The 72,089-nt window shown below is 37.8% G+C and overlaps 1 protein-coding gene, 2 long non-coding RNA genes and 1 pseudogene across 6 annotated transcripts; 3 read left to right on the top strand and 1 right to left on the bottom strand.

Moving 5' to 3' along the window:
* Nucleotides 1–13,685: 13,685 nt before the first annotated feature.
* On the top strand, nucleotides 13,686–16,296 carry LOC111719997 (annotated as a pseudogene).
* Nucleotides 16,297–25,172: 8,876 nt separating this feature from the next.
* Nucleotides 25,173–58,892, top strand: LOC116422290. Of its 3 annotated transcripts, none has more exons than XR_004232870.1 (4): nucleotides 25,173–25,496; nucleotides 56,427–56,581; nucleotides 56,965–57,101; nucleotides 58,647–58,892. It is a non-coding gene; the product is annotated as an uncharacterized LOC116422290 (long non-coding RNA). The 3 variants fall into 3 exon arrangements; XR_004232869.1 differs by lacking the exon at nucleotides 25,173–25,496 and adding an exon at nucleotides 31,685–34,255; XR_004232868.1 differs by lacking the exon at nucleotides 25,173–25,496 and adding an exon at nucleotides 46,576–46,850.
* On the top strand, nucleotides 27,430–29,586 carry POU3F3 (POU class 3 homeobox 3). The gene is given in 3 exon segments (XM_031958801.1): nucleotides 27,430–27,542; nucleotides 27,545–27,961; nucleotides 27,964–29,586. Coding segments are annotated over 3 exon segments (1,485 nt in total). The 5' UTR covers nucleotides 27,430–27,466; the 3' UTR covers nucleotides 28,956–29,586.
* On the bottom strand, nucleotides 39,215–46,571 carry LOC116422289. Of its 2 annotated transcripts, none has more exons than XR_004232866.1 (3): nucleotides 46,359–46,571; nucleotides 45,922–45,998; nucleotides 39,215–40,468 (listed from the first exon to the last, which is right to left on the bottom strand). It is a non-coding gene; the product is annotated as an uncharacterized LOC116422289 (long non-coding RNA). The 2 variants fall into 2 exon arrangements; XR_004232867.1 differs by having other exon boundaries at nucleotides 46,459–46,561.
* Nucleotides 58,893–72,089: the final 13,197 nt, after the last annotated feature.

The raw sequence follows: 72,089 nt of genomic DNA, 5'->3' as shown, positions 1-72,089 counted from the left end.
TACTTGAATTTTGTCCTCTGTAACATGGGAATAAGCCTATCTATAGGATCCACTTCACCCTGGGGAAGTGGTATTTAAAAGGCTCAAGTGAGAGAATATATGTTAAGCATTTTATCAGCTGGAAAGTGCCTTGTAAATATCAGTTTTTAATATTATGCATACCTTAAAAATAATTTTACCTGGAAAGAAAATGTAAACAAATAAAAATTTTGTGTTTTTATTGCTATTTTTGTTGATGCATTTTTATGGTGGTTAGGGACACTATTTTTATTCAAGCCAAGATTATGAGAACAAAAAGAAACTGATTTTTTTCTTCCATTGAGCAACCAATCATCTTTGACTCATAAACTGATATTTAAGATTATGCAATTTTTAAAGACAACACAATTTCCAAGAATTCAGATTAATTGCTTTAAACCTTTACTACATTTCTTTATTTTTAAAAATATATAATGCAAAAAATTATTATATGAAAAGGATTTGGAGCTCCATATATTTTGCTACTAATTTCATGTATAGACACGGAATCCTTTTTCTCCTAATATGGATATGGCATAGCAGTACATAAATGATTCCTTATTCTAAGTCTTTTAAATATGCACCAGATGTATCTTTTGTAAATGTTATGTTTCTCAACATCTCAGCATTTGCAAATAGTTGAAAGCTATGTCAAGCATGTTTTAATGGGGCATAAAGTGCATTGTATTCAAAGAAATGGCATACCATTGTAATAGGTGGAAATATAAATGTTGTCAATTGATACATTTTCCTCCTATTGATTTAAATTACACTTTATATACACTCAGATTCTATACTAATTTAAAAGTAGCAATATGTTTATATTAATGGATTCTACATGCATATAGATAGGATTCATGTAAAAGATTAATTTTAGAACTATAAGATTTTACAAATCATCTAGTTGAATGCTATTAAAAAAAAACAACTAAGACCAAAATGACACACTTACTCACTACATATATCAATCTATTGCTTAATTAAAGGAAGTTGACCATAGTGTCTTTCTCTCTCTCTCTCTCTCTCTCTCTCTCTATCTATCTATCTATCTATCTATCTCTTTCTCTGTGTGTGTGTGTGTGTGTGTGAGTGTGTCTCTGTCTCTCCCTCCCTCACCCTGTTTCTCTCCCCATATGTGTGTGGGGGAGTTTATCCCTTTGACTGCCCAAACAAATAAGTAGAAGCATCTATTTTTAAAAAGAATGCCTTTTATTGACTGTAGTCAGAAGTTATTGATAGACTCACAATACAGCTTAAACTTAAATAAACTTACATAAATTATCACATGATAAGTCAGAAAATAGTATCAAAAAAAAAGGTGATCTTTATTTTAGGGAGTATAATAGCCAACACTAAAAACAATATTCATTGCTATTGTTAAAAATAGTTAAAGAAAGTTATTGTGATCTTCCAGCTGGTATAAAATCCTAAACTTTATTAAGCACTTGGTTTTTTCATTATTACAGAGTTCTCTTATCCAAAAAATAAGACCCCAAGCCTTTCCTAATATTAGAGATGTCAAAAGTATTTTACAAATATGTCAAAATCACACTTAATATTTCAATTAGGATCTTCTAAAATACAAGTTACCCTACAGGGTACAGGAAATTAAGACTATGACCTGGAGACAAGAAGACCTAAATTCAAATCCAATCTCAGACACTTAATAGTTGTGTGAATCTGGGCAAGTCATTTAATCTCTCCCTGTCTCAGTTTCTTTAACTGTTTAAAGAAAAAAGAAAAAAAATAATAGGTGGCACAGTGGATAACCAGGAGGCCCGAGTTCAAATCCAGACTCAAACACTTGACACTTACTAGCTTTGTGATCCTGGACAAGTCACTTAACCCTAATTGTTTTGTTGAGAGAGAGAGAGAGAGAGAGAGAGAGAGAGAGAGAAACTACTTACATCTCAAGGTTTGTTATCATATTATCAAATGAGATAATATCTATTGTTTTTTATTTTGCTTTGCTTTGTTATTTTGTTTGCTGAGGCAATCGGAGTTAAGTGACTTGCCCAGGGTCACACAGCTAGGAAGTGTTAAGTATCTGAGGACAGATTTAAACTCAGGTCGTCCTGACTTCAGGGCTGGTACTCTATCCACTGCGCCACCTAGCTGCCCCAATGAAATAATATCTATTATATGCTTTGCAAACTTTAAAGCACAATATGAATTATTATTAAAATAGAAAACTAAATAAAATAAATATATTTTATTAATAATTAATAATAAAATAATAAATTTTTTATTAAAAATAAAATAACTGACATTTGTATGATACTTTAAGGTATGCAAATTAGCTTTCCTTATATTCCTGCAAGCTAACAACCCTGTAATGAGATACTACAGATTAATATCGTCATTTTACATTTGTGTCATTTTCTGAATGTCAAAAAAATTTCTCATATTATATCACTTCATGTCTTGCCACTTGAGAGTTAATAGCAACTATAAATATTTTATTTAAAATGTAACAATGGTTTCATTTTTTTACTCTAAAATATGATTTTTCATTTATTAAGTTAGTGTTTCATTTGGTAACATTTTTGAAGGTTTTATAGATGACTATGCTTTATCACTCTTCAAAAATGAAACTATCCATTCTTCCTACCAAATCCATAAGGATCTCTACACACAACCCACCTCCTTGCCTCAAGATTCTACTGTCTAAGAAATGGGCATGAATGTAATTGTTAGTTTTACAAGGTTTGTGATTGATTCCAACTTCACTGACTATACATTTAATACCTGAAATGGACAAATTATTTCTGAATGGAATTGAATTTTGCAACCAATTATCACATAACAGATACCTTTGTGAGGGTTTTTGAAGCACAAAACTTCATTTGAAGAAGCCACCATGTATGTAATATGAACTTTTAATGGAAGTAGCATTTGAGCAAAGTTACAAAACAAAAAAGTCAAAAATTTCCTATCAACTCAAACAGCTTTATTCTACTATGTCAGTCGAGTACACATTGACAAGACAGATCCTAATTGTTTGGAAGTAGTACTGATCTTTTGAGTCAATAACATGTATGCTAAAGAAGCTCTATTTTCATCAATATCTGTTTTCTTTCATATTGAGAGAAACAAACACCTATAGCTAAGTAATGTGCAAAAGGAGAAATAAAAAAATGCAGCTAGCATTTAGATAGCCCTTTAAGGTTTGCAAAGCACTTTACATGTATCATTTGCTCTTCACAACAACCTTGGGATGGATGTCATTATTATTCCCCTTTTACAAAGGAGGAAACTGAGGTCCAGAGTTATATGCTTTGTCTTAGGGTAACACAGAGCTAGTAAATTTCTGAGGCAGGGGTCAAATTTTGTTTTCTCTAACTCCAAATCCTGAGTTTTGTTGTGATGACTAATTGTCCCATACATAGACATATGTAGATATGCATGAAGATTCAGAGATGTTGTGCTTGATGCAACATCTCTGAGACAACAATCTTATGAGCATAATGTGAAGAGTTTCAGTAGGTAAATATCTCCAAATTAGACACTGGTGAATAGTGAATCCCAGCCTATACCTTTCTTAAGGGAAAGGTAGAATAATGTAACCCACTGGTGTCAAATGCAAATAGAAACAAAGGCCACTAAATCATACATAATTCAGTTCTGTGAGCAGAAAATTGACTTAGAAAACCACACATGTTTGTATATTTCTTTTTTTATTAATACATCAACACATTAAAATCAGATAAGAACTACATTTTAATCTACTTGGGAAAGAATAAAACATTTTTAATTAATGCATGTAAAATGACCTAGAAATCTTAAACTGTTTACAACTATTTTATCGATCCCCATTTCATGCCAAATAAGACAATGGAAATATGGATACCATCAAGTTCTTTGAAAGTAAAATGAGAATGATGATACCAACCTCTATGGTAGAACTGTTTGATGAATAACAAAACAAAATAATAGGGAAAATATTCTTATTGACAAACTCTATCAGACCAAGTAGTCTCACTGAACTCAAAAAGGTCTTTTTTGATGAGTGCTAACTCTCTCTGTAGTGAGCTACCTACCTGTTCTGCTCCATTAATAGTGAGCATTGGAAAGACTGCTGCCCCATGCCCACATCTGAGCGATTATATCCAAAGATCCTTGAGATTTCATATTTAATCAAAAAAACAAGACTAGAGTCGGTTGTCCTAATAGCCTCAGAAAATGGTCGAAAAGATCACTTGCTTTGAATTCAGATCTGGTTTCAAATCCAAGCTCTGTTACTCAGCATCTATGTGCATGATTCTATACAAGTCACAACATCTTTAGACCTCAGTTTCCTTATTATAAAATGGGAGCCTGAACTAAATGAACTCCAAGGTCAGGTACCTTTCAGCTAAATTCTTGAGAACCAAATATAAACAGCTAACCATGCCTTAAAAATGTAAGTAGTTGATAAAGATTAATATTATTCCCAACTAAATTCAGAGGGATTTGAGGTGGCCATTGGTCTCTGTGCTTTCCCAAAATCCTTAGGGGATCAATTTAATGAATTCTCAAAACCTACTATACAGATCTATACTTTGTTTTTCATATGCAAACTCCAGACATAAGGTTAAACAAAAATACAAATTCATGCCCATAAATAAAAGCATAGTAAAAGAAATATTAAACTTTTCTGTTTTGTTTCCCCCTCTACATAGTTCCAAATATACTATAAGCCAGAGGTTCTCTATTTCTATGTGTTGTATTGAGCTTAGAAAGGAAATTAGCTAAATTTGGTATGTTTAGAGTAAATATTGAGAATAAAAAATAAAACTAAAATATTTTAAAATGCTGACTAGAGATGAGAATAAGTATTCAGGTTCTGATAAAGATGTCCATAGGTTACTAAAAATCTATAAATAGCAAAAGCTTCAAAAGTATAGGGCAAAGAGGATTTTAGGGATGTTGAACTGTTTTGTAAATAAAGTCTAGAATTTAAACTTACAGCACTGCCTATAGGGATACATTCCACCACCACCCCCAAAAGAATTATTATCCCTGATGGGACTGATCATATCAAGTGGAGGTCAGTGTGTCTAGTTAGGTCTGGATATAAAATCAGTGGGGGGAAAAAGGAAAAGGTAGGGATAATTTTATATCCAAACTTTAATGTTCTTGGTTGGAAGGAATCTATTTATTGCATGAATGAAATCTTATTTTATTGGCTTTTTTGTTGTTGTTGTTCAAATCAAAGGTATCTTCACTATTCTCTAAGCACTTTTACTGGTCATTTAGGGATATAATGTCACATATTGTGTCTTCATTTGGAATTGATACAATAGTTCTCAGACATTCAGCTCATCAAACTGACTATTAGGAAACATAACTTTCATAATTGTTTCCATGCCTGTTTTAACATTTTAAATAATGTCTTTCCTAAAACAGGGGGTGGGGGAAAAGAGAGACTGAGGCAAGAAGCTGGGATGGGGTCATCAAAATTCCTTTCAATAATTTGATTCTTTCTTTCTTTGAATATGCTACATCTTGGGCAAAGGACAGTTAATAGCAGCCAATCCTGATTGGCTGACATCTGGTTTGTTTTTTTTTTTTAAACAAGATCTGTATTTGCCAAGTAGCTGGACAGCAAAATTCATTTGGTATTCATGGGAAGTACTTGCAGAACAATAATGACAATAATTGCCTCTGATTCTTGTGTTTACAACACTGCCAAAGTATCATTAGGGCCTTATTTATAGATAATAATGCTTATTAATCACAAGTATTTGAATTTTGGAATGTATTAGATTAATATTCTTTTGTACCTCTGTTCTGCACTAATGCTATGAAAGACATTTACTGAATGCAACTCATTGGGAGAGCTTATTTTGAGCAGTAAAATAATATGTGTAATTTGTAGGTGATAGATATAAAAATTACAGGCCTACCTCTAGCAGTCTGCACCATGAGCAATGGTCAACACTGAAAATTAGACCCTAAAACTAAAATCAGGGATATAAGGTAAGAAATCTAAATAAATATCTCTAAAGGCATTAATCAAAAAAAATCTATTAAATTTTTATGGGAAGAGTGCTTTCCAACAATAAGTCTATTATTTGGGTTTTTTCCTGGTTTTAAATCTTTAATGGCTAACATTATTTCATAGAAAAGTGAATATTTCCATGAAACATCAATATCATTACCCCAGACTTCATGAATAAAAAACATTAGCAATAATCAGAATATCACTTCAGAACTTAAGAAAATCGGTGCTTTTATCAGTGTGGGTACATCTCTGCACATACACCTCCCACCCCGAAAAGTGAAACTTAAATCACCCCAGACTTTAATAGAAATAACTTCCTGAGTCATTGTGGCCAAAAGATTTATTGGCCTCCTGGTAATGGGTTCTCTAATAAAACTAAATTAGATCACAATAAACAATTCTTCAACAGGCCTATCTGTAGTCCAAGACTGTATAGCTTAGAAAAATCTTCAAAGAAGTTCATTGTCTTCAAGAAACCATGACACAAGAAGGCATTAAAGTAATATTTTAGTGTGAGAACCATAGAAATAACTATACTTTAAAATTTCTAATAGAAAAGGATACTCCAGATTATCAAGTCTGATTGCATTTTTTACATGAGAAACCACCCTGAGAAATTAAGGGATCTGTTCAAGTAGCATGAGCAGCACTGGAATTTGCATGTTGATCTTTGAATTCCAAAACTACTCCTCTTTCCATTAACTATGTCTTTTTGCTTATTTGATGATCCTCACTGAGATTATTCCATCTCCCATCTGTTATATTGCACTGGCTAGTCTTCAACCTGAAATATTCTTCTTCTTCATCTCTGGTTTGCTTTAAAGTTCAGCTCAAATCCTATCTTCTTCTGGAGATCTTTTTTAGCTAGGATACCACCTAATGATTCTATCTTCTCTGAATTATAATAACCAATATTTATATAGTGCTTACTCTATGCCAGGCTAAATTACCTTCCAGCTGTTCAGTGTATGTACTAGTAACTTACATGCTGTATTCCCCTTTTTACAATGTAAGCTCCTTGAGGCTAGGGACTGTTATTGTCTTTTTGTATCTCCATGACGGAGCATATAGTTAAGGTTTAATAGATGCTTATTGATTTCATGACTTCACGTCCTTCCATTTGTGTGGCAATTTACATTTCAAAAACCCTGTAATATGGGCAAGGCAATTATCTCCATTTTACAAATAAGGTTCAGAGTGCTTACTTGTGCTTTACTAAGGTAAAGCCATGAAACCTATGAAGAAGCAAGAGGTTTCATAACATAAATATAATAAAATTTTGAGAATAATTTTTTTATTTTTAGTGTAATCATATTATTTATACTTAAATTCAACAAATCTATTAAACACCTATTATGAACAAGTATAGAAATATCCTATATACATAAAACTGTAGCATATTTGACCTTCAAAATTTTGGCATCTTAAGAAAAAAGTGAGAAGTCTCTAGGATAGCAAACAATAAAACCACATTACTCACTATAAATAGCAGATGTTACAAATGATCCATTCATTTATCAAATTTTTCTATCCTTTTTCAGTACTGAGCAAACATTAAAATTAGTATTGAACTGAGCAACATTCAAATTGTTGCAACACTTTTGGGTATGATCAATTGCAGGATATTTTTTAACTTTAAAGAGTGCTGTGCATTCTTTCAAGTTTATTATTCTTTAAGCATAATTTGTGTGAGTGAATACTTTAAAACAGCCTTGTAAATAGATACAAAACCTTACTAGCCCACACAAATTTTTTCTCCCTGACACACTTTTCTGTGGAGGTAATATAGCAATAAAATAAATCAAATCATCAGTTTTTTCTTTTCATGTAGTATATAAATTATTACTGGTTAGGAGAAGGCAGGCAAACATCTTTTCTAAGATGTTAAGAAATGTACATGTTCTAAATGTTATATTATTGCTGCTTCTTTAACTGAACATATTTCTAATGCAGTGACAATTTTAAATAGATTTTGAAGCCAGAAAGAAAAATTACTGATAGAGTAGATCTCAGATCCTGTGTTTTTAAAAAAACCTTTATTACTCAATATTTAGGGGAGAAAATTACCAGTGTTGATTTTACTGACTACACTTAGCCCAATCTCCTATTACTTTAAATCTTCATATAGTGTTTTATAAAATGCAATTTTGAGAGGAGATAGTACATGTCTAATTACTATCTACAATACATAACATTTTCTTTTTTTTCACTCTTGTTTATTGTACCCCACAGAAAGTAAAGAGACTACTTGCTTCAATTCAGTGAATTACACTGAGAAAATTGTCCTCCCTAAAAAGACCCTGAAGATTTGCTTAGTAAATGTTTCCAAGTCATAACATGCAAGAAGACTAGGATCCTAATTTGTTAAATGTATAATGTTAACATCTTAATTCATTGCTGAGTGTAAATAACTTGCAAGAATCCCCTTGGACTATTTAGTAATAATTTAAGGTATTTTGTTGTATATGTGTTTGGGTATGTCCTTTCACAGGCAAAGAGAAATAGAAAGTTGCATTCTTATTAAATAAATCAAAGTAGATAGCTAGTCTTGCTAATCTTGGCCCCTAAGCTCTCTTTTCTTTGATTATAGAGTTTATGTCTAATAACAATGATACCTGCCTAAAGTTTATATTTCACTTCATATGTATGTGTGCATAAACATATATATATATATATTATTTATTTATTTATTTATAGATAATTCAGGTGTAGCTCTTCGGAGTTGAATTAACATGTATAGATAATTTGCAGCATTCGGGTCTCATTATAAGTCACATTTCTCCCTCAATAGCTGGCAGAATGGGAAAGGGGAAAGGAACTACCTGGACTTAGTCAATTTTTTTTCCTGTGGACAAAATCTGATTCTTCCTTTCAAAAGAAAAAAATTTTTGGATGAAGAAAGAAAAAAAAATGTTTTGAGGGAACAGAGATAGTTTCAATACTTGAGTTTGAAATCTTATTTCTCTCCTCAAAGATTGGAGATCTGAAATCCCTGTAGGGATTTCAGGGGATTCTAGGGAATCTAAGGATTCTTCCTAGAGGAGGAGGAGGAGGAGGAGGAAGAAGAAGAGGAGGAGAAGGAAGGAGAAAAAGAAAAAGGAAGAGGAGGAGGAGGAGGAGATGATGATGATGGGATGATGATAATGATGATGATGATGATGATGATGATGATGATGATGATGAGTCTATTAGGTTGGATTTAAAGTTTTGAAAGTACTAAAAGATCATTCAATTTGAAAAATTACTTGACAGAATAACCTGCACTCTATCAATAATCTTTCAATTTTCTGAAAGAATACTTAAATGTGAAACTTGAACTCTGTCAACATTTTTAGTTGCCCTGATTTAATAAACATCTCTTTTTCCCTTGTTTCCTTTAGTTGTTAAACATCCTAATCAAATTGAATCTTCTGTGTTTATGGTTAAGGAGGTTTAGTTTTTCAAATTGCCTTTCTATCTCCTTTTAGCCTCTAGGACAATAAGGCATTAATTCTTCCAGATGAACAATGGAACAGACCCTGTGAGTGTGTATGATCTGTGCCTGCTGATGCAAGTCCTTCTTAACTCACTCCATTGATTAGGTTTTTTTAAAAAGTTTCTTTTGCTTATGTGAAGAAAATAACTATTTGGTCACACGATTTTCAGGTGCACAATGAATTTTTGAAAGTGTTGTGTAGCTGAGACCTTTTTGTATCACACTTCATCATCAGATAACTCTACCTTCCAAAAGAAAATAATTTTTTTCAATGAATCTTCACTTTTGCTAGGGATATTTTTTTTCATTTAAGAATTAGTGAATATAAAGGGTTTTTTCTTCACAGTATATGGAGGGAGAGTTTTAGTTTAGTTTGGTTTCAAGTTTTTTGATACATTGATATACAAACCTTTCAAAGAAATTAAGCTGACCTCATTTTTATTGTCAAAGGCTCATCAATAATCCTTAGACTACACAAGATAAGTCAATGGAGTCTCTGAAATGCTCCCTCTGAAATAAATAAATGGCAAATTGCATATGGGAAGAAATGTAGTAGTAAATATTTTATCTATTTTCAAGTTTAGAAAATATATTTACATAAACCAAAGAATAAAGAAAAACTTTTTTTTTTACTTTATTGATGTAAAAAACAAAAACAAAAACCTAAGCCAGGTCATGTATGAAAATTTCTATGTAGCCCTCAGAGAGTATTTCAAAACTTCTTGAATCCTTCAAATTTTGTATTGATTTATCACTTAGGATAGATAACTTTTGAAGTACAGAGAAGTTCAAATTAAAAATGCCATTTTTTTGTTTACCCAGCACAAATCTGCATCTGTATTTTATCCAAATGATATATCTTTGCCAATAGACTCCAGGGTCTATTTTAGCTATAATTTCCCAGTCTGCACAATCTCCCATCCTCCAAAACACACACACACACACACACACGCATTTTCAATGTCCACTGTTTCAAGATTCAGTTTAAAAAGCAACTGATATGTTTTAGATATTTTCATTTTAAATAAATCACTTAAATATAGGCATATATACTTCAATTTTATAATTTCATTTTTTTGTCATTAGATTTTTGAACGTGTTTTAGAACATATACAGGACCATGAAAGTATTAAAGTGTGTCAGTTCATTTCATCTCATTAATCAGCTACTTTAAAATGTTTTCCTTGCAGTGCAATAGAAAATAAAACTAATGTTCTTTTTTATTACTTCCAGAATTGAATTCATATTCCAGGATAGCTATATTTCATTTACACAAAATAACAAAAAAAATTTAGATCTCTGAGTTTAATTTTATATGAAATTGCTCTGCTAGATAAAAATGTTTGCATTTTCAATTTGCAATCTGAAGGGTGCTCCTTTTTCTTCATGTGAAACAGGTTATCTAAATTCTCAGCTGTTTTAAATAGAATTTCTTACAAATAGTAATATTGGGCATACATTCACTTTTTTCCATGATGTCTCCCAAGATTGACACCCCTTCCTGCTTTCAAGGCATAATGACGTTTGCTATTTTTATACAGAAGAGCACTCTTTCTATTGGTTCTGTTTGAAGCATCACGTGAGTTCAAGCAAATTTTAAGTATAACATTTTATAATCCAAGAATTTTGTAAGGTTATTGATATTTGATAAAGATACATTCATTAATGTTGTATTATATAAATATTTCCTGAAGTCTCTTTTAAATCTGATTGTGAAATCCAAGAAGATAGAGATGAGAAGATACATGTATATGTCTATCCATTTCTGTTTTATGATGTACTATAGATATTTGTGTTATGATTTATATTCAGCCATATGCCTATGTATATATATCACACATACAAATATGTATACTCTACTAGTAAATTGTATAACTAAGGGGATGGATTGTTTGTTGTGCTCTGTTTTGTTATGATTCTTTTTGGCAAGGAATGTAGCACAAAATGTTAGTTAACTGCCTATTACTTTTCTTCCCTACAAGATTGAACATTTTATTTTCAATCCCAAATTTAAGTTATTTTCAGGTAGTTTCATTCATTGTCCTTTGCCAGTTTTATGTGCCAACATATGTTGTAATTTTTTAAATGTTACTACATTTCAGAATTTTCTGCTTTGAAGGCCCTATAAAGTAAATAATTTAAAACATGAGTGTAAATAAGGAATAAGCTTTGGTTTTTAAAAGTTTACATTTTAATACATCAATGTATGTAATTATTCCTAATAAAAATTTTAATCTTAAAACTCAACTACCCATGAAAATACTTCTGAAAAAAGTTAAAACTCTACAAAGATGCTGCCTAATTCTGATAAAATAATCAGCAAAACAATATGAGATTATTATCTGTAGTTGAAATAATTACCTAAAAAAAGAAATTCTAAACAGAAATTAGGAATAATACTGGTTATTTTTTTAATTTTTAAAATGTAAAGATATACAGATATTCCATATTCAAAGCCCTGAAAATCATTAGTTTCAAAGATTAGATCAATTAGAGAAACAACTGCAATATTTAATTTAGATCCTTTTAAGAAAACAACGAATCAAAATTCATCAGAAATACATTTTGGCAATGGGGTTAATCTCTTGGGTAAAAGTAGAGGGAGGTATTAAACTTTCTTTTAAACCTGTCTGCAATGCTTTCCCTTGAGAGCTAAACAAACTTGAACACCTTAGCGTTTTAAACCAGAAGAGATTTAATTTGGTCCAAGTTTGGAGAGTTTCCTTCCCCCAGATTGATTTTTCTCTCTTTTACCATCAGATTACTGACAGACCCTGTTTTGCATGAAATCCTGAAGTTCACCTGCTTTAGGACAAGGAGAAAGTTGAGACTCCATTTTGCAAGGGCTGTATATATTTCACATCTACAAGGTCAAATAGCCAATAAGATGGACAGAGACTAAAGAAACTGATCACAGATGAGAATCAGGAGTGGGTCAGAATGGCTAGAAGCCCCGAAATCATTTTCAGGTCCTTCTGAGTCTCCCACATCCACAAAGCGCAACGAAAGCAAAAACCCAGAGAAATCACATAACCTAATCTACTACAGGCTTAATATGATTTGGGAATTGGAGGCTGGGGAAAATGAGGGACAGATACAATCTTAATTATCTGATTGTTTATTGGAAATATTATCAACCCAGAATATTTTCTAATATCTATTTCAGTCATACAAAAACGGAAAGACATTGTGTCATGTGTTAATCCATCCTGTCAGAAAGCAAAAGAGGACAGTGCGTTCTGAGCATCAGATCAACAGGGGAGGGTCTTAAGTACTGTGGAGGAGGGAAGGGGGAGGGGAGGGAGGAAAAGGGAGGGAGAGAAGGAGAAAGCCGGCCCAAATTTTAGGTCTAAGTCCGCAAAGGTTAAATTTGCATCACAACGCGCCTTAGTAAGGATACTCTTACACACACACACACACACACACACACACACACACACACACACACCCTCTACTCATCTACTAAGAGGAAGGAGAAAACCAATGGAAAAAGAGTCCCAGTTCTCTGGTCAGCATTCCCGCAGGCTGCACGCAGTGATTCTGGTTAGGCTGTAAGACACCTTTCATTCCGTAGCCTAGCGCCAAGCGTGGCCCCTGTGGAAGGAAAAAGGCAGCTACCTGGGGGTCAGCTTCGGCGGAGGCAGCTGCCCAGCTGCACTGGCGTCGGGCGTGGCGAAAGCGAGGAAGCGCTAAAACAGCCAGACAGAGGCAGCCGCAGCTGAGGTGGCAGAGGCAGCAAAAGCCGCGGTGGCAAGGGCAGCAACAGCAGCAGGAGCCACAGCAGGCGGCAAGCAGGCAGTCCCCTGGATGTTGAATACGGGCAGTACTCTCCTGTCAGAGCCGAGACGAAGGAAGACTAGAGCAGAAAACACTGGGAGTGGAGGGAGTTGGGGGAGTCGTAGTCGTGGTGGAGAGGGCGGGTTGACTCCTTCTTCCTTTTCACTACTTCACTCTATCCCATACATCATTCTCGGTACTCATTCCCCATAGCACTCTCCCTCCACCCCCATCCTCATCCCCATCACACACACACACACACACACACACACACACACGCCTTCTTTTTTCTCCCCTTCCCTTCTCACCACTCCTAGAAGCTCCCGTTTGGAAATGGAGACAAGCAACTCTCATCAGGACTCATCAGCATCCCACAGTCCTGAAGAGATGAACTAAGGGGGAGGCAGGAGGTGAAGAATGGGCGGGCGGGGGGGGGGGGGGGGGGGGGGGGGGGAGAGAAGATATGTGTGAGGGTTGGTGTATGTATGGGGCTGTAGGGGAGGACGGACTGATCTGAAAATTAATGAAGCCCAAACTGCAGACTACCGCGGGAGGATGCACCTTTCAGAGAGATGTTCTCACTCTCACACGCACACATGCATGCATCTCATGCATACACGCACGCATGCACAACACATCCCCTGAAGGATTCCTCTTCCTGCAGCTAGTCTGTGTCCTTTCCTCATCAAGGGGAGGGAGAAAGAGGGTATGGCTGTAGATCTCTGGATGAATGTCCGTGCACAATCAAGCCTGTATTGCTAGGAGCTGAGTGTGCACCCGTGTGCAAAAGCGCTGGAGTGTCAAGGGCTGTTGTGCTTGCGTGTGTTTGTGTGTGCGCGCCCGCGCGGGAGACGACCGGAGCTAAGGGAATTGAAACAGGCAGAAAAATGAAGTACAACTATTGGTTTAGGAGAAAAAAAGCTTCCAACATTGCTTTTTCAGAACCGCAAATCTTCAGAAATGGCCAGGCAAAGCCGGTGAAAGCAATTAAGACGCTTCTGATTTGTTTGCTTTTCTGTCATTCTTATTTACCTGGTATATGTGTGTGTGTATGTGTCTGTGTTATTAAATTTGTTACCTAATAGGGGGTTGTGGCGGCTGCATCACAGTGTATATTTATCCCGTCATACGTGGCTCGAACATGAAATCAGGATTGAATTTGGGGTTTTGCCGGTTGGTTAGTTTGGTTTTGCTTTGCTTAATCATTACTAGGTGGTTTGGGAACTGAGGGAAGGAGGGAAGAGGAGGAGACGATTCCTCTCTATCTTCCTCATTTGTAGAACTGTGCAGTTCTTTGAGAAGTTTCTAACATCCTTGGGAAAAGTGTCAACTTCCAATCCTTTATTTCTAGGAGTTCTCTCTTCCCTTAAGTGGTAGATAGGAAGATTTGAAAGAAGTACGGTCATTTCCCCCGCTACTGAGTGTAAACAGCCTTTCCCTCAAAGAGGAAGTAGTGAAGATAAGGGAGAGGAAGGACTGGAGGTTGCAAGTTACTGCTCTTCCTTGCACTCACTCAGCCAACTCTCCCGGAAAAGGGGACTGAGCGCTTCGCTGGAGTTATTTGTAAATAATAGTGACGACACAGTATCTTGTTTATATGGACAAGAACATTATTGAGGAGGTGAGGATAAGGAAGAATACTACCACTTTTTCCCCCTTTTCTTTTCCCACCCTACCACTCCTCACCCACCACATACATTATTTATGTATATGCATGTATGTATATATAAATGTGAATGTGCATGTTTATGTATATATATATATGTTTGTGAAATGTGAACTTGAATTCCAGTGACCTCGTAAACACTTCATTGTTGTAGTTCTCACATGACAAACGAAGGTTGTGAATCAACAAAGTTCACCTTCCCAAACAGAATGACACTGGGGGCTCTCTGAAATGGCTGCTCTCTAAATACTTGAAAGAAAAATAGATGACCTAAAATTAGTCCTTCCTGATTGATTATAAACCCACCAGAATCCTTAGTAGTACAAAATCTCTTGTCCATCTTGGAGGTTTAGAAGGAATTTGTATGAATACAGCCTACTCAGACACAACATAGTACACTCATATATGCGATCATACAAAATATCCAAGTATCACATAGGTATGGAATTTTTTTTTAAGATCCACACTGTATAAATTTGAAGTTTTTATCGGGCAAAGCAGATTACTTAAAGCGTTCAATTTCTCAGCGATCCAATTTTATTAGGATTTACTATCATTTGTGCTCTGCATCTCTGGGGAAATAATGCTTTGATTAATGTAATCCTGGGCTGGGATCCGCCACATGCCCCTTTCCCGAGAGAAGGGCCCTGTTTGACAAACAAAAACGGAGCAGTAACTATTGCAATCTGCACTCACCTTTAGTAGGAAAGGGGAAGTGGGGAGGGGAGAGGGGGGAACACATTCATTTTCACAAAGCTCAAATGCAATATAGAGTAATGGTTTCCACACAGTGTGGATTCTCCTTTATATACAATACCCTTGGTTTGGTGGGGGGCAGTCAAAAGCTCACAGCCAGTTCAGTGGATACCATTCTGCTACCCACTGAGAAGGAAAGCCTCTCTGGGAATGTGTGCGTGCGCGCGTGCGTCCCTATGGATTCTCAGGATTTCTACTTCTTTTGTTTCCCACCACAGGCCTTTGCTGCTGATGGATTGCACTAGTTCTTAGTGCAATCGCCTGGATCCAGGGGCCTGAGAAGCAGCAGCAGCCCCAGTCGCAGCAGCAGTAGCAGTCTTGGTATTGAGTAAGGGACTCAGAGCCCCCACCCTTCTGAAGCCAATGCACCTCCTTAAAAAGGGCCACTCGGGGAAGTAAAGCTACCAGCCAGACGCAGCGAAACAACACAGACAGGCAAACCAGCAACGACACAAACTAAATAGGAAATCCAACTCAACTGCGTTTGTTTCCAAAAAATCATAAACACCCAAGGACAGTAAAATGAGCTCTCCTTCTTTCTTCCCTGAGAAGAGCACGATGTTTCTCCATTCCACATCCCTTTCTTACCTCCTTTTCCCCTCCTCAAAGAAAAACTAACTCAATTAGAAAAGGAATAAAGAAATAAAAATCACAGCTACGTGTATGACCAAGTATATTCTCTTCTTTTTATCCTACCTCTCTTAGTTCTTCCTCCCTTCCACTCACCCCCCACTTTCCCTCTTCTAATAAAGCCTAAGATAGGAAGGTAGGGAAATCTTGAACTGCTGTGATAGTTTAGTGTTTGCCTTACTTCTGTGTAACAAAGCAAGTCTCGGTAGCACTATGCTTGAAGAGGAGATCCTATGACAAAGGAGCACCCTGGCTGCAGTTTTGCTATCTTATTCAAAGTCTGGTCTAATATATCCAGGGAGGGAGGGCTTTTCAGCCCTGAGGATGCGATTTACACCAGGTTTTTCAATAAGATGCCAGCATCTTGCTCATGTTTACCCAATGACCCTATTACAATGACTCAGCGTTCTCTTCTCCCCCCCCCCTCTCTTTCCCCCCTCTCCCTCTCCCTCAAACTCTCTTTCTCCCTCTCCCTCGATCTCTCTTTCTCCCTCTCCCTCTTCTCCCTCCCTCCCTCAGGTCTTCTCTGCTTCTCTCCCTCCCTCCCTCCATTCTTCCCTCCATCCCTCCTCCCTTGTGTCTCTATTTCTCTCTCTGTCTCTCTGTGTCTGTCTGTCTGTCTGTCTGTCTCTCTCTCTCTCTCTCTCTCTCTCACACACACACACACACACACACACACACACACAAATCCTTGTAACCATCTCTCTAACTCTCTATCATTCCTTTCCCCTCCTTATCAATAACTCTCTTACCCTTTTCCCCTTTCTTCTTGTCTGAAGAAAAAAAAAAAAAAAAAACCAATGTTAAGTACATTTCTCCCTGACACCGCAGTCAAAAGTGTTATTAGATCTTTTGGAAGGCAGGAAGAAAGGCAGGAAAGAAAGCAGGAAAGAAGAAAGGAAGGAAGGAAGGAAGGAAGGAAGGAAGGAAGGAAGGAAGGAAGGAAGGAAGGAAGGAAGGAAGGAAGGAAGGAAAGTGAAAATCATGAATAGTGTTTCTGAACAAAATCAAAGGTTTTTTTTTTTTTTTTTAATCTACTGGAATCTGACACTAGGGTCAGTTTAGAAGGAAAGCGATATTTGAAATACTAAAGTCGCAAGTTTGGAAACTTCGTCAAAAAAAAATCCAAATGACTCTTTCTTTTTGGAAACTGGCTGGTGAGCTAGCCCCCAGCAGTTAAATCTTCTTTTAAAATTCTGTTACTATTCTAAGTGAAGTCTTACAACTTGTTGGTTTTACCATGTTAATCAAAGAGGCCCTAGACCAAGTCTCTTCCTTAGCACACCATTTGCACTGGTAGAGGCTTTCTGCAACCCCTGAAAATGCCAGATTAGGATGAGAAGTGTATCAAATGCTCTTATAAAGACCAGGACTCTTCTCCTTCAGTCCTATAACACACCAAGATTTTTTTAAGAAGCTGAAAAGTTTATATTAAAGGCAACAAACAAAAAAATTATCTGGATACCTGTAACTTTTCACTGGAGAAGTCATATCAGAGATTAGTTAAACTCCGGGGAACTGGGTCGTTTAATCTTAGCTATTTAAATCCTTTTATCAAACAATTGGATGCTGAAATTACGCTGCAGAATTTGTGTAAAGAATAAAATTCTATAAAGCACCAAATATCAAAAAGTTTGTTTAAAAAGGGAAGAACATTTTACTCTGTCATGAAAACATCTCCCATGTTACACATTGTAAGGTGGGAAATGGGCAAAGATGGAAGGGGAGGGGAAATAGGAGAGGAAAGGACAGTAAAAATGGTAAGTCCTGCATTCACTATAAAAAATAAAAAAATAAAAAAAATAGACAGCATGTGCATGTTTGTGTGAAATGCCAAAAAGAGCAGCCTTAAACCTGACCTAATGCAATCTGCACCCAACTCCTCAGACAATAGACAAGTTCAAATGTCAAAAAATCTAATAATAAAAAACAGAACTGCCAAACTGCACGAACTGTTTTCTGGTGTACCACAATTACTCACTCCCTTATCCACTAAGAGACTGCTGGGCACCAACATAGAAGAGAAAAGACATTCTACACACAGCTTTTGTTGTTTTTGTTAAGGAGGGTGAGGTAGGGGGAAGTTAAATTCTATTAGGATGAAGAGCTCAGGAAAAACAAACAAACAAACAAACAAACATCACAACTAATCAAAGTTGAGTCAATGCTCCCCAGTTTTAAAAGTGACCAATCCTGTCATTCTTTTTTGACAATGTTTTGTCTAAATTTTATTATGAATCAGAATAATAAAATGCATTCCAATCAAAAGACTCTAGTTACGAATCTTAGTGAATGTTTGGGGGGGAGGGAGGAATTAGTATCTCTTCCCTAATGTGCCTACATTTCATCAACATCATTACTCCTATACAACTGCGTTGTCACGTGCACAAACCTAAAGAAAGTGTGGTGATGATGATGATGATGATGATGATGACGACGATGACGACGATGACTATGGCAATGAGGAGTTAGAGAAGGAGGAAAAGGAGGGTTTAAAAAAAAAACACACACTTTAATCTTCCAGGACAGTTTAATGTACAGTATTCATACATAAATTCCAGAACCTGAAATATCTTGTTAGATTAAAAACAGCCCCAACATTGTTGAGACCGATAACATTATACTTTGGTGACAAGATCTTAAATCTTTGAATTTATAACTAAGCCTATATATTGCCTCCAAGATACTTAAGAACTTTCCTGGAAATCAGATAGTTCAGCTCTATCAATAAAGACGGAAATCCTATGGGTTTCTCTATTTGAAAACTTGAAAAATATTGAACACATGGATCCACCCCATAAAAACTTCCAGATTGACAAGAGTAAATTTTCACTAAAATGTTCCCGTTTTAAAAGCCTCCTCATTCCCCCTGCATAAAGCACCCTGTCTGGATGGTGAGTATGCTTAATGTTTTAATTTGTAAATGCTAATCAGGCAATTGCTGTTCACTGTTGCAAGTGTCTCGGCACCTTATCATTCTCAAATGGAAGCGAATAAATAAATATCCACTTTGCATTGGGGGCAGGTACTACATTGGCTATGGTCTTTCCTCTCCTCCCCACTACCACCATCACCATCACACTATCACTTGGCAAAGATGATTTGCCAATCTCCAGCCATTAAAAATCCATGGCTTTATCCAGTACGTTGCCTTTTAATTCATTTATGGCTAGATTGGTCCATCCCCAAGTAATTGCAGTATTTCAAAGCAGTCTGCATAAAATATCATTCTCAATTTAACTTGTTGATTCTTGAGGAACTATTATTTTCTGTTAATTTTTAACTTAAAAAAACACAAAGACAAACATAGAAAATTAAAGTTTTAAAAAGTGGTTTCTATTTTTAAGTATACTTGGCAAAAGAAAATAGTCTTATATGTTTCAAAGAAATAACCAAGTCACTCCAAAACATATATGAAGGTATCTGTACAGTGTATGAGTGTACATATATAAAAATACAGTATAAAATTAAAAATAATAAATCAAATATCATAAACAAGTTATTGTGTAAAGAAAAGCATGCTTTAATTTTGTGCCACACCACAACTTTATGCCAAATACCTGTCTAAAAAAAAAAGAAAGCTTTTTCATATATAAAAATATCCAATATTACTTAAAATATATTTAAATATATTAAATAGTGTATTCCTAGTAGCAGAATTCTATGACAAGGCTACAAATAGTTCAGTCCCCATTTTCCCAAAGGCTTTCATTTGAAATATTCACATAATCACAGCAAAAGCAGTATTGGGGGCTCAAATTATAATATAAATTACCTCAATTCTCTACCTCATTTTATTGGTATAGAATAGATGACATCACCCTCCCGATATTAAATGTGGAAGTTTATAAAGGAAAAAGATTAAATGAAAATACTTTGTTAGTATTATTCATATCATTTCAAAATATCTTGCTTTGGTATGAGACCGTTAACGGACCTAGTCTTAGATCCAGGGTTTAAAAGTTAACAAAAACTTTTTCCTGCTTTAGTTCTAGTTAATTTGGATTTCAACCGGAAAGAATGAGTTATCTTTTCTCTTCCTTCCAGAGGCAGATTATGGTTCTGCACGTAATGTATCTCCATGTTAATAGGGATCCATGACACATTTACAGGTGTGTTCAACTATTGACCTATGGAAGGAGACTTCTTACTTAGACATACATGACTTCTTTTCCTAAGTCTTACTCTATCTATCTCCATAGGGGAGGGAGAGTGGATGTTGCAGAGAAAATAACTATTTTCTCAGAACAGGTTTAGATTTCTCTTTCAGCATTTTAGAAAGCTCTTATTACTCTGTTACAAGAGTCCCACAATAAAGTAGTTTTTATTTCAACCTCAAAAGCCATGGAGGGGCACATCTTGTGTCCCTTTTTAAAGTTTTCCCCAAATCTGTGACATAGGGCTATGTGATAGATAACCCCTGCATGCCCAATCAAAAACAAGAAGGCCAATATTTTATAATTCCATTTCAATGAAAAGTTGATCAAGGAAAAGATAGTTGGTTTTAAATTTTAAAAAATTAAATTTTATCATAAAACATTGCTGGTACCAAGTTTTAGAACAGCAATTAGATTTTAAACTCAATAAAATATACTTTTTTTTTCCTTTGGGCTCTATCTCCTGCCCGTGTTTCCTGAGTTCTCCATCTAGTAAAAAGCCCAAGCAATTCATCAGGTTATTTCTGAAGTAAATTTCTTATCGAGTCCCTGGGCTACACCTTGCTACAGATTTTCGTTTCAAAAATCTGTAGCTAGGAGCATAGCTTTTAGATAATAGCTTAAAGAGTTCGACCCAACTATCATCGTCTTCAAAGCTAAACCCTGTCTTAGGCTCTAGACAAACTAGACAAAAATCCATCTCATTAAGAAAATGAAATGATTAGCTTTAAAATTATATTTCTTTCAGGCCCACTTCACAAATATGGTTTGGGGGCCATCTTGCTTCTAGTATGAACACAAACATCGCGCAATGTATACAATTCACAATGTGAATATGTATAAAAGTAGCGTTTAGTCTTTCCTCTGGCAAGTTTAGAGGAGCAGACTTGCTGTTGAACTCGCTGCATTTCCTCAGCTCTGCCTTAGACGAGTCATTGCTCCCCCTGCTGGTCAGAAGTGCTACCTCTGAACACTTCAAAAGTTTATTTTGTTCAGTAAGCCGTGTCATATAAAATTAACGACAACCAATAAAATTAGCTTATATGTTTCAACTGTAAAAGTCCAAAACAAAATAAAGCTAGTTTTAGTGGAGCTAGAAAGCTCTGGCTTGGCTTCTTCTCTTTGGCTGAACTAGGGTCCTTTTATCTAAAGCCCAGTGCACAAACATATAGCTTAATGTGACTAGTGTTCTTCCTTTTATTTCTTTCTCTATGGCAACCAATATGTTCTGCTCAGAAATGTTCCCCATCAAGGAAACAAATGATCTTCAGGGAGCAGCTCTATACGGCATCTGTTCCAATGGAGCACACAGAGTTAACCCCAGTCAAAAAAGACGCTGCCGAGCACGTCCACAAGAAAGTGGTAAAACAGCGATTCTTCTCTCCTAAAACTGAACCACTAACCCTCTATTTTTACAAGCCTTTTTATTGATTTGGATATTGACTGTTTCCAAAAAAGTGACTAATTCTATTAAATTGCAATATTTTGTGTCCCAGAGGGCAATGAAATATCACTCCATCCACTCTTCCAACTTGTCTCCATTCCCATTCTTTTGAAAACATAAAAACACACTGATCCGACAAAGCCTAAAAATTACCTTCTGACTGTTTTAACTCAGGCCAAAGGTTCATGTAGCATATTTGGCCTATTGATTTCCTTGCATCTTATTTATGGAATTAACTTCACTCCATAAGAGTTTCAAGCCATCAGCCTGTACCTCTCAATTAAAAAGTGGGGTGTGGGAGAGAAAGAAAGAAAGGAGAGGTTGTCAAAAATGAAAAACAAAGTGAAATCTGGTTTGTAATTCTGAAGCTCCAATCTCCTCTGAGAATAAAATGAAAGGATGTCCTGGTTAGTTTTGATGGATTATACTTTCTGATGGACTTTCACTAGAGTTCTAGGTGTTATGTTTAACTGTCTATTCCTTAGATACAGTATTAACCCCATGTGTGCACTATAATGCTCTCTTCCTCTTCCTCTTCTCTGCATCCTCCCCCTAGCCTTTTCTCTCCTGTTATCCCCTCCCCCCCCCCACCCTGCTCCCCCTCCAAGACTTAAGCAGCCTCATTTCACTCCCCTAGCCCTCAGCAGGAGTCTAGCCCTCCCCCTCCTACTTTCTAGCCTGGTCACACTATTGTAGTTTACCACCCCAATGCTGGCTAAAGCTGTGATATCTACACACACATACACACACAAACAACACACATTCATAAGAAGATTTTTTTCTGAAGAAACATTTGAAAAAAAATATATGTATATATATATATATGTTTTATATATATATATATATATATAATTTCACACATATTTTAAAATTTCTATTCTTTTTCTCAGGCCTTTAAAAAAAAAAAAGTCACATACATAGTGACCAGAGAAATAAAGTCTGTCACAAACTTTCTAGCAGAAAAGGGTCCTTTGAGCTTTGAAATGAATCCATTCATTTTATTAAATATTTCACTAAAATTGTTTCCCATACACATACATACACAGACTAGGCCCTTCCAAATAACTGCCAAAGCTCTCGGTCTTCTCCTAAGCAATGAAGATAATTTCTGAACACTAGTAAAGAAAATAAATTAATTGAAATAGAAGAAAATAAAAAACACTTACCTAGCAAACTTCCAGGATAGAATTTTTAAGTAGCTTTATTTTAGGTTTTAATAAGGTGACAGGGGAAAAGAGCATGTTCTGAACTCCAATGAAACCATCCTTCCTAAGACTTTCCTTTACACTGACTTCACTAAGCCTAGCTCTCCACTAGTCTATTATTTTCACCAAAATATATGAAAATTTATGCAAATGAAAATCAGCACTAACTGTTCTCCCCTTGTTATATACTTTGGATTTTTTTCCAGACAAAACAATCACACTCCTCAAAGGGAGGGGGTGGGTGGGGTGGGGGTAGGGGTGTATGTGTATGTGGGGGGGGGGAGTTAGGAAGTAAGTAAAAAGAAAGGGAAATGAAGGGAAAATTCTAACTTAGTATATTTCTGTTATCTAAGAACACAGCATTTTTAGGGTCACCCCCCCCATATATACACCCTCCTTTATAGAAAAAAAAAAAGTAGATCTGTTTGCCGAGGCACTATCACGTTTCATCAGGCCACCTGAGACGGCTTTTGAAAGCGTGTACTGTGAAATTCATAGCAGTAATTTAGACAAAATCCTCACTGTATATTAATGAAAGGCGGCCCCATGGCACCGTTCCTATCCTCCCCATTCAGTGTAAACAAAACCACGAGACTCACTCGGTTTTTGAGCCTGATCCAAGCAAAATCGGCTGGAAAGGAAAACATGGGGTTCTGGCAGTGACTTATTCAAACGTCTGCACCTGGAGATCTCAGATTTATTCAATGAAATCTGTGTTAGATCTTTCATATAGACATACATACATACATACACATATAAAAGAAACCTTTGGAGGACGCAAGGGAACAAAAAAAAATCGTTATGTTTAGGGTTTGAGTTACCATTACCCTTCAGATCTGTATACTTCACATTAATGGTTTAGCTAAACCTACCTAAGATGGTCTCTTTCACGGATCGTGCTGGAGCGGGACGTAATTCTACCCAGCTATAGTTAATCTTCAAATCATGCATATGCTGGTGCACACTTGGTGTTGGGATATAGCTTATGCTGTAAACTGAGTTCAACTAACTGTATTCTGCAATGAAATTATTAATCGGGAGAGGGACACTCTGGTTCACATTTTAATGAAAATACACAAGTGGATTTCCACCTACCTCCATGGAGCACATGCACTCATTGTTCACATTTGCCTGCAAAGGAGCAGATAGGTCTTGAGGAATACATAGTACATATTAATATGCCTATATTCTGCATCTACGCACACTGTATGCAAGTACATAACATAATGTTACGTATATAACTGTATGCAAGTAACATAAATCTATGTTGTGCTGCATGTATAGGATGTATCCCATATATACAATCATTAGCAAAGATATATTCAGTGAATATCCGAATTGTGTTATTTCTTTGGAAATCCCCGAGGAGTGTTCAATTTGCCCTTGTTTTGGTTGCCACTTTCTCTTTTTTCTTGGTTCGCTGAGGTTGCCTCTGTGCAGCGTTTCCGCTTGGTCGCATCTCACCCTCTCCTCTCTTCTCCCTCCTCCCCCAAGCACTCCCCCTCCCGTCCCCCTTAACTCTTTCAGCCAGGCTAAGAAATAATAAAACATTAGATCCGACCATCATTCACATCTACATATGCACACACTCTCTCCAATTCCAATCACACTTAACATGGGGGGGGGGGGTTGGAATATTACTACTATTGCTAAAAATGATAACCGTAATAAAAATGTACCCGCCACAAAGTGGAGATCGGGGCAATTGATTCCTGCATTTTTGGCTCCATTTCTGTAAAATCGAGAATTTCTAAAGGCCATTCGTGTTTGATGTACTTACTACCACTACCTGGGTGAAAGCTGGGCTGATTTGGTTTTCAAATAAAGTATATGGCTCACACAGAAACCCTCAAAGTTACAGGAGTAGAATAAACACTCGCTCCCATTGCAGAGAAAGGATACAGGGAGAAACAAGAAAGAGAAGGGGGTGGGGAGGAAAGAAAGAGGAGAGAGAAGGAGAAAGGAGAGAGAGAGAGAGAGAGAGAGAGAGAGAGAGAGAGAGAGAGAGAGAGAGAGTGAGAGAGTGTTAGTTTATAGGTTTCTCCCTTACACGCGCGGGCACAGTACTACTACTGAGTAGTACATTTCCCACGTCGGTGGCAAGAGAGAACTAAAACAAAGAGGAGTGCAGATTGAATGAAGGGGTTTGCGGAAAGTTGCAGTATTTTGCCCAGGGAGGAGACTAGCCGCGACCAACGCTTTCGGAAATGCAAGCTCTCCAGCCGAAAAAAGGGAGGGGGTAGGGGCTGGTGAATGGATGGAAACTTTGAAACAGACGAGGACATCGTTCTATAGGTATTATCTATTTCAGGGATGCATACCAAGTAGAGCGTTTTATAGGACGCCGGAATTACTTGCCGACAGAATGGATTATTAGATAGGGTGGGTGACTTTTTATTATTTATTTTTCCACACCGATTTTCTCTTTTCCTTCTTCCAAGCCCCGATCCCTTCTCATTCTTCATTCCTTCTCCACTCCTTTCCCTTCTCTCCTGATCTTATTCTCAGTTCTCACGTTTAGGAAACTCAAATGTATTTGCTGGACACTAAGAGTTAAGATGTTGTGGACGGAGCCAGGGGGCGGGGGGTGGGGGATTTCGGGGGGAAGGGAGGAGAAAAAGGGAGAGGGAGGGAGAATGGTGGGGGAACGACAGATTTCCAGCTTCTACGACACTTTGCCTAAATTAAAAAGCAACCAATCGGAACGGCCGGAAGGGGGGCCGCGCGTCCTAAGCCAGTCATTCTAGGATTGTCAATCACACAGCGGGTAGCCAATCAGCGGGGGCCCTTGCGCTCGACTTCCTTGTATTTGGGAAAGTGTGGTGGTGGGTGCGCGCTCTCGGCGAGGGTAAACATTCAGCAGTCCCTGCTCTGTGAGGGAGGGACAGAGGGAGAACTGTCAGATCGGAAAAAGAGCGAGAGAAAGAGAGTGAGGGGGGAGAAAGAGAGTGAAATTAGGCAGACAGAGAGAGAGAGAGAGAGAGAGAGAGAGAGAGAGAGAGAGAGAGAGAGAAGAGGAAAGAGAGGGCGCAGAACTGCTGCTGCAACTACTCTCCAGCACCACTATCACCACCACCACCAACCACCACCAGTGCACTCAGCAAGCCTTGCAACAACTTCCCCACTGGAGTTATTGTGTATCAAGGATATCCTATATGCACACACATACCTACACCTCTACCAATGCACTCTTCCTCCTACTTCTCCAGGCAACTGCTGGGATAAAAAATAAAACACCAAACCAAATCATCATCAACAAGGTAACAGAACAATTCAACCTCTTTTTTTTCTCCGTTTCAATTTTTTTCTTGTTACATTTGTTTCCTAATTTCTGCCCAAAAGGAAAGATGTCTCATCAGACTGTGACTGTTGCGAGAAGGATGAAAAAGGACTCTCGTTTCAGAGGCAACAAAATGCTCCAGCAATAGCAACTTTGGAGAAATGCATCATCGAAGGAAGTTTTCGTAGGACAGCAACAAAACTTGCAAAGAGGAAAAAGAGAGAGGGAGAGAGAGGACAAGAAGGGGAGACCAGGAGTCACACTCCCCTCCCCCTAAACCACCAGCAACCAACAGCATCATCCTCACGCCTTAAAGGAAATTTTTTTTAAAGTTTTACTATAAGAGGAAAAGAAGTGAAATAAGCTCTTAAAGGAGAAAGAGGGGGGGAAAGTGGACGAGCAAAAGAAGTTGTTCGTTGAGATTATACATATATATAATTTTTTTTTAAAGGAAGAACCGAAAAGCCTTTTTCTTTGTTGTTTCCTTCGAAGCCGTCACTTAACAGGTGAACTGAGACCACCAGAGCCTGGGGCAGAGTCCATCCTCACCCTCTGGAAAGGGAAAAAGAGGGGGAGAGAGGAAGCCCGCCCAAAGGCAGAGGACCGACACCGGGCCCCCTCCCCAAGAAAATACTTCAACTGGCTCAAAGAGGGCTTGGAGGGGTGGGGGGGAAAACACGACCATCCCCGAAGGAGGGCAAGGAGTGCACCCAGATAGCCGAGTCCCTCTCCCTAGGGCGCTGTTGCTGTTGCTGCTGCTGTTGCTGTTGACCAAGGCCCGGCGGCGACCCCCGCACCCTGCGGATCGGCGTTGCAGCTGCAGCCGGGGGCGGCTGCGGCGGAGGCGGAGGCGGAGGAGGAGGAGGAGGAGGAGGAGGAGGAGAAGGCGGCGGGGCCGGCGGGGGGGGGCGGGGAGGGGGAGGAGGGGGAGGAGGAGGAGGAGGAGGAGGAGGGAGGAGGAGGGAGGGGCGAGGCGGCGGCGGCTGCGGCGGCGGCTGCGGCGGCGGCTGCGGCCGCGGCTGCTGCGGCGGCGGCGGTGGTGGCGGCGGTGGGGTGGCGGGAGCGGAGCGGTATGGCCACGGCGGCTTCTAACCCGTACCTCCCCGGGAACAGCCTCCTGTCGGCCGGCTCCATCGTGCACTCGGACGCTTCGGTGGTGGGGGCGGCGGCGGGGGCGGAGGCGGCGGCGGGGGCGGCGGCGGAGGCATGCAGCCGGGAAGCGCCGCTGTGACCTCGGGCGGCTACCGTGGGGACCCGTCCTCAGTCAAGATGGTCCAGAGCGACTTCATGCAAGGGGCTATGGCCGCCAGTAACGGCGGCCATATGCTGAGCCACGCTCACCAGTGGGTCACGGCCCTGCCCCACGCCGCCGCCGCCGCCGCCGCCGCCGCCGCCGCCGTGGAAGCGGGCTCGCCTTGGTCCAGCAGCGCTGTGGGCATGGCCGGCAGCCCTCAGCAGCCGCCGCCGCCGCCGCCGCCGCCACCCCCGCAGGGCCCCGACGTGAAAGGAGGCGCCGGGAGAGACGACCTGCACTCTGGCACAGCGCTGCACCACCGAGGGCCGCCCCACTCGGCCCCCACCGCCGCCGCCCCCACCAAGGCCACCTGGGCGGCTGGGGCGCCGCCGCCGCCGCTGCTGCCGCCGCCGCCGCCGCCGCTGCAGCCGCGCACCTCCCGTCCATGGCCGGGGGCCAGCAGCCGCCACCGCAGTCTCTGCTCTACTCGCAGCCCGGGGGCTTCACGGTGAACGGGATGCTAAGTGCCCCTCCAGGGCCCGGAGGGGGCGGTGGAGGAGGTGGCGGCGGTCAAAGCCTAGTGCACCCGGGGCTGGTGCGCGGAGACACACCAGAGCTGAGCGAGCACCACCATCACCACCACCACCATCCTCATCCGCCGCATCCGTCGCACCCACACCACCCGCAGGGACCCCCTCACCACGGAGGGGGAGGCGGCGGCGGCGGAGGCCCGGGACTGAATAGCCACGACCCTCACTCTGACGAAGACACGCCGACCTCCGACGACCTGGAGCAGTTCGCCAAGCAGTTCAAACAGCGACGGATCAAACTGGGATTCACGCAGGCAGATGTGGGGCTGGCCTTGGGCACCCTCTACGGGAACGTGTTCTCGCAGACTACCATCTGCCGCTTCGAGGCCCTTCAGCTGAGCTTCAAAAATATGTGCAAGCTGAAACCGCTACTGAACAAGTGGCTGGAGGAGGCCGACTCGTCCACCGGCAGCCCCACCAGCATCGACAAGATCGCAGCCCAGGGCAGAAAGAGGAAGAAGCGGACCTCCATCGAGGTGAGCGTCAAAGGAGCCCTGGAGAGCCACTTTCTCAAGTGCCCCAAGCCTTCGGCTCAGGAAATCACCAATCTGGCCGACAGCCTGCAGCTGGAAAAGGAAGTGGTGAGAGTCTGGTTCTGTAACCGGCGGCAGAAAGAGAAGCGAATGACACCCCCAGGGATCCAGCAGCAAACGCCCGACGATGTCTACTCGCAGGTCGGCAACGTGAACGCGGACACGCCGCCCCCACATCACGGACTGCAGACTAGCGTGCAGTGAAGATGGAGAGAAATGAGAGAGGGAGAGAAAGAGAGGGAGGCACCAACCACTGCAGCCGCAGCCGTCGCCTCCGCAGCTGCCGCCAGCCACCGCCAGCCGCCACCACCATCGCCAGCAACCGCTGCCGCCGCCGCCGCCACAACAAAATCAGCAGCAACAACAACGAGAGGAGAAAAATATCCATCCCCCTCTCGTCCCCCACCTCCTCTGCCCCCCCATACCTACATACGTGCACACATTTTTGTAAAAAGGAAAGAAAAATAGACTAGAGTCCGGAGGAGAAAAGCACCAAAATAAAAGAAAATGGGGGCAAAGAAAACAAGAAGCTTAATAAAAATCCAGACTGTTCAGACTGGTGTGTGTGTATGTGTGTGTGTGTGTGTGTGTGTGTATATATACACACACACACACACACATACATATATAAATAATGGGAAAATATTTGGAGAAAAGGGGGGAACGATCAAAGCGAACGCGTTTATATACTGTGGTGGTTTTTCTTTTTTTTAATGGGGGAGGGGGGAGATGCATTCTGCGCCAGAACTACAGATGTGGGGTTTCCCCCTAAATTATCTCCTGTTGAAGCGGTGGACAGGACAGCGCCCACCTCGATACTTCTCTCCTCTCCTCTAAAAAAAAAAAGCCTCCTTCCCTACTTCACAGTACACGGAAACTTTTTCTTTCATGGGAACAGTTCAGAAAGGAAGAGAAATAAAGGCATCTGATTTGATCAGAGGGTGCCTACATGCGTTCCAGGACCCTTGGCTTTTTTTTTTTTTTCTTGCCATATTCACATAATTTGGGGACAAGTAGACATCTACTCTGAAATGAAATGTATCAGTTCACTTCAGAAAAGGAAATATGCACACAGCACTAAAATAAGCAGACTGAATAACTGAAGTTAAAAAAAGAAAGAAAGAAAATACCCTTAAAGTTGACCCCAAAAGAAAAGGGTGGGGGGAGGGGGAAAGGGACAAACACCGGAGGGGGGTGGGGAGAAGAGAGACTCCCAGTACGTGAAAGTTCGAGGTTCTAGGAGGACTTTGCATGAATCAAGGGCAACAACAAGAGAGAAATGGGGAAATGACAAGCCTGTCATAGTTGTGGTTTTGACGGCTGCCACTCAACGTGGAAGATTCAAAAAAGAAAAAATCCACCGCCAATATTTTTTTTATTAATATTTTTATTTTTTATTTCTGGACTGATTCAGATAAAGGGATTTAGAAAGACTGAGTATCTGCAGCTGCACTTATCTGAACTTCTCCTCTCCTAAATCCGTTGCCAACTTTGAATGGGTGCTGTGGATGTGATTATATAATACTGCCATTTCCAAGCAGTGTTTTTGGTAGGTTTTAATAAACAGACTTTTCAAAAGACGGCAATATAGAATTGTTAGATCCGTTGTTGATCTAAAAATATTTGCTTTATATTTTCATTAAATGACTTCTTTTAATATTTTATTCAGAATACCTATGAACTGCTGCAAAACGGTAATTTATTTTTCCCCAGATCTTGTATTACGTGTTTTTTTCAGACGAGCACAAATCAAAAATGAAATGAAAATATGGACAGTTGTTAGGTAATAAGGGTATCTTTTGATGTGATAATTTGATTGTAATTTAATTTGAGTAGTGATTCCGTAAGAGCTGATTGAGAAAATAAATTTGTTAGAATGAAATAGTCTGTGTCTGATGCGTAAACACTGTGTCGGAAAAAAAAATTTCTTGAAATATTTTTAGACAGTGAAAATCCTTAAGTGATAGAAATAATGAACTATTAACCTAAACCACTTAAGGATTTTGGAAATGCAAAACAAAAGAAAAGGCTTATTCATGCTGTTAGCATTTTTAGGGTAATAGTCACTCCTGGTAAACTCATGAATTTCCTAATATTTCTTTCCTTAATTTCACTAAGCTTTTTAAAATGGGATGATGGGATACTCTTAACTAGTAAGGAACCCACTTTTTGGATATATCTGTTTTCTTCTAATCTAAGAGTATAGTGCCTCACTAAAAATATCAAGTGTTCATTAATGGTTCATACAAAATGCTTCAAAAAGTTTAGCCTCTCCCCTCTCCTTCCCATCTGTTCTTTCTATATTTCTCTGTGTGTCTGGCCTCTTAAAACTAAAAACAGTGAAGGATAGTTTTTTATGCCTATAAATGATTTTATAATATAACATCTGAATGATCATTGAATTTATCTTCATAATTTTAATGTATTTTAATGGAAAAATATACTCCCAAAATTCTATTTACAGTTGTGTAATTGTTGTCTCAGGCCCTTGGTACTTAGTGTTAAGTGCTCCAATGTTTTCTTCATCCTCAGCAGTTTCCATATCATCGTAATACAGTGGGGTATATTAGTTTGTCAAAGATGCTTTTAGATACAGCAGAAAGGATTGTCATACTTATCAACTGAATTTATTATTATTTACAGATTTGTGGAAAAGCTTTCAATATTTAAGGTTGTAAGAACTAGATAAGCAAAAGTGTCTACAAAGTTAAATCCTTCATTAGTGTACTTTTCAAAAAATACTTTTTATGTGTGATATAAATCTTAAGTATTTTCCACTGGTTTTCTACTTCCTCCCCCCCCTCCCACTTTATCATACCTTTTATCCCTCCCATCTATTCTCTCTCTCTCTCTCTCTCTCTCTCTCTCTCTCTCTCTCTCTCTCTCTCTCTCTCACACACACACACACACACACACACTCACCCCCCCTTTCCTCTCCTTTCCTCTCTTTCCCTCTTTCTTTTCCCTCCCTCCTTTCCTTCCTTCTTTCTCTGCTTGAAATTGGGGTTTAAAACGGGAAATTTTTAGAGAAACAAGAAAGAATTGTTCCTTTTCCCATAGGTCAAGTGTCACTTTCATAAATCCAGGCCAAGCTGATAGCTCTATATGAGAATGTTTCATTTTTAAACAAAATCTTTAGCTAAAAATCATAATCATTTGGATCTGTGAAATTTAGGAAAGATCGTAACCTGAAAGAGAAGGATATCAAATGAAAGAACCATAATTTTTACTTGTTTTTACTGTTGTTATCTTTCTTTTTTTTTTTTTTTTTTTTTTGTTCAATAATAGATATTCAGCAATTTCATAACCTGAAAGGGGATGGGGGAGGAGGATTTCATCAGTTTTACTGTCTTCTGTGCAAAGAATGGCCATTTAATTTGGTGGCAAAGGGTTGGGTAGGTTTGTGTTTATATGGTGAATACTATTAACACGTGAGGTGGAATCCTGTTTTTCACACAGGAAGGGTAGTGGCTGATTAGACAAGGCTATTTAAATTTCTTAGAAGTATTTGGTTACTGAACTTGGATGACAACAAAGGATAACATTAGGTTTCACACTGTTTTCTATTAAAAGGCAACCTTTGCCGGTTTCTGTGGGGAAAAAAAAGCTGATTTTAGAGTAGCAGAATAACTTTTACTTTGACAAGCTGGCAAAAATGTCCCCATTTGTGTGTTATTTTGCATAGTCAGTGAGGTCATTTTGTCCCATAATAAAAATAACATTATTCTTGTTGGTATTAATCTTTTGAATGTATTTGGAAACTTCAGGGTTGCAAGCACATGGATAACAAAATGATGGGTAGCTATAATGGAGAGGTTTATGCTAAGGGTTATATTGTTACACATGTAAATATGAAAAATATTATTATATATCACCAGATCTTTTAATGAATTTAAGCAATGTGTTCATTTACCCCACCAGTGTCTCTTGTGCTTAGCAAATAGTTCTTCAGCTTTTCCTCTATTTTTGTCCTCCTACTCCCTTTCCCTATCTAGCCTAAAGGAAAGCCAAATGTTTAACAAAGTTATATTTAATCAGTCTGGGTAATCCCAAAATGTGATTATTTAATTTACAGTTTCTTGTTCCTAAACTTCAATCCTCTTAATGAGTCTCCCATCCTTTCTCTACAAGTCTATATTGAGAAATCATTTCAAGATGTATTTAAAATAGTCACCTCACTGTTGTTGATCTATCTTTTTTATTTCTATTATTTTTAGGATCTAGAACAGATCTACTTTGTTTCCAAATACCACCATTCTTAATTGACCTTTAGAGATTCCTTATGCTTTCCTGTAGTATCTGGTATTTGCACATGTTCACGAGTTGTTCTGTATGAATGGTTTTTAATGGAACGTTTAGAAAATAATTGGTTCTGAAATGAAATGTAGTATATACTCGATAGTTTTATCAATAAGTGTAATATTTTAAATAATTTTAACAATTAAATTTGTTTTCTTAAATTATATATTTGTAAAATATTTATCCTGTTGAAAGCAACAATATATTGTTGTATTTATTCATTTTATTTTTATAATAAATGATCAACCTCTTCAAGTTAAAGCAAAAATGACACTTTTATATACTTATGTATAAATATCTTTTAAAAGATGGATATATTTGCATCAATTTATATGATAAACAGAGTGAGATCCATCAATACAGTTTAGTTTTCAGAACTAAATTGTAGGAGAGAACATATTCTCCACATGAAGTTTAGCTTGCTCAAGTTCTAGAGTAATTAATCAAATTCTAAAAGGGATGCAACAAGTATTGGCACTGGGTATAGAGTTGAAATTAATTATTTAGAACCCAGACCTATCCCCACCCATCCGTCCCCAAGAAGATAGAAATTCTTAGGGAATTATCTTATTTTGTGGAATGTACGTGATTTGCTAGAAAGACGGAAACAGAAACAATGTATTGGTGAAAAAACCCAATTATTTTCGGTTTCACTTAGAAATACTTAACTGTATTCATTCTTAACGATGAAAGACAGAAATAGAGTGAATTGAGTGGTTGGGGGTAATCGATGTATCTTTCAAAGCAAGATATTTTGGGGCTGGCTCCGCTATTTTAAACGGAGATAAAGCAGAACAACAATAACAAAAAACACACACCCAAAAATAATAATAATAAGGAATTCAGAGTGGATACGAAGGAATAGAATACCTTTCTTCCTATCCAGTTATTAGCAATATAAGCAGACAATAAAGAGGGAAAAGAGGTTGCCAGGATTTTCTGTTTGGCTTGACTACCTATCTCTAACTTTGTGCGTGTGGAATACTTGCTTATCCCAGCTCTTTAGAACTGTTATCTACCCTTCATCTGGAGGTCACTCACGTGACATCGTGACTACTAGTGCTGCACTGGAGGCTTGACCTTGACTTCCATACGGAAATCAGTGAGCTCAGTGTTTTACTTTTTAATCTCCTTTACCCAAGAGAAAGAAATATTGGAGGAAGTTGGAGGAATTCGGGAGTGGAAGAGGGAGCTGGTGGAGAGAGGTAGTGGAACGGGAATTATTTAATCAAATACTTTGGTGACTTATTAATTACATTATTCCTTTTCATTCTTGGTTAACATCCGTGCTTACTTATTTCTGTATCTTAAAATATGAATGTGAATGTGGAAAACATGGACTTATGATGTAACTATTTCAGCTTCAGGAGATTGGTCTTCTGGCAGACTAGGTAGTTTGATTTCTTTCTTTCATGAGTCCGGTTTTCCTTAAGGAAAAATCAACTCTGGAAGTGACCTCAGATGGGTCTGTGAGTACAATTAACAGACCGAGTTAATGGCAAAATAGTGGGTGAATGGGTGTGCCTGGTCTTTTTATTTGTTTATTTGTTTGGAAATGGGGGGGGGGGGGTAGTGACTTGAAAAGTGAGCATATGCAGTGAATCCGTCTCAGGAGGTTTGCAATGGATTTCAATTGTTGGGATATGATTCAGATAAAATAGGAGACACTTTAATATGCCTAAAGGTGAAAGGGAAAGGTGTTAAATAAAGGTACATAAGGTGTGTGTGTGTCTCAGTGTTTGAATGTGTAAAAAAAAAGTTAGAATGCTACTGTGTTTATTACTGTTTCTGTTTATTATTATTATCTCTATAGTTGTTATAGCCAGCCAGCCAGTTGTCTCTAACCCGTTTTTTGCTCGTGGGCAATGGGAGACCTGCAGGGAGGGAGGGAGCCTCTTGCTCCGGCTCTCCGGCGCAGCCAGCCTGTGCGGCTCACCAGTGGCAGCTGCTGCGGATCCCACAAGTTGTTTTCCTCGTGGCGACCATTCAGCAAAACGCACGATCTTTTCTCAAAGATTTAAATTTCGCGGATGAATTACCATACACCGGTTGCTTAGCAACTAAATTCAAGCAGGGCTAAGAATATGCAAGCTTTTTGTATTCTCATTAATAAAAATGCCACTCTGACACAGCAACCTGACTTTGGATCACTGCAACTTCTGTTAAAGCCATAGGAGAATACAACCCGTCTCCTCCATTTAATTACAGATCAGAATGGCTTGAAATGTGATGTTTTGTTAATCTATCTTCCTAAAAGCGATGTAAAAAATAACGGCTTTTCAAAAGCAGTAGAAAACTCTCTTCTCTCTCTCTCTCTCTCTCTCTCTCTCTCTCTCTCTCTCTCTCTCTCTCTCTCTCTCTCTCTCTCTCTCTCTCCTTCTCTCTCCCCTCCCCTTTCTCTCTTAAATGGAGCTGTCTGTCGATGTTACTGATAGCTGTAAACTGAAACCTTGTGAAACACATAGTTTTTGCTTCTTCCCTCTCCTATTGCCCACCATTATCACATCTAAAAGTATCAGTGCACTGTGAGCCAGAGATTAAACCATGGTGAGTTTAGAAAAGTAGAGGCCACTGGAGAAAATAAACTGAGAGAGGAGAAAGTTATTAAAGTTGAAGGGCAAGTCCATGGGAGTAAGGAAGGTGCTTGCAGATACTTTAAAGGCCCTGGTGATGATGCTTGTTGAGAAGTGTTCTACCTTACTGAATTCAAATCAACTTTTGCTGAATTCCCATTACTGATCGGTGGTGGATGTTTGTGTGGTGATTTTGAGACTGCATGGGGCAGATGTCTCAGGCTCCCTTTCTCTGCTTTTTCCCCCGATTCCAAACTTCCCCCTTTAGTGCAGGCTTTCCTCATCAGAGAGGTGCTTCCAAATCGAAAGGTTTTGCCGTAGCCAAAACCTCAGTGGTTCACTTCCCCGAAAGTTTGATGAAAAATCAAGAATCCAAACAGGATGCTCTGAGTAATAGAAACAAATGCTTTTTTTTAAAAAGGGGGGGGGGGGGGGAAGGAAGGAAAGAAGGGGAGGGAGGGAGGAAGGAAGGAAGGAAGGAGGAAAGAAGGAAGGAAGGGAGGGAGAGAGGGAAAGAGGGAGGGGGAGGGAGGGAGGGAGAGAAAGAAAGGAGGGAGGAAAGAAAGAAGAAAATAAAGAAAACCCTTCGGCAATAGTTTTTTTTAGGATTGGAATGTTGGGGGGGGGGGGGCAAAAGTTAAAAACTGTTAAGGCAATAAATAGGAATACACGTTGATTCCTATGGAGAGAGGAAGATTATTCAGAAACGTGAGTTTGTTTAGAAAAGTAATACTACTTAGGAGATTTGAGAAGGAAAGTTTCGATGAAATTCTGAGCGATAGCTTGCTGTTGCAGAATTAAAGATTTGACAAATTTCAACTGTATGCTAGGCACTTACTCAAATGTGCTAGTGCAGAAGCGAGTCTCTATGTGTGTGCGTGTGTACGCGTGTGCGCGCGCGCAGAAAGGAAGAGTTTCCCTCAGACTCGATTTTTACCCGGTGTTTTTCTTGATTTGTTTTTTTTTTTTTTTCTTAAACTTGTAACAAACATTTAAATAAGCAAAGCAAAGGAGGGAGTAGCTGCCACTACGAGAGAACTAGAACCGATAAAGTCCTACATCACCCAAGATCTTAGCCCCCTGCTTTCTGATGTGATAATGAGATGGATATCAGAGCATAGTTTAACAGTGGCAAATAAGCAAAAGCTAGGAAAAGATATGGATGGCTGTGCTATATTCACACACTTACACATCAACTACTTTTCCTGCATATTTAAAAGCTCCCAACTTCAAGCTGTTTTCATTTTTTTAATTAAAACAAAACTTTAAAAGTTGAAATCTACAGAGATTCTGATACCTCAGTGGCAGCTAAAAGCATCCTAACTTAACCAAAAGTGTAAGCTAGAAAGAACATTTCTACTGGTTAACCTAGGTGGTTATGGAGGCCGATTTTTACAACTAGATGTTGTAATGTTACCTATTTTTTGCTGAAAAGGGAAATTATGGTAGTGGGGAAATCAGGTTTGAGACCGAAGCTTTTATGTTACAATGTTTCTAGGCTTCATAGTTTGTTTTTTTTTTTTTTTTTCCAGTGTAAAGTGCATAATAAGCAGAAACCACTTATTTACAAATAAAATTATCCTGGACCGAGCCAACATTCCATGTATGTAATTCATTAATTCAGTCTTTCTCTTTCCTCTTTGGAAATAAACATTGACCTTAAAAATTAGCTTTACTGTAGAGTGAAGAGAAAAGTGTTCTTAAGAGGACATTGGCTATATTTGATTGTACTTTGAGAGAGAAAGAAAAAAAGAGATGAGAATGGACTATAGTAATACTATACTATACTATAGTAATGCTCTTTTGGGAGATGATTTATAAGATACACTATTCTGAAGGTAAAATTTTATTAATGGTATTTGGATCTCATCTTTTCTATCAGAAGTTTGTTAGAAAGTGTGTATATTAATGTTTATATGTATATGTATATATGCATGAAACTGAAATGTAAATGACTAGGTAGTTAGGGATATTAAGACTCACACATGTACTTGCATGAATACATATACGTACACTTTTAAAAAGATGTTGTAGTTAAGAAGTCTGCTAAAACTTGTCTATCAAATTTCTTCAGTTATTTCAGTGTAAAGAGATTAATTAACATACAATACAGCATAGAATGAAGTTTTTGCTCCACAAACTGTTGTTATGATGTTATTTAGAACTCAAATATTAGAACTTTCTTTGCCCATAACCCTGAACTGATTCACGTTATTCAAGGAGATTTCTTTGCTCTGGCACTTTCTGGAAAGGAGAAGAGTGGTCTAGGGGATTAGGACCCACAGGATGTGGGAAATAATGAATGTTGAATTCATTTCTATGAATTCTATTCCTAAAAGTTAGTATCAAGGGTGTAGGAACTCTTTAAGGTGAATTAAGTGACTTTGAAGCTCTAAGCTTCGGGATGTTTACAAAAGACACAAATATTAACTGTTGCCAGTCTTGCTATGTCAGATCAAACAGGAACATCATTTTAAGAATAATTTTAAAGGGGTAAGGCAGATGATAAACCATGCTGGGAGGACTCAGATTTGCTTTGTCTTCTAGGACTTTGAAGAACAGGCTAGCCCTTTTAGTCACCTGGGACCTGACTCAGAGAATGGAATAGAGATACTCATTTCAAAGATTTCTCAGTAAAACAGAATTGGGATGGGACGGGCAAATCAGTCTTCTGTCTGTCACCTTCATTCAACTCAGATTATTACAGGGACAGCCTGGGTGTTGGACAAAGGGTTCATTTGTGCTCTTGTATTCTATAAATGGCCTAATATAACCTGTAGACCTCCCAATGTATAGCATGTCTCTTATTTTTTCCCCCAGGTTCCAATGTTGAATCCCTTTGTTTGGTAATCTGGGAAAGAGAGAAATTAAATACAATGGACTCTAATCAGGAATCTTCAGGAAGTACCACCAGCACACTAACAAAGTCAAAAAAAAATTTATGAATATTAGTTCTCCATTTATTCAAATTTTCAGAGCAAGGGCCAAAGAAACTTTCTTTTCAACTTCAAAGCATCTTAAAGATAGCTGGTTAGATACAATCACTTTGCTTTCTTCCATATGGGAATTTTTTTTAACCATCCTGAAAGAAAAGTTGTAACAGGTACTAGAAATATCTCTGAAGTTGCTTTTGAAAAGAGGGAGAGACAGAATGAAGTTATCTAGCTTCTCATACATAACTCAAAGATTGGAGGGCTCTGGTCCTAAGCTTAATTAGATGCACAAATCTGCCTAAAGCTTTACTTTTATCCTGGGTGTTGTTGTTTTTATTATTGTTTGTAAGTAGTTGTTTTAATTGCTGAGGTTAGGAGGATGTGAAGTCAGTATTATTTACAAATGCAGATGTTTCGGCTAGCTTTCCTTGGCAGATTCCCTTTATTAGTTTAAGGAGGTAGAGGAACAAAGAAGGATATCAATTACCTTTCTCTTTTGTTTTTCAAGCTTTAACTATAGCTTCAAGGGAAGGAAAAGCCTTAAGATAGGAGGTACCCACTTGCACATGACATCCCTAACTATAAATCATATTATACGATAATTTGGGACAACTGAGCAAAAACAACCAAGATGATATTTGTGCCGTGCATATGGTAAATGTAAGAGACAGAGACAGAGAGGGATTAATAAAAGGCATTGCATTTGTCCCCCTTATATCAATGGTAAAGAAAACCCTAGAAAAATGAATTGAAATAGGCTAAAGCTATCTTACAGGTTATAGAAAATTGTGTATTTTATTGTATACTTAGTCAACATCAATATATATTCACTTCTTAATTCAGACATCTCTATTTTCCAAGTTTCAAAGTTATCTTACAATTATCATACTCATTCCTAATTCTCCAAAAAATATGTATCCTCATAATCCATATTTAAACTTCTGGAACAGTGAACTTGTGGAATGATTAAAAATTGGTTGCTAGTTGTTAAAAGATGCTAAACTTTTAAAAATCAAGTTAGGTTATCATGTCTGTCTATATCAGGTTATTTCTGTTTATCTCCACTATTGCTTGGATGAGTTGAGGGTGGGCGTGGGGATGGGAGTGGAGAGAGAAGTATTCAACAGTAGTGGTGAAAGTACCAGAAGTCCCATTCATAAGTCATATATGTCAAGGGAAAGTCAGCTATTCACAGTTAATAGTCTGGGAGTAAAAACCCAGTTTACTTGCAACAAGCAAAGGAAGGAGATCATGGTGTATAGTGAGTATGCAACTTTCCCATAAAGTATATTTAAAGGGTAGCTTCAAAATAACTCAGTCAGGCATTTCTAAAGAGGAGAAAAAGGGTGGGGTAGGAATAAGATTGGCTGAATTCAAGCACGCTAACAAAGCTGTAACAAAGCTTTCATGCAAAACTAGTAACACAGATCTTTAAAGGATGACACACCTTACAGTCATATACCCAATTCCTGAGACACTGAATTCAGTCAGTTGTTCCCTTAGGCTCCAAAAAACGTGCTTAGGTTTTAAATGGCACTCTGATATCTGCTGGGTTTTAAGAATCTATCCATTTTGGTGAGGCTGTTGGGAAATAGGAGAGGGTCCAGTCCCTGCTTTCCAAACTGATCGCATGATGTGGGTTGGTGATTCTGGTGTTGGTTTGGTTTAGCTTCCAAGCTAATTCTTGTTGTCAGGCAGGCTGGGGGTAGTGGTAGCACTGTGAAAGTTGATCGGAGTTGACTTCAGTTAGGTAGCTGGTTTGGGCTTGTTTTAGGTTACAAGCAGAAATATACTTTCTGGGAGCACTGATGCCAAAGACAGAGTGTTCCAGGGATCCCTGGCTCCACCCTAACCATCCCTGGTACTTTCTTGCCCTGCTGAGACTCTTTCACGTCCTGTGTGGCTACTTCTCCTAATGATCATGGTTAGAGAGAGAAACAAGAAAGAGAAAGATGTTAATAATCAAGTCATGAGAAAGGGGAATGGGATGGGGATGTTTTATTTACAGTAGTCTTTACAAATTAAATAGGCAGGATGTTTTAAATGAGAAATATGACCCCCAGCTTTCTTAGCTTTACACCCACATGCCCTCAAATATCTGAAGCAGATTCAACAGAGAGCCATCTCCTTTTTCCCTCTTCCCTAACTTCTTGAGTAACCTAAATTCTCTTTGTAACTCCTAATCTCTATTATATCTCCCACCCACAATCCAACCCATTTTTGTCACTCTAGAAGAAAAAACAGATATGGGAAACAAGGACATAGGAGTGCTTTTGACCGTGACTTATACTCCTTTCATCCCCTAACCCTATGTGAGAAAAGCACTGAAATCTATCAAAAGAAATGCTTGGCTCTAACCTAAAAGATGTTTTTTAAAAAGAAGAAAAAGTCTGTCATCTCCTAACTAAATATGTTCTTCTGATTTCAGTGCCTTCAGGATGTACAATTTTCTAACCATCCCTTATCTTAAGAAACCCCAAATCCTTATTTTCAGGGTTTCTCATTTGTTCTCTGTCTCTTTCTCTGAGAAAATAGGAAAATGCTTTCAGAACAGGGTCTCGGGTAATACACTTCTGATAGAGAAGATAGATAGATTAGGGATAGATTTCAGGAGTAGAACTGAAGTTCCTAATGAATACTTATCTTATTAATCCTGACCTGAGTCTCCAAATCATTCTTTATGTGCATTTGGACAAAGTGGGACAGGCCAAGACCACTGAAGGAGGTGGGATAAGGGGGTACTTCAAAAAGTGATCAACCACAAAAACAAAACATTGTTACAAAAAAGATCATTCAAGCTTTTAAAATTTAAGTTAACGAATGATAATGTTTCCTACTTTCTAGAAATGTAAAACTGGATTGCTTTGCTTTACTCTTATGTTCCATCTCAAAATTCCCCAGGGAAAGTTTTGTGGGAACAAAGTTAGAATGAAGCTTTAATCCTAGAAGTCTGTCTGGTCAGGAGCATTTGCTCAGACCTATATTATACTGCCTTTTCTGAAATATAAGAAAATTTTTAAATGAGTCACCCCGTGACTATCCCACTACTAGAAAGGCTCTAAGTGATACCAGTTAAATGCAAATAAGAGGGATTGTTGGCTGCTCTATTCATTACAATTTATGTTGCATAATGTAGTTATGTCTTGTCAAGTATCCTGGTCCAAAGAAGGGAAGTTAATTTTCCCTATGTCCACTAACTAAAATATCTCTCTGAAGGGAATGTAGGAAGAGTTGCTGATATTAGATTCAAGGTCTGAGTCCCAATCCTTCCCTGTATACTTACTAGCAGTGTGATCCAAGAAAATAATTTAACCTACAGATTGGCTTCAATTTGCACATCTGCATAATGGGGGTAATAATAGCACTTACCTCACCAGATAGTTGTGAAGATCAAATGAGATAACATATATAAAGCACTTTGCAAACTTTGTCACCATATAAATGCTAGCTATTGTTATTAGCTATCTTAACTGTTAAAAAAAATGCTATGAGAAAAAGTGGGTATTGAAAAGAATTTCATGAAATTAGAAGTCCAATTCTGGCATAGAGAAATGTAAGGTAAAGAAAAAATGTTTTCTTTTCTAAGACACACACACATATAAACATGTGTGTATATGTACACACACATAAAATAAATAAATCTCTTTAATAAATCTTTTCCTGTCTAGAAATAAGTGTGTCTGTGTCTGTGTCCTAGACTGGAAGATAAATACATATGTGTGTGTTTGTATAAATTTAATTCAAAGTTGTCTATAGTTATCTTTGGACTAAGTCATACTCTTTTTATGACAATTTTCCCCCCAACCATAATCAATATGTATAGGTTATGTGTCTCTAAAGGTTGGAGTGGGAAGAGGTTAGAACGAGAGATGTTATTAAAAGAAAAAAGCAGTCTTTCTATGGAGGGGCTATCAGCCAACTATTAACCCTTAAATATAAGATGGAGAGCTTTGTTTACTGTTTAGATGCCAACTTAAAAAAAATTAAGTTGTAAGACAAGAAAAAGGACATCTTTAATTCTTAGAAAATGTTAGCACTCAGTTTCTCAGCAAACTGGCCTGTTAAGAATTCCACAAACACTATTTCTGAAAGTTCCTGAAGAAAATCATGGCACAAGAGTAACTTAGCCCATGTGGTGGGGATAGCACATCATCAATTAAAGTAATTTATTTTTCTCAGTTTCCAATTCTTTATATAATTTAAAAGAGGGCATGCAAGTGGATGAACAAGACAAAAAAAAAAAAAAAAAAGATAAAAAAAACCAAAGGAATCCTCTTCCTTCTTTTTCTCTTTAGATGTCTATTTAGTTAGCCTAGGGTTCATTGAAAGAGGAAAAAAAAGCATAAAAATTGTTTTCAAATTTCCCTAGCCTAATTTCAGCAGGTCCATAACAACCTCCCAACCCCCTTCTGCGACCAGGAGTATTCTGAGCTGGATAGCATTATAGGGGTGCTTGCTCTAATCCTACCTGAACAGGCTTGTGATGATCTTGTGCATTTGCAGCAGGTCACTAGGTTTTTTGTGATTATTGTTGGTCCTGTTTTTGTTTTTTGTTTGTTGGTGGTGTTGCTGGTTTTTGTTGGTGTTGTTGTTTGTTTTGTTTTTCATAGAATGAAGCTATCTTGTTGGGCTTACCTTCTGAGGATAGAGCAGCTATTCTGTAGAAAGTTATAATAAACATGATTTTCTGATCAGGTGCCTCACTTATAGTTATGTGAGGCATAGGTAATAGTTATCTGATCTAGGATTCTTCCTGAATAGAGAATGCAACTGTTCTTCCTTCTTTCGAGGAATTTTTTTTCTTCTCCCTAATCATCCTTGATCAATATCAATATCTGCCCCCATTTTAGAAAGAGGATCTCTTTCACTGGTCTGAAGCTGGAACTCCTTTTCTCATTGTTTCCTGGTAATTTTAAAACTACACACAATAAGCCCAAAGAGCAAGCAGGTAGATGAAGTTGTATCCTTTTGCCTTAGGAATAGGGTTACTACTTAGGGCTCTGAAACTGTCAAAACTTTTACACTGCCTGGTAAAAGAACGCACTTCTTGCAAGCGACTCATGTTTGCTGCCATCTTAGTCTAAGCACTTCAATACCAGCATGGGAAATACATCAGAACCAGATGTCTGCTACCTTAGCTCCACCAGACGAGCTGATATGCAGGGAGAATTATCTAAAATAAGATAGAATGTAAAGTCATCATTTTAACGCACCCAGTGGCCTAAAGGCCACTGAGAATAGGATGAGATATGAAGTAAAGAGCAGAGGTGACCTCCACCCTATTGACCCGCCGGCTCTTTCTCTGAACACCCAATTGCCCACAGCCTGCTTCATGATAACTGGCTGAAAGCCACAGAAAAAGATGCCCTGTCCTTTCTAATTCTGGATTCCAGTGGCAATCTATTTTCAAGTGTTTCTATCTCTGTATCTCTGTGTGTCTCTGTCTCTCTTTATCTATGTCCCTGTCTGTCTCTCTGTGTGTCTCTGTGTACGTCTGTCTCTGCCTCTCTCTGTGTGTCTCTGTCTCTATGTCTGTCTCTGTCTCTGTCTATCTCTGTCTCTCTGTCTCTGTCTGTGTGTGTGTGTGCGAGCACGTGCGCGAATGTGTGTATGTCTCTCTCTCCCCCCTCTCCTCCCCTCTCTCTTCTGCCTTCATCTTCCCCTTCCCCTTTTCCTTTCCTTCTTTCACTTTTTCTCTCTTACTCCATCTCTCTGACTCTTCTTTCCTGCTTTTCTTTTCCTCTATCCCGTTTCTCCATACAATCTTGTTTTTTGAATAAAAATCTGTATGTCACTAAGACCCAATGATATAGAAAGAGGCAAGAGCAAAGGAGGAAAACCTAGCCTCGAACGATAAGAAAGAAAGAGAGAAAGAACGAGAGAAAGAAAGAAAGAAGGAAGGAAGGAAGGAAGGAAGGAAGGAAGGAAGGAAGGAAGGAAGGAAAGGAGGAAGGAAAGAAGGAAAGAAAGAAAGAAAAGAAAGATAGCAATCCACACAAGATTTTACAATTTCGATCTCCCCACAATCTCCACTTTTTTTGTTTTGTTTTGTTTTGGGTATTTGCCTTTCAAACTGAGACTGGGCTTGTGACTGGCCAAATCCATTGGGGGTGGGGGGAGGGAACAAGCACTTTCTTCTACTTTCTTACCCTTTCCCTCCTCTTCCTCACCTCCCAGTATTCCCTAGATTAACTGCTATGTTTGAAGCCTTATACGTTCCTTCATTCAAATCTTCCCAGTTTCCGACGTTACCAAAGGGATAAGAAGATTCCCTGGCTTTATAATCGAGCGAAGAGATGTTGTAACTTATATCGTCAATTACAAGTTTTTGTAACCCGACACTCCAAGGAACTAAGTTTCCATAATTTACACGAAATAGCAATAAAGTTTACAAAAAGTAATAAATCCAGCACTAACCATAGTTGCTTCCTGGGGAGAAATGTAAAAACATATTCTCCATTAGTTCTTTCTTTTTGGGAGAGGGGATTTAGGGGTAATTTTTTTAAAATCTAGTAGCGATGTATTAAAACAAGAGTTAAAAAAAAAAAAACAAAGTTCTTGATTACTATGGGCAAGTTTAGATTCCTTAACTGTAATTTTTGGTAACAAACTCATTAATAGTTATAATTGGCATTTACTTGCTGGATCTGATTGGTGCTTTTTGTGTAACCCGATTTAGGTTCACTGTAAAGTACAGGTGGTGTAAAGTTGGTAAAATGATGCCATTTACATAAAACTTTTTTTAAGCATAAGGGAAAGTACTTTTGTTATATTTGCAGACATGTGTCTCACACATTTTTCGCTTTTTGTAAACTATCTAAGAATAAACATTACAGATCTGGGTTTTAATTTCTCCAGATGGAATCGTAAAGTACCTAGTATACATACATACATACATACACACACACACACACACACACACACACACACACTATAGAACTGAGGACTCATGTCTACTGTTCATACTGAAAAGTAACTCAATGCAAAAGTAGAAGTTCCGAGCCGCATTTGGAATCGAAGAAGAAAGTTAACTTTGTTCATTCGCTGGAAGGGGGTTAGTTAAGGAGTAATGAAGGTGTCTCCTTCCCATTTGAAAATCAACTGGGTAGGGAGTCTTCTGACATCATTTCCCTCTTCTCTTCGGGAAGAGTCACTAGAACATTCATATCCTTTTCAACAATGGTGAGAACCCACCCCCATTTATTTATTAAACTCGATTATTTCATATTCATTTCTGTCCTCTCGGTCTAGGAGTGATCTGGAAGTTAAATAGCCTCCTGCTTCGTCTCCTCTCTCTCTCCTCCACCCCCAGCTCCAAATCCTCTATCCCCTTCCTTCTCCAGCTAACCCAAGCTTTAGACTTACCCTTACGATGTTCTTCCACTCGATACACAGACAGGAAACCGGTCTCATTTTGAGCAAAATATGAAACCATATTTTATCTACACAGTCAAAGATAAGAGTACACACTTAAGGCTCTGAGCTCTCGAGCCTGCTTCTTGCAGAAAGGGGGCTGTTGGGGCAAGAAATCCTGCTTCCAACTGTGATTTCAGCTTTCTTATGGAAATGAACAAAATATCTTACTCACCCCTAAGCCTAGGTTCCCCTGCCCCAGCCCCTTTTCCTTCAACCTCTTCCTCCTTTTAATCCCCCGTCCCCCTCCTCTTTCTTCCTCTCCCAACCTTTTCTTTTCTCTCGTTTGGAATACGTATGTTTAATAGCATTAGCAACTAGATGCCACCAGAACTCGTTGCTGTGGGTACGTTTAGAGGGTGCTGATTTACTCCACCATAATTCAGGACCTGTATGTAAGGCAGGCTCCAGTCCGCGTCATCTGGATACTTCAGACAAACAGCATTAAATATTCATAGGGAACAGTTCATTTCTTAAAGGAGAACTTACCAACAGGGAAAGTTCACAACCAGAAAGGGAATTTTTTTTCCCCTTACGGTATTTGGGGCCCATTTTCCTAGGTTTGAACCTATACACCTAGACCGCCAGATAGAACTTAAGAGATGGAATCCGGTTGCTAGGGAAGCAGTTTGAATCCGAGAAGGTTTGGAACTTTGGGTGTATTGGAGGACACTTTAGAAGATTGCTTAGTGAAATAGTTACTATTTTTCCACATATATCACAGACCTAGGAGGAAAACCCGAAAAGCGATTTGAATTTATATAAGTATCATTACTTTTGTCTGCGACGTTGTACAGTCCTGAATAACCTGAAAACACTCTCGGAGTCTAGAGCTTAAGATTGTTAACAAAATCAACTTTTCAAATGCACAAACTATACTAGTATGTTCCTTTAAAAACATTTTCTTAGAAAGTAATTCAGGATTGAAAAGGCTTTTATAATATGTCCTGTTTTAGAGGTTTGAATCTAAACTGAAGTTCCATATTTTTTTTTTCATAGCATTAATCTCTCTTCTCTCCCCTCCAGAGTTTCTCTCCTTAATATTTTAACGGTTAGACGAATACAAGTTTCCTGAAACCTGCTGCTCTGACATGGCAGGTGTCCCTAGGGATGTACCTTTGAATGTCATTTATTTTTGCTTCCAATAATAACACATTTTATAGTTGGGAAAGTTATTCTTTTCTAGGCCTGGCGATTTTGGATCTTTTTTGTTCCAGGATCTCTTGTGCTCTCTTCCAGGTTTAGAAGAGAAACTAATTTTAGCATAAATTGAAAAAGACGGGAAGAAGAGGGAGGGAGGAGAGGGGAGGAGAAGAAAGCGGGGAGAAAAGGACAGGGGGATGGAGAAGGGGAAGGAAAAAGGGGGAGGAGGGGTAATACAGAAAAAAGGAAAGGAAGAGAAGAGAGAGAAGAGAAGAGAAGAGAAGAGAAGAGAAGAGAAGAGAAGAGAAGAGAAGAGAAGAGAAGAGAAGAGAAGAGAAGAGAAGAGAAGAGAAGAGAAGAGAAGAGAAGAGAAGAGAAGAGAAAAGAAGAGAAGAGAAGAGAAGAGAAGAGAAGAGAAGAGAAGAGAAGGGAAGGGAAGGGAAGGGAAGGGAAGGGAAGGGAAAGGAAGGGAAGGGAAGGGAAGGGAAGGGAAGAGAAGAGAAGAGAAGGGAAGAGAAGGGAAAGGAAGGGAAGGGAAGGGAAGGGAAGGGAAGGGAAGGGAAGGGAAGGGAAGGGAAGGGAAGGGAAGGGAAGAAAAGAGAAAGTTATCACCATAGAACTTAAACTGAATGTGGACCTTCTTGTTTGAGGGCTTCTGTTCTTCCCTCACCATTTTAATCATATTTTTCAATACTATATTTTGCTTTATATTTTAATACTATCGATTTTACATGCGCGTAATATGCATCCCCTCCCCCACTCCAAGTCTTCTCCTTTTGTATGTCATTTCTTTTTGTTTCGGACTTTTGTGTTTGTGTAAAAACACATTTTTTTACAAGTGGTTGCAAAGTCTTTAGCGCCACCTAACGGAAGCAGCAAAAATCGTTATGCTCCATAGAGGATATGACTAATTATTGAACGGTTATCTCCCCTTGTGTTCCTCCACTTCGCCCTTTCCCTTTTATACTGACACTTTGTAAATCACTCTCTGGAGTCATTGGAATGTAGATATCTATGCAAAATTAATATGTGATGGTAAGATCCTTTCGAAAACTATTTCAGAATATTCTTGGGGTTTCTCACTTGTTACCTTTCTTTTCCTTAAAAGACACCTGCTTCTACTTTCAGAGCTATCTGAAAGCAGATTAACAACAATCTTGTACCTTCTAGAGGAAAACGGGATTCTGATGTTAAAAGTTGTTTGCTGGGTTGAGATGAAAAGTAAACTCTTAACTTTATGGGGATATTTATTTCCCCAAATCCAGAAGGTACATTATAAAGCTATTAGTCTCTTAATATTGTCTAAGTAATTATTCCCTTCTATCACAAAAGAAAGGTGGGGAAGAGGGAGAGAGAGAGAGAGAGAGAGAGAGAGAGAGAGAGAGAGAGAGAGAGAGAGAGAGAGAATTTTATAATTTAATGAGATTGAAAGATACCTTGGGCTCAGGGAAAGAAGATAACTCTATTTCTATATAACACACTTGAGGTTTACAAAGCAGTTTTCTCAAAATGCCCCTGTAAAATAGGTGTTATAAATATTATTGTTAGTACCCCCATTTTACAGGTAAGGCACCTAAAATTCAGAAATATTAGGTAGCTTGTACAAGGTCATAAAGCTAGGAAGCAGAACACAAACCCAGGTCTCCTCGTGCCTAATTTAGGGGTCTTTCCACAATTCTGACTCTCCTCCCAAATTCTTAGGGCTCTGAGTTCTATCAGACTTGATCATTGTCCTACTATTTGAAAAAGAATGAAATCTTGAAATTCTGTGGGGTGGTAATGGGATGGGGAGGAAAGGTAGTTTATGTGTGGAAAGCTTAAACCTTTCTTACAGCAAGCATTGTCTCTAACTCGGTGAATCATAGAAAAATGAAGAGAAAGAAGGGAAGAAGAGGTTTTCCCTGAGAGTTTTCTTGTCACTGTTCCTATGGATCCTTTAGTTTCAGTGAGATTAATATCCAGGAGTTTTATTGACAATTGAGTTTTAGTAGACTTTTTATATTTAGAAAGGAAGATCTGTCCCAATTCTAGACTCCTGGCCTGCAACTTTTTCTTTGAAGTTAAGTAAACTGAAATGGGGCAATTTCTTTTTCCAAAGTGAAGATCACAGAAGTCAAAAGAAATAGTACTGACCATTGGGGTTAGTTGTGGAAATTTTACCTTGTTTAATTAAATTAGTGGTACAGATTATTTGAAATTATGAGTCTGGACTGTCGAATTCAGTGGTGGGTTCCAATCCAAATTCTTGGTGAATTTTACTGAATTTTTAAAAGCCCAGGATAGTCAGAAGACCTAGCTTTGGGTAACCCTCTGAATGACAAATAATCTTGTGATTTCAGACTCACCCCCCCCCCCTTCCTCATCTGCATTTTGGGGATGGCAACATTAATTCTCTCTACTTTATAGAGTTGTTTTGAAAATCAGGTGAAACAATAAACATCAAAGTTTCATAGAACTAAAAAATATATAGAGATAATTGGTGTAAAAATTCTACAAAGTCCTAGAGAACTTTAAGGATATAGAATTTCAAAGTGCTCTGCTAGGTGGCACCCTGATCATGGGTATTTCTTCTACTGAAAGAAGAAAGAATTTCAGTGAAATTTCTTAAAAGTCACCCTTGGATGATAAAAATACAGGTTATCCCTGATCAGTACCCCAAACCTTTTCATACTGATATGACTTGCCAGTAGTTGGTCCAAATGTATAGCCAAAGAGAATATTTCTCTGATATGACCAGTTATTGCATCCTCCCTTCTCATATTCATTTATGTATATGATTTAAATCTTACACACACACATGTAAGTTCAGGGACCATTTCTTTTTTTTGGCTTTTTGCCCACTTCCCTTTGAGAGTCTAGTGTGGTGAACATAATATACACACATGTTTTGTACACATAAATATATACATATACATGTGTGTATGTGTGCATAAAGATATGCATACATAAGTTACCTCTTATGTCCAAGAAGTATGCGAGTAGTACTTTAGTGGAGGACTTACATAAAGATAGAGGAAATAATAATAATGATAATGATCTAGACAGGCTTTATAAGGATAGGCTTTATAATGTTCTTCTCCCTTACCTAAATAAGCAGTGGAATCTTTCCTTTAAAATTTAGACAGTAATTATTTCAATTCTTTATTCTACTTTGTCTTTGTAGTTTTAGTCCTACAATTTCATAATCATTTAAAGTTTGAATGAGATGAAATTTTACAACAAAACTTCAGAATGAAGATGATTAACCTAGGGTTTAAAGTTAGAAAACTTTAAATTTGGAGTTCTTGTTTATAAAAGTTCTTCTTCCTCACAGTGTCAATGGAGGGTAAATGTCCCTATCTCCTCCCTCTCTCCAAAATTTATCTAGAAAGATATTAAGTTTAGATACTGAGATAGAAATAAACAAGAAGACCAAATATCCTAGGAGATCCTGTACAATTTGAGCCCCAAAACAAATTCATCAAGAATGGATTGTTCCAATATTTATTGATCTCAGCAAGAATAAGTGAAAGAGAATGTATTGCTTTCCTCTCAAGGAGGTGAAAGGAAAACAAATCTTCAGAAAGAATTTACAGCCGATAAGAAGGCCAAAGTGCCTTCTTTTCCGAAATGGCTGCTACTCTTTTTAAGGAAAGGAAGGAAAGGAAGATAGGGTAAGGAGGAAGAGGATAAGGAGAAGAGAGGGGAGGGGAAGGATAGGGAAATGGAACTGTCTCTTCACTGTTTTTGTTGGCATAGTAAGTACAGTGATCCTTCATTACGATCAATTCTGACGTACCTTGCCAAATATATGGCTTTTGGTTCACATGCATATAGGTGTAATTCGTTTAGTCCTTGTGGCCAGAAATCTTCTGGCATTTCCCAGACTTGGGGGGAGGGGGACTGATATGTGTCACTGAGCCTCTCCTTGCCTTGGTTAGTTTTGTCTGTTTTTCTAGGTGGGTCAGGAATGGGAAGCAGATAGGAAGCCTGGTAAGAAGAAAACTTTCTTTTTCTATAACAGCAACTTTGCTGGGTCCCTGGCATGGTGCTCTGGCCAGAGGCTAAGGAGTGAGAAAACTGGCAGAGCACAGCAAGCCAACAGAATGTGTCTCTATTAATTCTTTTCTTTCTCCATCCTTTCATTTGACAGCAGCTCTCGCCTGAATCTCTAAAATGAGAACAAGACTCCATTCTTCCATATTGTCTCCTCCTCTTCCTCCTTCCTTTCCTCTTTCTCCTCTCCATTCTCTTCCCTTCTTCTTCCTCCCCCTTCTCCTCCTGTTAAATTCTCACCCTACTCTCAGTTCAATTTTCTACCTATCTCTCTGAGCCGCCACACATCCTACTTTTCCTCTTTTCCACTCTGTCTTTCCTCTGCAGCTCCCTGTCCCCCTCAACATAAACATACACACATATATAAAATGTACTATTGGCTACTTCACCCAGTTGGACCTAGGGCTCTTGTTATCAACTACAGAAAACATCCAAAATGATGAGGGCGGGGGGGAAACACTGCAGAGTGAGGAATGAAAAGGCATTATGTTTCCAGCTGGAGTAGAGCTATGTGTCCCAGAGGAATCTATTTCGACTTGTGTGCTGCTTGTAGCATGGCTTGACATAACATTCTGTGACATCCTAGAGATAGACTGCATTATAGATAGAGTGTGATTGACTAGACAAGGATACATTATTCTCTAATCAGGAGGGAAATATATACCATTCTCTACCACAGAAACATGTATTACCTGTCTTCAAAATTCCAAGGACTATTCTTTCCTCAAAAAGGATGTGGGAGCAAGTCTGGTGTAATGGGCTGGCAATGATGAAGGTGAAGAAATATTTTTCAGACTGGCAATGAGCAGCATTAAGAACAATTGCCCTTTCCTTTAGATATCCTTGAGATCTGTTAAGCTGAATCTGCTAAAATCAGGTTCAACAGGATCCCCACTCAGCTGGAGATCAAAGGGGAAGACTTGGAACTCAGGAGATTAGGGATGCTAGCTGCCAACATCCAAGAGAAGTATGTGCTTCCTATTCTGCCCCCTGGATAGAAAGACTATTGGGTTTTTTTAAATAATTAATAATAAAAATTCCTATTTCCTTGAGTCAATTGTTCCTTCCTTTGGGTTTTGTGCTTCTTCCACATTTTAAGATTACTGAAACCAAATTTCTGTGTCTTATCTGAGTTTGTTGCCTGTTGATTGTGGTAAAAGGAAGAAGGACATTGTAGAAAGGGTGCTTCTTTTATCTTAACAAATTGTAAGGACTTAAACTTCTAAATTGGCAGTTTTGTTTTATTTTCTATAGTAATATAATCCCTTGAGAGTCAGCAAGCAGAATTTGTCACTGGTCCAAAAGGTTACTTTCAAATAGGGAAACCCATTGGAATTAAAGAACTTGAGAATATCCAAATTGGGAGGAAGAATCTGAGATGTTACCCAGATGCAAGTTCCTCATTTTACCAGAAGCTTACTAAAGACCTTCCTAATTCTCCATCTATGATCCTATGATTTGATCAAGGTCACTATAACTATTTAGCAGCTGAATACAGACTAGAATCAAAATCTTAAGGCTACTGGTTGAGTACTAATGCCTAGTTCAGGCAGAATACTTGTTTTTTATGTTCCACCAAATATTGGAACAAACCCCCATTACTAGGAGAATCTAGATTTTAGTCCTCCTGAGAACTGTAATATTCTCATCCAAATACAGAGTAGAGAAAACTTTACCCATTTTTCTTCATTTGGATTTTTTCCATACAAATTTATATTTGGCAGAAAGGGAAAAGAGTTCCCCAGATGTGGGTAGTCAAGGTGGTTCCTGGAAAAAAAGAGTTTTTTTAATGGTGTGTTTAAAGCGGAATAATAAAATCTTTTCCCTAGGGATCAAGGGACAAGCAGAAACCAGCCTCCAAGATGCCCTGACCACTCCCTATTTTAAGTGGTTTAAGAACCATGCTGTTTCTCCACTGGTTTACCACAGCCCTATTTCTCTCTTGAGGAGTAGAGAGGTAATCTCATGTTAGCATTAGTTAATAGCTAGCTGTTCAGTTTCCAGTGTGCTTTATTATCACTTTTGCTAGCCATCCCTTACTGTTATCTGGTGAGTTAAAATGGTATTGTTAGTCCCTCTTTTCAGAGGAATGTACTAATGCACAGAAGCTTTAATAAATGGTTGAAAGTTTTAAATAACCACTCCACAGAACCAGTACTACAGTGGTATCAAAGCCCTGGTTAGAATTCTTGGTCCTGAGTTTGTTATACAGCCCACTGAACCACACTGTTTCTTTCATCTCAAAGAAGAATTGGCATAAAACCAAGACAAGATGAGAAAATCCAGAGCAAGCAGTCTTGGCAGACTGTGACTGTCCCTTCTTTGACAAGGCCAGTTTTGCCATTCACTGAAACATTAAAGCCCTCTGGTAGTTCAAATCCTTAGGGCTAAGTACAAATAGGGGAAAGTGGATTGAAAAGCTCTTTGGGAAGGACATTATTGGATGTGATACCAAGTAGCTCTGCTGAGTATGAGTTTAGTCCTCCCCTTTAATTTTTGTTTTTGCTTCAACTCAATTCCACTCAATTCAATATTTATTAACTTTCCTACCATAAGAAAGACATTGTGTTAGATATTAGAAATGGGGAATGCTAGAATGAAAGTTGTACCATGTTTTTTGTGCTCTAGGAGTTTCAGATTTAATTGGGGGGGGGGAAGGGGGATATGATGTGCTCATAGGTAACTATGATACTGTGATACAGGGCAAAGGAAAGCCCTAAGCAAACATAATAAATTGGGGGTTAGAGAGGGAAGAATAACAAAATGACTCAAAAATTTTAAGACTGGAAGGATGGTAGTACTATAGAAAATAACAAAATAGAAATCGGAAGGAGTGATAATTTTGAAGGGGAAAATGATTATCTTCATTTTTGGACATACTGAGTTTGACTCCATTCCAAAGGGAATATCCAACAAAGCCAAAAAAAAAATGTACTCAAGAAAGAAGGTTGAATCAGAATCCTTATAGCTCATATGGCTTATAGTTCAATGTTTTTTTTATCTCAAAATTTCCTGCCCCCTTAAATATATCACTAGTATGATATATTTATGTATCACATTTATTTATATCATATTTGTGTGTTCACCTCCATTTGGTGCTCCCTCTGTATGAAAGAGTTGAGAGCAAAAGGTTTTGTAGTATGTGCATGTACATGCCTGTATATACACATATGTATATGTTCACATAACACACATGTGTATTTATGTATACGTGCATAAATATTTTTATCTAGTGCTTGGATCCAAGCCATTCATCCTTTGAGAATATTACTTGAAGGTAGGAGTTTGCTTTTCCCTCTATAATGGCTTATTAAGTATACGCATCACACTTTTCTCTGTTTACTAAGTGATTAGTTCTCCCTCAGAATGACCCTGTCATGGGTTGTAGTCAAAGAATGTACTTTCACAGTTAGCCTGTAAAATGTCTTTCAGATAAACACATAGTTCTCAGATTAATTTTGTTCCTCATTTGAATTGTTTACAATTTGATTCATCACCTGATGATAAAGGTTACTTACAAACAGATCCCTCATTTATACAGCCTTACATTATACAATGTGTATAGATAAAAATAAGATTCAGGTTAAACCAAAGTCAACAAAGCTATCAGTCTCTGTGGAGATTCCTAGCAAAGTCATGGCAACTTAAAAAACAGAGCTATGGAAAATGGTGTCAGGAGCCTGGGTTCTAGTCCTGGCTTGGCTACTGAATGAAGTACTTGAATACTTACATGTGATCTCATCAATTTGGATGTTCCTTTCAATAATATACTTGAAAATTCATCAATTTATGCCAAGTCTTTATGACTCTTGTCCATGACTTCCCATAAGTTTGCCACAGGGTTATAACCTTCCAACTTGGGGGCTTTTCTCACTTTCTCCAGACATCAAAAGAATGTCATTTGGGACACTAAGGCTATCCATCTGATATCTCAACACCCTTACCATGTGACCATTCCATCTTCTTTTTTATCATACAATTCCTTGATGAAATCTTTTATACTTGTTTTTCAGAGTTGCTCACTGGTTTATATGCTGCAACCTGTGCACACCTACAATGGCCTTTTTTATTACTCTGTAATGCTAATTTTAATTTCATCAAAGACTTTTGTATTTCATGTCTTGACGCCATACAAATTACTACTATTAACCAGATATTTAAATTCAGACAAGTCACCTCTCTACATACTTCAGTTTTCATTCCAACTTAAACATACTTTAGTTTGTACAACAATAAAATAAGGAGTTGGATTCAGGTGTCTTCCAGCAGACTTATTGTATGATGCTAAGCTCACTTACCTAGTTTCTCTGCTCTTCAAAGTCACAAGAAAAAGACTTTTCCCTCATAAGGATCATCCTTTGTCCCCTACACTATCCTTTATTGAAATGGAACAACTAAAACTAAGAAGATTCAATTTTTTTTCCTTTTATGAAGCAATTGGGATTAAGTGATTTGCCCAGGGTCACACAGCTAGGGAATGTTAAGTGTCTGAAGTCAGATTTTAATTCAAGAGGAATTTAAGTCAGGAGGACTTCAGGGCTGGTGCTCTATCTACTGCTCCATCTATCAGCCCCAAAAACATTCCTTTTACTTTTTGTTCTTGGCTAGGAAAATGGGGTTAAGTGACTTACCCAGGATCACACAGCTAGGGAATATTAAGTATCTGAGACCAGATTTGAACTCAGATCCTCTTCCTTCTATCGTCAATGCTGTATCCACTGCACCATCTAGCTTCCTGAGAAACTATCTTTTCAAGAGAAAATTGACTTTGGGTGCTTGGACAAAGATAATTCCAGAAAATATGGCAAGTGCTAACTATTAACTAATTGATTTATTAGTAGGTCCATCCAAAGGATTATCAGCTAAGTATGTTGGATACTCAATAGAATTGATTCAAAAGGTCAAGAAAATATTATCCAATTTAGCCAAACAAATTTAAGTCAAAACAAAAGTGCGTTGTTGGATTTGCTTTGACTCTTTAAGATGACTCACCATTTCTTCTTGAACTGATTATTTCTTTTTCCACCCATTTATTTGCCTTTGGGCTTAGCCTAAGATTAAATTCCTGAAGAAGTTTATTCAGACATGATACATATAAATATATATAATGAGATGTGTATTTTTATTAATGCAAGTGTTTTCTGGCTCCTAAATCTTCTCATAAACAGCAGGATCATCATTAAAGCCATTCATTTTATTTGTGTTTTTTTTCCTCCCTCTATACTCTAGTCTATACGGCAATCTAGGACAATAGATTTTACTTCAATCTCTTTCCACAGGAACAGGACCACTTTTTCCCCTGCAAACAGGAAAAATATTGCCTCTTCTGTCAGAACTTTGTTTCCAGCCTGGAGAAACTTCAACAATGTCAAGTTTTCCTACAGATTCCTTCCTTTAACTGCTTTCCGAAAGAGAAATCTCTGCCTGAACTGAGGTACTCCCCACTTTGGAAGAGAATTACTCAGCTGTATCTGGCAGGAGTAGCTATAAAAGTCCATTAGAAACCTGTTGTAGTGGTGGGGGCAATTGGGTGACCTAATGAGTAATGGTGCATGCATGCCCCCAGGTCCCTTTCTGCTATGTTCCCAAAGTGGGTTATGTGACTGTGTCTGAATTTCTTATAGTGCTTCACTGTTCTTTTCTGCTTTGGGTTTACACTAGCCTCTGTTCATTGACCTTTAGGTTGGTGGATCCAGCTTACTCTGATTCTTTCTCCCTGGGGGAGTGTTAGATAGAGTGTGCCAAGGACAGGTGAACTCCATTTCCTTTGTTTGCATATTTTCTTCTGACATTCATCTTATGTTCTCCCCATGCCAGAAACATAAGCGGAAATTTAACAGGGATAAATGAAAAGTCTTGATTCCAAAAATCAGCACCCATCAGCATGAAAAAGACAAAGAGATTTTAACAGAATCCAAGATCAATATGAAACAAGAAAATAGAGGAGCCAAAAAGTAAGTGGTATTTTACAGTATTCAAAATGGGGGGAAAGCTGCCTCAGAACATAATGAGTTCCCTATCTCTGGAGGTCTTCAAATGGTAGAAGGATGGGAAAAGATGGCAGATTGAACAAGATGACCACTTGAGATCTTATCTAGTTCTAAAATATTATAGTACCCTAACAGTGTTTTTTGGTAGTGGTGAGGTACAATACCCTACTATACTTAGCTTTTCCCAAGGTGGGTTAAGTGATCCTACCCTTCTACTTCCAAGTTTTATCCTGAAATGAAACATTTTTCTTTCTCTACATAGAAATAAAATAACATACAAAGTGTCCTTGATTTCACTTTTATTCAGTAATAACTACAAAGATGCATGTTATACAGCCAGCTAGTCCTGTTGAGGTTAAAGCAATCAATGTTTGATCAAGTGCTTCAGGGGGCATATCATCAGGGTCTCTATAGCTCCACCTACATGCAAAGCACAAAGCATCTTTGGCAGAGGAACACCAGGATCAAGTTTTTTTTTATATTTGAGTGACTCTTATTTCAAAAATTTGTGCTTTGAAAGCTGAAAACTTCATATCTGAGTAAAAGTGGGGTTGTCCCTGCCTATGGCTAGTATGTGGTCTGTATTTGTAGGATCCATTATTTTCTATTCACTTTGTAACTCTACAAAATGACTCCTGTGATGCCTTTTTTACAAAGTTCAGGAATATAACAAGAAACCCAAAAGTGTGGATCAACAATCTATTCTACTTAATAATATTCAAACATTCCTTGTCTTTCCTTGAGGTCTCCCATACAGGGAGATGCTTCTTATAGTCCACCTCATATATATGATCAAAATTCATATGTAACTTAAAACTCACTTATTTGTGATATATGGAGAACAGTATAGGAAAATGTTGGAGTGGATAGTAGGTGACTACTGTCATATTTCCAGAAGAATGCTTATATGGACACAAGACTGCTTCTGTCCAAGGCATAATTCTAGGACAATTTCACATCCATTCTTTTTCTACTTCTTTGCAGACCTGTCTAGGCCATCTCCCATTCCTGATTTTATTGTGCAAACCTATGAAACTTTGCCCTGAGCCTTGATATAGCGTTGAAGAATTTGACTCATTTCTTATGATATCCAAAGTAGGAAAATAAAGAAAATAAAGACCATGTCCACATATCTGGAAAACAATATAGTAGGGGTGTGTGTGTGTGTGTGTGTGTGTGTGTGTTGGAGAGTGGGGGTGAGGAAGTTCATTAAATTCATTAAATTGTGTCAGTAGAGAGCAAAAAATGACTGAAAAGTTTGTCACTTTCCAACTCATTGTGGAGGCATTTCATTGAATGTAACCCATCCCATGAACTGCTTTGACTAAGTGTATTAGATAAAGACATAATAAAATTGATACTTTTTAAAAAATTGATACTTAAGAATTGAATGGTTCGTAAATAATAACCACCTCCAAAAAATGTGAAGATTAACATGATTATCACTAATTAGTCTGACTGAGTTTTCTCCTTTAAAATAACAATTGGTAAAATGTTTTTCTTGAACAGAATGATTTTGTGTGCCTGCGACAACTTCAGGATGTCCTGGAGATCCCTTTCTTCAGTTTCCTTCCAAATGGAATCATCTGCTTCATTATAATCTGGATACATAAAGAGAAATCACTGATATAAGGTCTTACAGTAACTCTCAACCACAGTTTTCCTCACCTAGAATTACTTGGATTATGTGTATATGATTGTGATAGAAAACTACTGTGCTATAAGAAATAATGAGCTAATGTTTACAGGAAAACATGGAAAAACTTGTAAGAAACAATGAAGAGTAAAATGAGCAGAACCAAGAGAGCATTATACACAGTAATAGTAAAATTGTTTTAAGAATGACTAAATGAATAACTTATTTTGACTATTATAAACACCCAAATTAACTATAAAGACACTAACTGGATCCAGAGGAAAAAACTGAAAAATAGAAGTATGTATTCACACACACACACACACACACACACACACAGCCCTATTTTTATCTAATGGTGGGCATCTATAGAAGAGAATTAGGGGAGGGAAGAAAAAAGAAAAAAAGATAAATTTATATGATAACTGTTATATGTTTAAAAAGAATAGCAAGTTACACATAGATTTGTAATTTCATGTATAATCATCATTTTTATTATACTGTTATGTTTGATTCCATAAATTAAAAAGAAAATAAATTTTAAAAATAAAGTTCCTTCCGGTTCTATGTTTGATGGTCTATGTTCTATGGTTGTATGTTCTTCTAAGTTCTATGGTCTGCCCCAAGTGAGTTTAAGTTTCAAAGTGGTATCATACCTATCACGTGATTTATATTAGTTGAACAACTGAATTCCAATGAAAGGTAAATGATGGGTGAACTCATTATCCTCTAAGCATCTCAAATTCAACACATCCGAAATAGAACTATCTTTTTCCTAACACCTACTCTTATCCTTGAATTTTCTTAGTTTTTTCAGATAAAAGCAACCCAAGCTCTTAACCTCAATTATTACCCTCAGATCCACAATTTTCCTCCTCTTAAACATTCACTCTATTGCCAAATATTGTCATTTCTATCTATACCACATCTATTTTATCTGTTCCCTTCTCTCTATTCACAGAGTCAACATTCAAGCTCAAGCCTTCATTTCCTCTAACCTATATTATAATACAATAATCATCTAATGAATCTCCCTGGCTCAAAAATTTCCCACTTCAATCTTTCCTCCACATAGCCACAAAAGTGATTTTTCTAAAGTTGATCATTTCAGATTACTGCTCGATAAACTCCAGTGGCTTCCATTTGCCAGTAAGATTCAATGTAAACTCTGTTTGGCATTTAATGCTCTTCATCACCTGTCCCCATTTTATATTTTCAGCCTTCTAACACAATTCTCTCCTCCATGAACTTTACAATCTCACAATACTAACCAACTTATTATTACCCACACATATGCCTTAACTCCTGTCTCTGTGCTTTTACACTGGTTGTTTCTCATGACTGGAATGCTTTTCCTCTCACCTTTACTTATCAGAATCCTTGACTTCCTTTAAGACTCAACTCAGACGCTTCCTTCTGCATGAGGCCTTTTATGTTCTTGACAGAAGGAAAGTTCAGATGGTGGTAGATTTTGGGGAAAAGATAATGAGTTCTCTTTTGGATGTGTTGAATTTGAAATGCCTATAGGACAATGAGTTCACCCACCATCATCTTTCATTGAATGTAACTATACAGATCCATAAGGTATTTGCTGAATATAATACCATTCTGAAACATACGCTAATTTGGGGCAGACAAAGAATTTGCTAGCTTAAAGGGACCTTAAAAAAGATATAATCCAAGTAATTCCAGGAGAGGAAACTATCGTAGAGAGTTACTGTATGACCTTACATCAGTAATTTCTCTTTCTGTGTCTAGATTATGATTAAACAGAAAATTCCAAGAAGGATACTGAATGAAGGGATCTCCAGGACATCTTTGCATATCACAGGCACACAAAGTCAGTCTGCTTACGTTACATTAAATCAATTGGTTCAAAAGGAGTAAACTCAATCATATTTCCACTACCATCACCTCCTACTACTAGTTCCTTAGCTTCTAGGATTATTTTCTATCTGCTTGATATGTTTTTCATTGTTATTGAATCTTTCAGTCATGTCCGACTCTTTGTGACCCCAGTGATTTGTCATTTCATTTCCAGCTCATTTCACAGAAAAGAAAACTAAGGCAAATGGGGTTAATGACTTGCCCAGAGTCACACATCTAGGAAGTACCTGAGACAGATTTGAACTACGTCTTCCTGACTCATCCTGATGCTTTAATCATTGTGCCATGTAGGTAGCTGTACATATATGACAAATATAGGCTGATGCTCTTTCTCTGTCTCCCAGAGGCCAGACCTCTTAGGAGTTCACAGGAATGCTTTGACTTGTGTAGAGAGCCAGAACTGGAGAAGTATATGTGAAACAAGGTATTAACTCAGTGGAATTGATAAGGCAATGGTTATCTAGTTTAGCATGGTTATTAATAGTTCATTATGATTGATTTACTCTTACAACAAGGTGTTAACTCAGTGGGATTAAGATAATGATTCTCTAATTTATATGTACTTAGTATGTAGTATAGTTCTACAAGTTGACACCTATTCTACAAGATTGACACCTATGATGATGTACTTACAGTATATAAGAGCTAAAAGATCTGGGAGGGGAGACACACTTCAAGAAAGAGACCCTTGTGGTGGCTCTCCTGCCTCTTGCATTCTTCCACTGAAACCAAGACCCATTCTGGAGGGCCTCCAGAAAGCTAACCAGAACAATACAGACTTGAGCTTTCATTTGCTTTTTCCTCTATATACACACACACATACAAAACACACAATTAGTGGCCTGTGAGTAGCCCCTTCTTCCATTTAACCACTTAACATCAAGTACCTCTTCCTCTTACAGGGGGATATTTACTTCATGGGTATGGCAAGAATAAAACTAAATACATTCCCCCAATCCTTCTAAAGTCATACTCTCCCCTATAACACCTCAGTTTCTGGGGAAAGAAGCTAAAAACTTACCTCTATTACATAGCAGCAGTTCCACCAAGTTCACTTCACAAGATGTCATTGCTGTTGGATAAATCCTCATCTCAGCCACCACTGGCTTGAATCCAGAAAGTTACTCTTGGTGACTTGGGACTTCTATCAATGCTGGTCTCGCTGTTACATCTGGCATGTAACCCAGGTTCTGGAATGGTTGAATGCCAGAATATCCTCATAATGATCTTTTGAATTCACTAGTCATGAAGCTTTAATCCCTTTCATTTAGAAAGGAAAGGGGAAAAAATGAAAAGGCAAGGATTAAGGGTTTTTTTTCCTCAGAAGTACATAGTTTGAGGCAAAGAAGCCCTTCAGATTCCTTCCCTGATTCGATGGTCTCTCATTGGATGCCATGGATGATGGAGTTACAAAATGAAATGAAGAGAAACAACAAAAGAAGTCATTAAAGTCAACAGCCTATTTTTAAAATGTCTCCAAAACCAATCAGAGAGCTTCCTATTCATCATATGGTTAGCTGACATTCCAACTATGGAATTGAAGCTCTGTGAATCCTACAGATAGCTGTTATAGTAGATAGAGCATAGAGCTTCAAATCAGAAAAGATTCATCTTTATGAGTTAAAAATCCAGCTTCAGACACTTACTGTGTGACTTTAGATAAGTCACTTAACTCTCTCTGCCTCAGTTCCTCTTCTATAAAATGATCTGGAGAAGGTAATAGCAAACTACTTCAGCATCTTTGCTATAAAACACATAAAGAATTATACCCATCTACCGCTTGCATTTTTGATTTCCTTCACAGGCTAATAGTACACTATTTCAAAGTCTGATTCTTTTTGTACAGCAAAATAACTGTTTGGACATGTATACTTATATTGTATTTAATTTATACTTTAACATATTTAACATGTATTGGTCAACCTGCCATCTAGGGGAGGGGATGGGGGAAGGAGGGGAAAAATTGGAACAAAAGGTTTGGCAATTGTCAATGCTGTAAAATTACCCATGCATATATCTTGTAAATAAAAAGCTATAATTTAAAAAAAAAGAATTGTACACATCAGAAAAAGAGAAAAAATGGATTATATATAGTGTCTCCTTTCTTATCAACATGAACTTCCCAAAACAAGTTCCCCTATTGTCCTTCATGTGGAAGGGTTACATCTGATGACCAAATAAATGAAGTTCCAGACCACCATTATATATATACATACATACATATATGTCATCTTCCTTATTAGAATGTAAACTCCTTAAAGTCAAGAATTCCTATTTTATTTTTATACACCAGTGCTCATCACAGTAGCTGGCATATAGTAGGTACTTAATAAATGACTTGATTATTTGAGGTCAATTTGGAATGTCTCTAGTGGAAAAGCAAATTAGCAAATTAAGGCTCAGGGTGAGGATAGGAACTGTGTTTAAGTAACTTGCCAAAACTCACACAATAGTAAATAGTAAATGACAGCACAAGGATTCAAAGTAAAAGTCAAACTCAGTGGCCCAAGTTCTACACACTTTTATTATATCTATTCAAATCTTAAGAAGAAAATTAGGACTTAGATAATGAGGTTATCTTCCAGATGGCCAGTTTAGAGCTGTCCCTTAGCACTTTCTAGGGAATGGGTTCCTATGACTGAAGTTGTCCTTATGATTATTTTTTGGGGCAAGACTCTTGAGAGGATAGATTCTCATTGGAGGATTCAAATCATCAATGCTAGATTATAGAAGGAAGTGGGTGACTGCTCTCTCCCTTTGGCGCCCTTTCCCTTTTTCTTGGAGAAACCATTAAAACATGGGAAACTCATAGGAGCTATATATGCTTAACCTTAGAGGATAAATCACAATACTACAGACCCTCGGTGTCCCAGATAGAGAAGAAGAAAAAGTTATCTTTGGGGATTGATTCAAGAGCATCTCTAAGCTTGTTAGTTCCAAGACTTGACCTTTGAATTCAGATGAAGATTTCATGACTACCCTGCTCTTGGGGGGAAAAAGAGAATTCTCAACATAACTCCACTGCTTAAAAACAATAAGGTGAATTAAATACATGATATAGGGGACACAAGAGATTATGTTACCATTTTGTTCTATTACTGAGAGTTATTCAGGCATTGCAAGTGTGACAGTAAGAGGATGATTTTGAGGAGAATCCAAACCACAGGGTGGTATTTGGAGTCCAAGAGAAACTGTTCGGAACTCATGAGAGAATGGAATTTCAATAGAATTCCAAAGTTTGCTTATCTGGAACCCACCCATTTTTGTTGTCTCCCAGTGCTTATGGACTATTTTGAGAGCTTTATAGGTTTGCTATATCTGTTTGTGAGTTCCTATGAATCTTTTGCTCCTTATATATTTCTCTAAAGAGTGAGACAAAGATCATCTGCTACTCAATACATAGTTACCATGAGTGTTTGTATAGAAGCTGGATATTTTGTTGACCACATTTCTGGAAATCTAGATATAAACTAGCAATGGAAGAGGAGTACGGGTAGGCATGTGAGCCGAAGAAAATAAGATATATTAGATTTAGCTCCTGAGATCAAACTTGGTCTTTGTGAATTGAAACTGGAGAAAGGGGGTGTTCTGGTTCACAGGTTGCATTAATAAAGATAATAACAAGTTGTAATGAGCTTTGCAAAAAATAAGCTGTATTGTTGGGTGAATTTAAACTATTCTGCATGAGCTTTGGTTGTAGGAGCTGGAGAAGAGAAGGTACATGTACCTAACTGTCTTCAAATATATCTTTCCTGTCTCATGGAAAGGGGCAAGACTTGGAGAGGTGGGGAAAAGGGTGGGAAACAAATTTTGACAGAATGTAAGGAAAAAGTTAACACTTGTATATATCAAAAAATTGAATAGTTAGGTTCCATACATTAAGTTTCCCATTATGGAAGTTCTTCATATGGAGACTAGATGTGATTTCTGATTTGTCCTGAGATTAGTCCTTGTGTTGTGTCAAGCATCTCCTACCTCTCAGATTCTATAACTTGGTGAGAGTTAATCTTCTTATCTCCTACACTAGTTGTTTTTTATTTAGTGCTTTATGGTTGTACTTTCCTGTTCTCATCCCAGTAATACTTGAATGTTGTGGTTTAAAATGGAGGGAGCAGAGAGAATAAAACACACATTTCCAGAAGCTGATTAGATGTGGAGTGTGAAGAATAAGAATAGAAAAGAGTTGTTATATTGTGAACCTGAATGACTTGGGAGGAAGATGGTGCCCTCAAAAGAAATAAGGAAGGAAAAAAGAGGGGTGTGCTTCAAGGGAAAGTGAATGACTTCTTTTTTGGACATGCTGAGCGTAGGATGTCTTTGGAACATCCAGGTGGAGAGGGTACAGCAATCAGTTAGCTGGTGATAAGTGACTGAAGCTCAGAAGAAAAATAGGGGTTGGATATGCAAATATCAATCATCTCTCTACTCACACATAGATGGTAAGCTATGAACAATGGATAGTAAAGGGAACTAAGAAAAATAAGTTAGGTAAGGGGAGAACCAGGAGAAGGAAAGAATCATAAAAGTTGAAGGAGAAAAGAGTAGACAGGAAGAGAGTGTGATCAACAATATCATTATAGAAAAGTCAACAAAAATGAAAATTGAGAACAGCCATGGCATTACATAATTGAGATTCCTCACCACCTTGGAAAATGTATTTTTAGTGGAATTGCTTTGTAAGGTATTGAGAAATGAGTTGGAGGTGAGGTAAGGAAAGATATAGACCATTTTTTCCATGTAGTTTTCTGTGAAACTAATTTGAGAAGATGGCAGATTTTTAAAGGACAAGATCCTGTCATATCTGAAAGCAGAGGGGAAGGGGCCAGAAGGAGAATGTTCAAAAAAGGAGAAAGCTTCTAGAACAGAAGGAGGAGTTGGAATAAGGGCACAAATAGGGAGATTGGCTTTAGTAAAGAGAAGAACTACTTCTTCCTCTAAAACTAGAGAAAGGCAGTGAATTTGAAATTATGATAAAGAGATTTAAGGTATAGTGCTAGGAAGAAGTGGGGAGCTTATCATAAATTTCCTCAATTTTCTTGGTAAAGTATGAAACAAGTGATTCTCCAATGAGAGAGATTTCTGTAGGTGGCTTGAGAGAAAAAAAATATATTGAATATGATAGTTAATTGGGGAAAAGGAAGGGCATTACCAAGCAATAATGAAGACCCAGTTGAAATTAAAGAGCATAAATTTGTGGTTAATTTAGTCAGCAGATTGTGTGATTTTCTTTGGAGGGTGATCAATATCACCTGAGTAGGAGCAGAGACTGGTAGCAATATCCCAATTTTATTCTGCCTCTCAAATACAACTGCAGGAGTTAGAATGCAGAAAAAGGCTGTAAACCATGTACTAAATTCCTTTATAAAGGAGAGAAACTTACTGAGAGGCAGCTATGAAAAGGCAAGTAAAATTTGTAGAAGATGGCCTAAATATAACAAGTAAACCTCAAATGAGGATTTGTGGAGGAGTGGTGATGGCACATAGTAAGTGCTCAATAAATATTTACTGGGGCAGCTAGGTGGCACAGTGGATAGAGCACCAGCCCTGAAGTCAAAGAGGACCTAAGTTCAAATCTGGCCTCAGACACTTAACACTTCCTAGCCATGTGACTCTGGGAAAGTCACTTAACCCTAATTGCCTCCACAAAAAGAAAAAAAAAATAGTAATAGTAATAATAAATGTTTATTAACTGGTTGGTTGTTGACTGAGAAAGGTAAGTAGATGATATACTTGAGTAACTGAGAGTGGTGAAGAGATAATATAATTGAGCATAGTGTAGTAATTAATCTACATGATGGTGGCCAATAAGGCTATCAGAATTCTGCTCCTATATAACTCCACAAGGATTTTGATGCATAGTTTTTCAAATTTATAATTGATTTCTTTCTTCCCTTACTCAGAGAATTTCACACTTTGAGGGGATAACAATCTAAACATGAGCCAGCAGTATAGGATCATGCTGTTGATGTTTTTTTATTTGTTTGTTTTAAGACACCCAGCATCCATTATGGAATACATAAAGAAATCAGGAAAGAAATTATGAAGTACTGTGTATTCCTGTTTGGTGACAAATAAATGCCCCCCAATCCTCTGATAGCACAGAAATTCTATCCAAGAGACATAGGAAGGTATGGCTAAATGCAAAAAACTTCAACTGAGCAACTCTTGGCATGACTGTGTACATGCTCTATTAAATTCTACCCTGATCCTAGTAGAATACTCTATATATATACAGGACTTGGCTTCATTCATGGACTTGCAACCTCATTATCCTCTTCATACCTCACTAGTAAATTCTATGGATTAGCTTTGGACTTTTTTTTCTCAGATAATTGCTTCATCATTTTACCACCAAACCACCTAGTTTGCCTTTTGATTTTGATTCCTCATTCTACTTTCAGACTGCTTTCTAGGTTATTTTGGTTTCTGGGACAGAATGAAAAAGCTTGGATATCACTTAGTCTAATAAGATTATATAAAAGTTTCACAAAAAAAAGGTAGGATGGTGTAGTAGCTATAAAGATAATACTGGAACTAGGAAGGCAAGGGTTCAAGTTCTTCAGCTCTGAGACATCTTGGCTATGTGACCTTAAGCAAATCATGTAATCTTTCAGTACTCAAACTCTAGTCAAATCTCTAAAAATATCAATAGTCTAAAGACCATAAATTATAGGAAAGGCACTGACTTGAATTAATAGAGTCAAGCAGTTCCTCAATTTGATGAAATCATTGGTTCAGTGCCTATTAAAAAGAAAATAAAACCTATGGAGAAAAACTTTTGAAAACAGGGATTATTATTTTGAATGGAAACAATAGGCAGAAGAAGCACTTAATTTCAGTTAGTTTTGAGCCATCAGTAACATTTATTAGATGCTTTATGTGGGCCAAATCAAGATTTCTTTTTTATCCTAAAACACAAAATCTTTCAATATTCAAGAAATCCTTCTACTCAACAAGCTTTCCTGTTTCCTTATTGAGTCTAGGATAAGAGAGAAACTACTCTTGCATTTAAAGATCTACACAATCTGGGTCCAATCTACCTTTTTTAGGCTTATTTTTCATTATTTTTCCTCTTCTACTCAACATTCCAAACCAAACTGGCTTGGGGTCTCAGGCCACAAGATACCATTTCCCATCTTTGCATTAGCTTCCATATCTGCAACCTAGGAAGAATCGAGTTCAAGGCTCAGGTCTCATTTCTGTCACATATTGACTCTAGGCAAATCACTAAGACTATAAATTGCAAAGAAAGTCGTGTCTTTCTGAGTAGAGAGACTATCCTAACCTAAGAATACCTAATAGCAATGAAATCAAAGGTAGAACTCCAATTTCTAGATCCTTTGTATTTGTTTGTTTGTTGTCTTCCTTCAGAAGAATGTAAACTACTTGAGGGCGGAGATTTTTTTGATTTTGATTTTTGTCTTTTCTTAGCATAGTGTCTTTCACAAAGTAGAAGAAATAAAATTTGTTGTAAGGTAATTCTCGACTAGGCTCTGTAATGAAATAAGTATTGGACTATAAATCAGAAACATTTTCTTGTTTTCTTTTATTTTTTCTTTGGAGACAATCAGGATTAAATGATTTTCCCCAGGGTCACACAATTAATAAGTGTCTGAGGACAATTTTGAACTCAGTTCCTCCTGACTCCAGGGCTAGTACTCCATTCAGTGCACCACTTAGCTGACCTTAGAAATGCTGTTTTTGAGTCCCAGTTTTACCAGTTAAAAACTATTTATACTTGAGGGCAAGTTGTTTAAATTCTCAACTTCCATTTCCTCACCTGTAATACAAAGATAATCTCTGTTAGGAGGTGACATGAACTAGTAAGTGAAGAGTGACTTAGGACTTAGAGTCAGATATGACCGATCAACAACATACATATGTTTCATATATATACATATAAATATGTGTATGGGACAGTATATATGTGTCTATATACAAACATACTTTCAATGAAAGATATGTACAGAGTATGTCATAGAGACAGATAACTAACTTTGAACCTAGGAAGAATTGAGTTCAAGTCTCATTTCTGTCACATATTGACTCTAGGCAAAACACTAAGACTATAAATTGTAAAGAAAGTAGTGTCTTTCGAAGTAGAGAGAATATTCTCACCTCAGCTAGGTGAACAGTGGAACACTTAACTCTGCCTCCAAAGGAAAAAAAAACAAAAACAAAAACAAATTTTCTGATTTACAGCCCAATATACATTTCATTACAAAGCCTAGTTTAGAATTCTCATACAACAAAGTTTTACTTTTTCTACTTTGTGAAAGACACTGTGCTAGGCACTAGAAATGAAAAGACCAAAAAAAAAAAAAAATTAAAGATTTCTGTCCTCAAGTAGCTTACATTCTTCTGAAGGGAGACAACAAACAAACAAGTAAATAGTAAATGCAAAACAGTCTTATATGAGTCCTAAATGATTTAGATGAAATTCTATTTGAAGACAGAAAGTTGGACTAAAAAGAGAAAACAGGCATATATATATATTTTCTCCCTAACAAGACTACTCTCTATGTAATATAGTTTTTGTGTGTGTGTGTCTCCTACAATTTCTAGTGTAATGTTAGTACACTCTAGGCATTCCAGTGAATACATTAAAGGCAATGACCTCTCAAGATCTTTTCCAGACCTATTCTTTGTGAATTCCACCATCTCAGTGTATAAAGAACTGAACACTTAAGTATAACATGTATGCCTACACCCACCCACCAGCCCTGTAGGCTTTCATGCCATTGAAAGAATAGCATTCAAATTTTTTTAATGGAAAAGTATTTTATGTTCAAGCTTTTAAGAGGGCATTATAAACAATGTTGAAAGGAGGAGGGGGAACAATTAAGTCCTATACCCCTTTATTCTGAATAACAATTAGGAATGATTAGATGTTTGATTAAATTTTTATTTCTGTTGTATAGTTATCATAAATGCTCTGTTCCAGCTTATTTCAGGAATAAAGGGGAAATGCTAACAAAAAGGGAATATTCTTGTTTCTTATTGCTAAAAGGTGCATCCATTGCAGAGATGATAATGTGCATACCATAGTACCATTCTTTTTTAAAAACTGAAGCCTTTCATCTGGAGAGCTAGCACCATTCTTTTAACAGCCTGCCTACGTATGCCAAATAGGCATATTTTCACATCATCTTTTTTTGGGGGAGGGGGGGGCAGAGGCTATTAAACCTAAGTTTCAAAGATTTAATATCTATTGAAGCAATGTCTGACAAATGAGCTTCTGTTGTAAAGGGCACCATGAAGCAAATACAGGTTTTAAATAATAGAAAAAGGGTGAAATGCTACATGGCAAGATGAGAACATTCTGGGATGAAAGGGCAGTCAGATGCCAGAGCAGCAGCAGGTTTCTGCCATCTCCTTATTCTTTATTTTTCTGTGATTTGGAGAGCTTTTAGAACCTGAGGAGTAATTTCCCACACCTTGTTCAAGAATTTTTATATCTTAGAAGATTCCATATAGAGTCAAGGAAGATGAAATGTCTTTCAAAGCATGGTTTTGATATCTATGCTTAAGAAAATACTTATGTAAATTCCACCCTCATGATAAGAAAGGAAATATGAAGCATCTTTTAAAGTTATCATGTGGAGTCTTTGCTTTTGAGCCTAGTTCTGCCACTTTTTTGTTGTAGTTTTTCATGACCTAAAGGAAATAGCTTTCACTACTTTATGGTTTGTTTTCATTGCCTAAAAGCTTACAATTTTTTAAAAAAGATTTCTACTCACTATTATTTTTTTCTGTATCATCTTCCACTCCCTTTCTTTGTCCCATCCCTCTCATTTCCTTCTCCCCCCTCTTTCCCCTCTCTGTGATATAGGTAGCATAAGTTTTAATCATCAGGGAGGGACAGAGGAGGAGGATTTTATATCTATGATTTCACTGGTGTAAAGAAAGAAGAAATTAGGGGAGGAGAGAAACAAACAGAGAGAGTCCAAAGATAAAAAGACAAAGAGAGAGGGGGGAGGGAGGGAGGAAGGAAAGGAGGGAGAGAGAAGAAAGGAGGGAGAGAGAGGGAGGGAGGGAGAGAGAGGCAGAGAATTATAAACAGAGATTCAAACTGATAAGAGAATTGAAGTCTTGTTATATCCCACTGTAGGAAGAGTCATTGGTCTCTGGCTAATTGATTCTCTTTCCTTCCCCCGGTGCACCGAACCCCAGTTGATACTGTTACAGAAAGTAAGCAACAAAATGAAATGTTAAACTAACTGCAATCATTCAGTCACTTTCACCTTGATTGAACTGGAGAGACCAGGAAATAATTGTCCATGACCCTTAAAAGACAGCTCTGAACACTATAGGCCAGGAGCAGCTTTGTGAACAAAACCCTTGAAAACATACCGAAAATAGTAAGTGAGCAGGATGTGATTTTGTCTCTTATCTTTTCCCTTCTCTTTTTCTCCCTCTTCCCTACTTGATCAGTAGGAAGTATCCCATCTAATATCAAGAATTAAGTGAGTCTGAGAGAATTTAAAGAATAGTTGAGGGCTTGAAATCAAACACAGACACAGTGAGGCAAAGATCTGAGGGTTGCTCAGAAACTTGCTTTTTCAAGTTTGAGTTTCAAGAAGTGTTATTCCCAGAAGCCAAGAAGAGAATCAATTAAGGGACAATTAGTTCTGCCAAAAGCCATAATCAAGAGGTGAGATGAGGAGAGGACTCTAGAAAGACCCGGAGAGAACACGGGCTTTTTAGTGATAGAGGAATGGGCCACCTATATCTAATCTATATCTGTATCTAACTTTACTAGTGAGACATAAATTTATAGTCTTAAGTTTATGACTACTCTTCCCACTGATTCTCTGTGTTTTTGTGAGAGAGTTAGTCCCAGGTTTATGGAGAATTTTGCATAGCTACTGATTTTATGATGACATTGGTTTTTATTTTGATATAATCATATCTATCGACTAATAGTTTAAAAGTTCATTAGTGGGACAGCTAGGTGGCAAAGTGGATAAAGCAGCAGCCTCAAGTCAGGAGGACTTGAGTTCAAATCTGATCTCAAACACTTAACACATTCTAGCTGGATGACCCTGGGCAAGTCACTTAACCCCAATTGCTTCAGGAAAAAAAAAGTTCATTTGTTGGGCTCACCCACCAATTCACCTACAAGGAATTCTAGAACTTCTAAGGATATTAGGAAACAATGATGAAAATAAACCACAAAAAGATTTTTCTCTTTAGATTGTGAAACCAGAGGACTCCTGGTATAGAAATTTCCTCCACCAATGAATATTACTGGCTTCTCTACAACTTTTAGTCATCGAAATCCTGGTACACTGAAAAATCCAGTAACTATGCCCATGGTTACACATTAGTAGGTATCAGAAATAGGTTTGTGCCTCAGCCTTTCTGATTCCAAAGCTACCCCTTTAACCTAAACCAGAATACCCACAACCCTATTTCACATTTAAGGA

This window comes from Sarcophilus harrisii, chromosome 3, assembly GCF_902635505.1.
Source record: "Sarcophilus harrisii chromosome 3, mSarHar1.11, whole genome shotgun sequence".
In the NCBI taxonomy this organism is placed as follows: Eukaryota; Metazoa; Chordata; class Mammalia; order Dasyuromorphia; family Dasyuridae; genus Sarcophilus; species Sarcophilus harrisii.
This window is presented reverse-complemented; position numbering and strand designations above follow the sequence as displayed.